At 42.4% G+C, this 72,089-nt stretch overlaps 1 protein-coding gene across 1 annotated transcript; it reads right to left on the bottom strand.

The window, feature by feature from the left end:
• Positions 1-43,166: 43,166 nt before the first annotated feature.
• On the bottom strand, positions 43,167-69,904 carry LOC145345006 (uncharacterized protein KIAA0408-like). The gene is made up of 7 exons (XM_080192487.1): positions 69,379-69,904; positions 66,854-67,021; positions 59,402-59,653; positions 47,201-47,551; positions 47,028-47,107; positions 44,772-46,197; positions 43,167-44,026 (listed from the first exon to the last, which is right to left on the bottom strand). The coding sequence occupies exons 1-7, from the start codon at positions 69,697-69,699 to the stop codon at positions 43,844-43,846; spliced, it is 2,781 nt and encodes a 926-aa protein (XP_080048613.1). The 5' UTR covers positions 69,700-69,904; the 3' UTR covers positions 43,167-43,843.
• Between the last annotated feature and the right edge of the window lie 2,185 nt (positions 69,905-72,089).

The following is a 72,089-nucleotide window of genomic DNA, read 5'->3' as shown; positions in this document are numbered from 1 at the left end:
TTGCCACAAACACCATCACAGTCACACCAATGGCAACAATTAATATTCACAATGAGAGATATTAAAAATTGGTGTCAACAGGAGTGGCACTCCAAAATGGCACTGCTAGTGTCAAACCAGTGATCAGTGATACCTGCTGATTGATGTCATAATCTGTCTGCTCTGCATGCTTTAGGCATAGGTTACCTGTGTGCACACTATTGTCCTCACCAACATAGTGTCCAGCAGGATTCGAGGCAAAAATGTACACACATATATGTATAGGACACCATTTTGGTTCATGAATGACATCTGTAGTGCCCAAACAATTGAATTGAGATTGTGTATTCCAGATCAGAACAGCTCACTAAGTAAAAACCAAATGTTTCTCATCTCCCTCTGCTTTTGTTACCAAATGAAATTGGTGGGAAGTCCATCAATCATATTGAGGTGGCCTTTTAAGCATTTAAAACATTTTTTTTGGTATTCAGCAAAATGTAACACAGCAAGGGTAATGCATATACAAACATCATAGTGAAGTGATGAGATCAGCAATAAAAGTACAATAACTAAAATTACAAAATAAAGAAGAACCATATGTTATACCTAATATGCATAAGGCAGATTTCAAGAGACAAGGCATTACTTTGACAAAGCTGGCTAAAATGTGAGCATACCAATGGAGTACAGAGTATTCTGGTGATTGGAGTCTGGATGAAATAAAATCTTCTTGCAATTTCTCCCACATGTGACAAGTCAGCTGAGAAAACCTGACCATCCGTTAGCAATTATGTTGTCAGGTCTAATTTGCAACTTAAATACCATGAACTTGAAAGCAATTTTAACATTACAACAGTAAAACTATTCAGATGTCAGAAATAGCTTTATCTCCACACTATTAATCCTATGCTACTAAAACAGAACCAATAAATTGTAAATAGATTTTAAAACACACTTAGAATGGAATGCTCCTTTCAGAGCTAATTCCTGTGGTGGGGCAGAGATGGGGTGTGTTTTCTCCTGCGGGAACCCATGGAAAACCATGCCATATCTCCCATTCTGACATAATTAGTTGTACATTTATATGTTTTGTGCCGCCACCCGTGATGATTTATACTTGCTGGCACATGTCCCGCTGTCATATTCAGGTGCCATTTTTAAAAGGCACCCAACATCTCTAACCTACCATTAAAGAAGAGAGATGGACCTCCAGAAGAAAGAAGGTGGATTTCCAGTAACACTGAGTCTGGAAGATGCAGCTCTTGAAGATGCAGAAGCTGGAAGATCCATCTGATAGATGAAAACTCTATCAGCAAACCTAGACCTTCTTCAAGAAAGTCCCAGCTTTTGCATGCCCACGTTGGTCCAGGTGTGTTTTGGACTGGCATATTTTTCCACTGGTGTCGCGAAGAAACAGGAGTTGGGGGGACGGGGGAGATTCCAGTCAGGCCTTTATCTGCATCGCATTGGTGAGATGTAGATCATTTTCATGCCAGCCACCAGCGGGTTTCTTGATCTGCCATGGTGGGCCACATCAGAAAATCTCACTTTAATTTCATGTTAGCATAAAACCAATTTTTGGGTCTCCCACTGAATTCTCCCTCACTGCCTGCCACTGATCCAGCTGACAGGTGCATAGGAGAATTTTGCTCTTTATTTCTGTTCACTCCTGTTTTTGATGATTTGAGGGGTTGAACTCTGAACATGTTAATAGACATTGTCCTGTCTGCTAAATCAATTAGCATTTCATTGAAATAACAGAAAGAAAAATGTCATCTAACCACATAACGCATTGTTACTGCCATCACCATTGAAACTTCTTGGCTCCTGTCTTTCTTTTTACTTATCCTTTCTATTTTAATAGTTTATATTTTGTCCATATTATGTCCTACTTTGTATTTTGTTCATTTGTACTACTGTTTTTTTCACATTTAAGATTTTCACTTGGATTATTATGATGATATTTGTATTTTCCTAGTCGCCCAGAGGCTGTTTAGGAGACAAGAGCAGGAGTAAAGTTGTAGCATGGCAGCTCCCTGACACATTCCAGCCTCTGAGCGATCATGCTGGAGGTGGTACCTCACCAGCACTGGTTACCAGCCCGTCAGTAACAGGTGTAGAAAGATAGAATAGAAAGGATACTATAAGGCAGCATGGTAGCACAGTGGTTAGCACTGTTGTTTCACAGCTCCAGGGTCCTGGATTCGTTTCCCAGCTCGGATGACTGTCTGTGTGGAGTTTGCACATTCTCCTTATGTCTGCTTGGGTTTCCTCCAGGTACTCCAGTTTCTTCCCATGTGCGGGTTAGGTTGATTGGCCATGCTAAGAAATTGCCCCTTAGTGTCTAGGGATGCATTTATTCCGATGGTCAAAAAGGACTGTAGGAGGAGAGGTAATAAGCCGTGGATAACGAAGGAGGTGAAGGAAAGTGTTAAATTAAAAGCGGAGGCGTTTAGAGTAGCTAAGAGTAGTGGGCGAGAAGAGGATTGGGAGAGGTTTAAATGTCAACAAAGATTGACAAAGAAGTTGATAAAGAAGGGTAGGAGAAACTATGAAGCTGGGCTAGCGCTTAATATAAAAAAGGATAGCAAGAGTTTTTATAAGTATATAAAAAGGAAGAGGCTGGCTAGGGTGAACGTTGGTCCCTTAGAGGATGAGAAGGGGGACTTAGTGGTAGGGGATGGGGATATGGCTGAGGTCTTGAACAACTTTTTTGTTTTGGTCTTCACGGAGGAGGATGTGAATAATTTGCCGGGTGTTAGAGATGGAAAGGTGGTAGGACTGGAGGGTCTTAATGACATTACTGTTACTAGAGAGGCGGTGCTCGACAGACTGGAGGGGCTGATTGTGGACAAGTCCCCAGGACCAGATGGAATGCATCCGAGGGTTCTGAAAGAAATGGCGGAGGTGATAGTGGATGCCTTGGTGGTTATTTTCCAGACGTCGCTGGATTCCGGGGAAGTGCCGGAAGATTGGAAAACGGCTAATGTTACGCCATTGTTTAAGAAGGGTGCCAGGCAAAAGGCAGGGAATTATAGGCCGGTTAGTTTAATGTCTGTTGTAGGTAAAATGTTAGAATCCGTCATCAAGGAGGAAATAGTGAGGCATCTTGAGGGGAACTGCTTGATAGAGCAGACGCAGCACGGTTTCGTTACAGGGAAGTCGTGTCTGACAAATTTACTAGAGTTCTATGAGGATGTGTCTAGGGCGGTGGATAGAGGAGAGCCGGTGGATGTGGTCTTTCTTGATTTTCAGAAGGCGTTTGACAAGGTACCTCACAAGAGGTTATTGCAGAAGGTCAGGGGGCATGGAATTGGGGGTAGGGTGTTAGTGTGGATAGAGGACTGGTTGTCAAATAGGAGGCAGAGAGTGGGGGTCAATGGGTGCTATTCGGATTGGCGGATGGTGACTAGTGGAGTGCCCCAGGGGTCGGTGCTGGGGCCTCAGCTATTTATTATTTATATAGATGATCTGGAGGAGGGAACCGAGTGTATGGTGTCGAAATTTGCTGATGACACCAAGATTGGTGGAAAGGCAAATTGTGCGGAGGGTGTGGAGAGTCTGCAGAAGGATCTAGATAGGCTGGGCAAATGGGCCAGGAAATGGCAAATGGAATTTAATGTTGGCAAGTGCGAGGTGGTCCACTTTGGTAGGAATAATGGTAGAAAGGATTATTACTTGCGTGGAGAAAAAGTGCAGGAGGCGACGGTGCAGAGGGACCTCGGGGTCCTTGTGCATGAGTCGCAAAAACCCAGCTTGCAGGTGCAGCAGGTGGTCAGGAAGGCAAATGGGATGCTGGCCTTCATCGCGAGGTGGATTGAATATAAAAGTAGGGAGGTCTTGCTGCGGCTGTATAGGGCATTGGTGAGGCCGCAGCTGAAGTACTGTGTGCAGTTTTGGGCGCCGAACTTACGCAAGGATATTTTGGCCTTGGAGGGAGTGCAGAGGAGGTTTACTAGGATGATGCCGGAGTTGAGGGGGTTGAGCTATGAGGAGAGGCTGAATAAATTAGGCTTATACTCATTAGAGTTTAGAAGAATGAGGGGAGATCTCATTGAGACGTATAAGATGATGAATGGGATGGATAGGATAGAGGTGGAGAGACTCTTCCCGCTCAGAAAGGATAGTAGGACTAGGGGGCACAGCCTCAAGATAAAGGGGGGGCGGTTTAGAATGGAGTTGAGGAGGAACTTCTTCACTCAAAGGGTGGTGAATCTCTGGAATTCTCTGCCCGTTGAAGTGGTGGAGGCTACCTCGCTAAATATTTTTAAGACGCGGGTTGATGGGTTTTTGATAAGAGAGGGGATTAAGGGTTATGGGGAGAGGGCGGGAATGTGGAACTGAGCCACGACAGATCAGCCATGATCTTATTGAATGGCGGGGCAGGCTCGAAGGGCTAGTTGGCCTACTCCTGCTCCTATTTCTTATGTTCTTACGTTCTTATGCATAGGTTAGAGAGATTAGTGGGTATAATATGTAGGGATATGGGGGTAGGGTCTGGGTGGGATTGTGTTCGGTGCAGACTCGATGGGCCGAAGGGCCTTTTTCTGCACTGTAGGGTTCTGTGATTCTATAAGATTGCCAGACTGTTTTTGTTTAATCAATTTGGATGCAGAATTCACCTTATCAATGGGAGTAAATATATTAGTAATTGTAATTAAGTATTTTAAATACTTTGTAGTCTTAAAGGTACATGTAATACCTTTAATTAGTCCATATGTATAAATATGTCTTCTTTACATTTTTAGAAATTAAACAAAGAAACTTTAATGCACAGTTACAGAGTGCCCCTTTGATACCAAACATACGTTAGATACATTCCTTTAAAGCCCAACTGCTGGAATCACAAGGCCATAAAGGAGACTTAATTACCTCACCAGAGACCTTATCAGAAACAACTAATACAAAAGTGAGTTTTAATGAAGCTGCTTTCACAGTTTCTAATCAAAACAGAGTCAGAAAGACATTAATGTCTTAGCTAACGAAAGAGTTATGGTAGGGGACTTAGTGGGAACTGACAATTGTAGGTAGTGATAAAAAGCTCAGTCACTGAATTGATAAGCAATGTATACATGTGTTTCATTATGTTGGCAATAAACAAAACTTATCAAGGCTATAATCAGGGAACATCCTGAAGGCAAGTTGAGTTGACCACATCTCTTAGAGATTCAGTTAACTTCACTGACAAGATCATAAAATTCTAATGGCTTTTGTAGGCCCCCTTTATCAATTAAAGGATGCCCATATGAGACTGTTTTAGTGAAGATGCTTTGTGAAGGTACTATCAGAATAGAGACTTGATGTCTGACTAAGAGACTAGAGGATAGGTTTAGGGATGATATATTGGGGTGTCCCACGAGGTATTGTGATCTCATAGGTCAGGGTGGTTCAGTATTTTTTCTATTGGATCAATACGTGAAGTATGCCATTTGTAACATTTTTGATTGGATTGTGTCTAACTGATTGTGAGCTGCAGAATTGCATAAACCAGGATGATTTTTTTGTCCAGTGGAGTGATGTCTCTGACCCATTGTGTCAAGACTCTCCCCTTGCTAGCAAGTAAATAAAGACAATCTGTCAGTTAAGTATCTTGTGTTAATGTGTGTGTTGTGTTAAAGTTAAACTTGTAAGTCGAGATTTTGATACAGGTAGCTAGTTAGGCTCAATGAAGGTCCCATTTGAGGATAAATTGGTGTTACCACAATCTTCCTCATTCAGGCCAAAGCCAAGCCATTGCCTAAAGGCAGCATCAGCTGAAGAAAGAAAGAAAATATATCAAAAGCATTAGTAAGGATGGTTGCATTAACCAAACAGAGACAGCAAAACTAGAAGAACGAAATTGAGTTCTTACAGTAAATATGGTAGAGGTAAGTGTCGTCAAGGTAGCTGTGGGAGTTTGTGGACTTGGAGTGAATATTAGCTGTTAACCTATACCCAGGAATTAAGTCAGAGAAGTCAAGGAAGGAATGGAAGCTTTGGAGATGCATAGGCAAGAAAAGAATGGAAATTGGTAGCAAAGTTGATGAAATTTTTTAGTTCATTGTGAGAATAGGAAGTGACACTGATGCAGGCATCCATGTAGAACAAAAGAGGCGAACATAGGGGCCTGCACAGCACTGGAACAAAGAGTGTTCCATATCCCTTAAAAATATAGGGCTACAGGATACATGCATATACCCAAAGCAACACACTTTATTTGTAGGAAATGAGTGGAAGAAGAAGCAGTTCAATCTGAGAACAAGTTCAGCTAGATGAAGGAAGGTGGTGAATGGAAATTTGTTGATCCCACTTTTCAGGAAGAAGTGGAGAGCTCTCAACTTGTCCTGGGGGAGTGGCGGTTTGATGAGGAGGGACAATGGCGTAGGGTGGTTTTAGAGGTGCAGAGGTTTCCCAGAGTGAATAACAAATTATTCTAAGCGCTCTTATCAGCTATAATTGCCTCTTTAAAGTGCTGTTGAATTTAGCAGTGTTTTTTTAAAATGACTGTTGTTCTGCAAAGAATGCAGTAAAGCACATTTTGTTTCAGGGTTGTTTAATGAAGAAGAGGCTGAGCTTGTTTTGAAGTAGATCAATGACTTCTTTCTTTCAATTCAATTAAATGTCACCACTTCCCTCTCATGTAAACAATGCTGCAAAGTAATTACTAAACCTTTGTAGGAGTCACAATTTTTATGTTGCCTCCTTTTCATAAGAACATAAGAACATAAGAAATAGGAGCAGGAGTAGGCCATCTAGCCCTTCGAGCCTGACCCGCCATTCAATAAGATCATGGCTGATCTGTCGTGGCTCAGCTCCACCTTCCCGCCCTCTCCCCATAACCCTTAATCCCTTCTCTTATCAAAAACCCATCAACCCGCTTCTTAAATATTTTCATGTTGTAAGCTTTATGTCCTCTCCTTCCTGTTTTTTTTTATTCATCCAAGTTCACAAGCCTTCGAAGAAAAAAAATGCAGTTCAATGTTAGATAACAGCATGTCTTTCAACATAACATAATTTGAAAATCACATGAGTATTTTGCTTAATAAATGCATTAAAATAAATTCTGAATTGTAGACTGTTATTTGTTAATATCACAAGCAGTTTTATTTTATTGTAAATCTAAAATTATGCATTGAATAAGTAATCGTTCTATGAAACTGTTGTTAATGGTCACCATCATGGAATTTTAACTGTAATGATCTCCATCAACTGCAAGAAAACTTATGTGATACCAAATATTTTGTTTAATGAACAATACTTTTTTTTCCACATTCATATTCCCCTCATATGGAGTACCCAGCTGTAGCCTGCAAATATCTTCTGCAAGGAACCATTCTACATCTCTGAGCTTGTAAATAAGTTAGTAGACTACAGAAGGCATTTCAACTGTGCCTGATCCAATATGCATCCAATCCTCATGGGTGCATTGTCTAGTAGTGGCCATTTGTTAGTGATTAATAAAAGGGACTTTTACTGATTATTTTCCCCTCCTTAGCCCATGTATATTGAAACATTACAGTGGCTCCACCACCATATTATCAAACTTGGAGCAAATAACAAATCTAGTCAGGGATCTTCCTTTTTGTATAGTTCAATGACCCCTCATGTACAATTAGCACGCTATTTAGTATTTACCTGTGGCCAAACAGGCCATATAAAATGGCGATTTGTAAAGCACTCTGGGACAATTGGGCAAGAACTAAAATGACAGGCTACAGCCTAAAAGACAAAGACATACAGGCTGCAACCTAGACGAGTGAACACACAGGATATGGGTCATTTCCAGGGCAAAAGGGACTTCCTGGTCAAACTGGGTTCTTTACCAGACACAAGGGCATTGTAACCCCTTATTTGGGAAGGAGGTGTGTACCCTACATGCCCCCAGCACCTGCAAACATAGCCTTTGGGGACACACACAGGGATTGGAGTGGCAGCACTCGATTGGACTTTATCGATCAGGGTGATTAAGTCCTGATCAATTGATTGACAATGGTCAAAAGGAGTGTGAAACGCAACGGGGTATAAAGGATGCTGCACAACGAAGAATCTCTCTCTCTGACCCCACAATCGAGCTATAACAATGGTGACCATCGCCAACGTGAGGCATGAGGAGAGCCACCACACCCGAGAAGGAAGGAAGACCAGAGCCAGAGTGCCAGACCAGACCAGATAACACAGAGGACGACCAAGACCAACGCATAGATAAAGGCCAATATCTGCTTGGGTACTTGCCAGTTATGCAAAGGTAAGTCAAAGTCTTGTATTGGACTTGAACTCTAGTATTTTCTGTAAAGATAACATATTGTTGGTTGGGTGGGTGATTATTGATTGCTTGTCTTAAATAAACATTGGTTGTATTAACAAGACATCTACTTGCAGTTATTTTTCCACCGTATAAGGATTAAAATGGATTGTGCGGCAGGCACAACAAAGCAAAGAAATAAGCTAATAACAGATAATGAAAGAATGGAAACGGAACAATTCTTTTCAGCCATAGTGTGAATAATGTTATGAAGCTGCTTCTTTTTTATTTGGTACTTAATAAACAAATACATTTGTAAAATGACTGACAACTGAAATGTTTATATATGTTTAAATGTTTATGCCTTGTAAACATTCAAAATGACTGTAAATTACTATTAGTTAATTTTCTTGTCAGATTACACAAGCAAAAAAAATTCACAGCACAATTTGAGCACAGTCATTTCAGACATTTCATCTTTTATTGCAATAATGCAATTTGAATTTTTCCTCAAATTCATTATAGCAAGCTTACAAAAATTCCTTTATTTCTTTTTGTTCATCCATGGGATTCTGGCATGACTGGTAAAGCCAGCATTTATTTTCAACTCTAACTGCTGTGTGAAAAGTATGCTGAGTCATCCTTTTGAACTGCTACAAATAGTGTGGTGAAGGTATATCCATAGTACTATTAGGTAGGGATTTCTAGAATTTTGACTCAGCAAAGGATAATGATAAATTTCCAAGTAAGGATGATGTATGACTTGAAGTTACACACTTCCCGCCATTGTCCTTCTAGACAGCAGAGGTCACGTTTTAGAATATGATATACCAGAAGCTTTTGTGAGTTGCTGCAGTACTTGTTGTATATTGCTGAAGGATTGAATATTAAATTGGGGTACCAATCAAGTGGGATACTTGGTCCTGGATGGTGTCAAACTTCTTGAGTTTTGTTGTACCTGTACTCAACCTAGCAAGTAGGGAGTATTCTATCACATCCTTGACCCTTGTGTCTTGTAGATGGTGGGCATGCTTTGGGGAGTCAGGAACTGAGTCACTCATGACAGAATTCATAGCTGCAGATCTGCTTTTGAAGCCACAGTGTTTATAAGGAAGGTTCAGTTAATTTTATGGCCACGGGTAACCACGAGGATGTTGACGATGGGAAAATCAACAAAAGGTAATGCAGCTTGATGTCATTGAGTGATGGGGTTAAATGCTTTCTGATGGAGGCAGCTACTGACTGCCTCATGTATGGTGCAAATGTTATTTGTCACTTAATGGCCCAAAGCTAAATGTTGTTCAGATCTTGCTGCATACAGGCATGGATTGCTTCATTACCTGAGGAATTGGAAATTAATCTGAACTCTTTGCAATCATCAGTGAACATTCTTCATGAGCAGGAAAGATCATTAATGAAGCAACTGAAATTATTTGTGTCTAGAGCACAATCCTGAGGAACTCCTGCCATATTTATATATGATAATGGGCTTCCAACAACCACAATGATATTACATGGTACTAGTGTTATAATCTCAGCTAATATTACTACTCGATAAGTAGGATCCCAGGACGGAACCTGACACAATAGATCTTAACTTTTACTTTTTTTTAAAGAAACACGCAGGGTGGCTACTGGACAAAGTCACAAAGACTGGTACTTTTAACAAAAGAATAAAACATTTATTAAATCAGGGAAAAACTATATTACACTACTCCTTCACCTCAACTATACTTTCACAGATATAGAAAGATTCATTTGGCTAACATAAGTCACAAAATCTATCTTTTGCTCTCATGTACTCAGTAAGTACACAGTCCATGTAAACTAATAGGTGAACTGTGCTTAGGCTCACCATGCTCTGAAACCATATGGCAGATGCCACTCAAATAATTTAAACAGATTGCCCATCAATTCCCCAAAGACTTATCACAGAATATACCTGGTCTCACTGGAACTCTGCTTTCAGTGACGCTTTCAGATCTCTGCTGGAAGAACACACCTCAGAATCTTTTCTCTCACAATGTTTTTTTCTCGGATTTTGTCACCAAGGATCCACTTCAATGGGTCAACCTCTCCTTCCAGTGTTCCCCTGCCCTGGATAACCACAGGTATTCAAGCTTCACCTTCCATACACTCTCTCAGATATTCAGCCATATCTGCAAAACACCTCTATCATGGAGTAGTGCCAAGGGGGCTGTTGCAAAGGGCTCTGGTGAGAGGGGTTACCCTCCTTCATGTGCAGTGGTGGAGGAGAGATAATCCCCAATGCCTGTGAGGCAGGAGGTTGGTAGGGGAAAGTCCTGATACCTGCAAGGAGGAGAAGTGTGGCCCGATGTTGGCATTGTGGTTAAGGGATACTCTGATGTTTGGGACAGCGTGGAGATCCCAATCTCTGTGGGGTTACTCCTGATCTCTATTTGGGGGGAGGAGATAGTTTTAAGTTTAACTTTGAGATTGGGGCACCCTTTTTAAAGGGTGCTTGAATCTTAGAAGCCCAGTGTTTCTGGCATGTTTAGGCCCTTTGATTTGATTTGATGGTCTGCTGTATGATCCTTGCCGACACTTTGAAATTGCAGTGTGCGGTTAAATCAGGCGAGAAAAAGCAACTGTGAAGCCAGTGAATTTCACACAGCTTTTCTTGCTTGATCCAACATTACCCAGAGTCTTTTTTTAATGCAAAACCCACTCGATGCTCATGTGTTGCCTTTTGAGCTTTCCCTGCCAGAGGAACATGTAGTGTTTCTTCTTTGTTTCCATTCTGAGCAAGCTTAGTTTCTTGCAGCACAGCAATGTTCACACTTTGTAGGTCTTTGTTAACGTTACGATCCTTGGCCAGATCTCCAAATTATTGGCAAGATCTGGTTAGGGGCCAATAATGGTTTATTTTAAGTCAAGAAGTTTTGAGGTTTAAGACACTTGATCAGCGAAGAAAGCCACAAGAATTCACAGGTTTGAAACAAACAAAAATAAGCTTTACTATACAAGGTCAGAAAAATAAACAATTCACAATATCTATTTTATAATAGACCCACCTTGCAAGGTTTCAATTTTGCCTACCAAGATTCTGTTCCCCAGGATTTCTGAGAATGCTTTTAAACACCAAACCATAAGCACAATTTTAGATCCTTAGCCACATCAAGGAAAACGTGTCTGCTCCAAAGGCATGCCTTTGTCCCAGCAACACTATTCAATTACCAGGGCTTCTCTTGAGCCTTCTGTAAAGTCTGCTTCCAACAGCCCTTTCACTCACATTAGAGCCTGTTTCTCTGATCTTTCTTTTAACTGAGCCTAACCAGGGCCTTTTTCTGTCCTTTGCCTTTGTCCATTACTTGTGAAAGCTTTTTGGGGCCTCTCCCTGTTCCCCTCATTTATCCTCCCCCTGGACCACTTCTTGTCCCCTCCCTGGAAAGGTTCAGCTATCTTTCTACTACACAAGTACACAAGGCCAATCCTTGGCTCAAAGTACATTGAAGTGTTAATCTGCTGCCAGCCTGTGCGTGTGCGGGCACTCTGAGGTTTACCGATACTTGGAGTTCCCAACCTCTGTGCTCAGGATTAAGGTAAATTGGGTTTTGTAACATCAATCACAGCTATCTTGTCTGAACCATCAATCTCCAGAAAGTTACCAGCAAGGTCAGGATGTATGATCCACATACTCCAGTTTGTGATGTGAATTGCTAGTGTCTCCTTAGTTGAGTTTGTCTTGCCTGTCTAAAGATTATTCTCTAAGATCCAAGCCTCCAGGCCACGGTTGGAGAATATCTAACTGCAGAGGCTGATTTACAATGAAATATGCCATGCTGAGGCACAAGGTCCTGACCAATGGGGTAGTGGGTGGCGGGGTAGGGCAGGGCGGGGCAGGGGGGAGTTGCCAGCTAGTGCACTGGGCATCCAATCAAAACCTGATTACTCTGCATTTGCTAATGGGTTCATCAGCAGGCAATGCAGAGCAAAAATCAGACTATGATTGGTGAATCTGAAAGACCAGGAAAACACTGATGTGAATCATACATACAGTTAACTGGAGACATGAACGGGAAAGTGAAGAGAAGCAACTAGGCAAGCAGAGAAAGGCAGAGGCTGCTGAGATTTTAATGTTTTTGCAAAAGGAAGTAGGCTTGTGACTTGATCTAGGGCTGAGAGCAGGCCAGCAACAATGAGGTGCAACGTGTTATAGGCCATCACAAGGTGAGGTCAGCTATTGAGTGGAGCAGGCAAGGGAAGCAGGTTTGCAACTCAAGGAGGGCAGACCAGCAACAGTGAGGCATGAGGCTCCGAAATCAAGCCAGCATGATGTGGGGTGAGCTGCTGAGCAGGCAGGTTGAGCAGGTTTACAATTTGACCCAGGACAGGCCAGCAACAGGGAGGCATGAGGCGAATGCCCTAAATCAAGCCTTAGCCACAAGGAGACAGGCAAGTGAGGCAGGAAGCTGCCTTAAAGACTCCAGGCTAGTGAGGTGACTGAGATTGAGAGAATGGGAAAGTGAGAGGTGGGGTGGGGGGAGACTGTGGGGGTAAGGGATTGGGGAGAAGAGTGTGTTGGGGGTGGGGGGGTCAGCAAGACTTTCAGGGAGGGAGAGTGTGTGAGAGCCAAATTTAATTTTGGAGTTTGTGATGGGTTTGGCAGCCCATGGGGAGGGAGAATTTCTGAGGGGGGAAATGGACAGGAGAAAAATAGAGTAAGTGTTGTTTGAAATCCAGAATCACAGTTTTATTGTTATGCATGGAGCTGCATAATTTACTTAAATTGCCATTTACATATCACTAGTGGGCCCGGGACTGAAGTCTCTGGGCCTTCTAGAGTCTCCCCCTCATCAGGAGTGGTTAACTCCAGTGGGGTTTAGAATAACTCCCCACTTGCAGGGAGCTGGTGGCCCAACCCCTGCCTGGGGGGGAAGGGTGGTCAGGGCAGTGGGTGGTTGGGGGCTGCTGCAGAGGGGTGTGGAGGGGGAGAAATCGGGACTGCTGGTGGGGGGGGAAGGGGGGGATCAAATCAGGGTGCCGGGGGTGGGGGGTGTCAATGCTAGCCTGGACATGTCCAGGGAGGCAGCAATTGGGAGGGTAAGAAGGACAGCAATGCAGAGTCGCGGGGCTGGCCAGCAATTGAACTATCCAGCATTTGGGAGGCCAGCAGTGCGGGTACTGCGCATGCACCGATCTCAGTACTAATAGATCGGCCCATGCGCAGTGGCCCGCTTAGCGCTATACCAGTCTCTCCATTGGGAATAGGCCCTGTCCCTGGATTTTCCTTGAAATTCAGACCAGGGCACTGTGCAGTGCATGGAGTGTGGGAGATTCATTCTGAAAATCAGGCTGAAAATAGCAATTTTTATGTGAATTTGACACTTAGAATTTTTTGGGAGAAGAATTCCCTCCCCTGCTCTTTCATAGTGGTCAATTTGTGTATATTTGTGCAATCCATCTTTGTGTTCTGTGCAGCAAGGGTGGGGAGGGGGCACAGGGAGGGGGAGCATGAAGTGAGCGGGCAGAAATGAAGGTGAGTGCTGGGCTGCACAAATAGTAAATGCGACTCTGCCTAACTGGCTAGGGAGGCTGCCAAGTTTAAGGGGGTGGTAGCTATTTAATAAGATGCTATGATCTCTTCCACCATTGAAAGTAACCCTCAGTGATCATTCTCTATGCCAGTCAAGTGAGAGCTTATAACCAGTAATTGTTTCTTCCCATGTAAACCTTAATGCTGGAGTATTCTCTAGCTGGGGAGGTAAGGAGACTCTGAGTTGTCCAAATATCAGGATCCTCCTGGGTAAAAGCAAATTACTGCAGATGCTGGAATCTGGAACCAAAGGAGAAAATTCTGGGAAAATCTCAGCAGGTTTGGTAGCATTTGTAAGGAGAGAAAGGAGCTGACGTTTCGAGTCCTGATGACCCTTTGTCAAAGCTAAAAGGCATTGGAAGTGGGAGATATTTATACTGCTGGGTGAGGGAATGAAAAATGAGAAACCAGAGGAAAAGATTGCTAATGGCAGTCCACATAGAGAATAAAGGGTGTGAATGGCCAAACAGCAGAGAAGCAAAAATCAGACGGTAAAATAGAGTCAGGCACATCATTGGCATTGTGGATAAGAATGCTTTGTGCTGACAGAAGTCAGCGTTTAATAAGTGATTCTTGATCTTTCACACGGTTGAATTTAAATCCTTCCCTCAAAAGGTCTAGGAGTGATTTTCCAATTTTGTGCTCAGATTGGGAACCTCACTGGCTGCAAGTGCACTTGATCAGCAGCCAAGTTACCAACTGCAGGCGTAAGGTCAGAAAATTATCACTACTGTTTTAACTTTGATTTATTTTTGGTGCTTAATTTTCACGTCACATTGGTTTATTTTTGGTCATTGATTCTACTGACCACATCAATTACAATTTACACCCCCGCCCCCATCCCCCCTCACCACCATCTTTAAGTTACTGGTGTCGGCTTTTCAATCTCCTATTACTGGCACTTTCTCCAACCACAAACCACAAGATCACATCGACAGACAAACTTCTGATGGGTTAGAATAATTGGGCTGGCCTCCACTCCAGCAGATAAGAAGCCTACCATGTTCAGGTCCCTCCTTTTCTCCATTCAAACCAGCAGTCACTATGCTAACACACTTAACATCACATCAACTGGAGAGAAGCAGCTATTTAAAGTGAAATTTAGCTATTTATCTGAAAATCATTTGCCTGTTAATTCATATTTAATTTTCTTTGGTTCTACTTCACATTAAATGAAAACTCATAAGTCAAATTTTGTTGGTAATCTCTTCACTTGGGGACATTTGGTAAATTTGCTTGTTTTGGTTTATGGTTCATCCATAGGGATCAGAACTTTAGCCTTTGCAGTAGATGGTGATTAACAGCCATGGATCAAAAAATGCTCCAAGCCTTTTCTTTCATGCTGTGCCCATTATCTTAAACATTAAAAATGTGCCCTTGAGAGTTATATATTCATATGAAGACTCATTTCAGCATTGTGCAGAGTAGAACAATGGGCCACAACTGGGAAATGCATCCACTGAGTACCAGCTGCTGTGAATGATGGGATGCATCCCTCATTAATGTTTAATGACTCTAGAGTCCAATGACATACAGTCTGCAATGTTTCTATTGAGGCTATTCAGAGGTTTTATTTCATTAATATATTCAATCTATTTTTTTTGAATCACAATCATAATTTTTACAATGCCAACTTTAATAAGTCAAAAGGATCAATGGCGAAATTGCATGTGGTCTCATCTGAACAATGGGCCTCCATTTTATAGAAGCGATACAGAATTATTGGAGATAAACTAGAGGCTGATCCTTGAACTCAGGGCCTGAGTTATAAAGAAAAATTGACTACTCTTGGATTTTACTCTTCAGGAAGAAAAAGATGAGGTCAGATGTGATTAAGATCTCCACGATTACTATATATATGGAGATTTTGGACTGTGGGCTATTCTAAATTTACAACATGTGCTGTAAATTTGGGGATGCAACTTAGACATAAGGGTGCCAAATGAAAATATTCTAAAAATGACATCATTACTTTAGTAATAGGCTGATAGAGTTGAAGGTGAGGGTGACAGACAGAAGGTCATGGCAAGTTTAAAAAGGGACTGGATGAATTTCTATTAATAAAGGAGATGCAGAGTTACCAATTCTTGGAACACAGTAAGAAACCTGATGTGCTAGTCATCTGCCAAGATATCACTGCATTACTCGATGCTACTATGTACCCAGGAAAAGCCCCATATTGTCAGCTCACATACATATATCATTACATGAGAAATCGGAGTAATGTCAGAGACCAGTATACTGGCTTCCAAGTCCACGGCAGTTTTAATGATGGAATCTTCAAGTATATTTTAAAAAATTATTTCTTATTGATCGCTGTGGCTGCTGAAAACGATGCTCTTACGTTTATTCCTAAAATTGTTGACATCTTGTATTTAATTCATTTTTGGGTGGTTGTTTTTGTTGACAAGGGCAGCTTTTGTTGCAACTCTTCAAATGCCCTGAGAAGATAGCACTGGACATTCTTCATAAAGATGTGCGGGTTAGGTTGATTGGCCATGCTAAAATTGCCCCTTAATGTCCTGAGATGCTTAGGTTAGAGGGCTTAGTGGGTAAAATATGTGGGGATGTGGGGGGTAGGGCCTGGGTGGGATTGTAGTCGATGCAGACTTGATGGGCCGAAGGGCTTCTTTCTTCATTGTAGGCTTCTATGATTCTATGATAAAACATTGATATTGCAGTTTGACGTAACTAAGTTGCTCGCCAGGTTATTTCAAGGGTGGTGAAAAATCAGACCAGGTATTAAGGATGGCAGGTTTCCTTTCCCTAAAATAGGTGTCCTAGTTGGGGTATTGTGACATTCCAACAACTTTATGGCCAGTTTTATTGACTCTAGTTTCTCATTTGAATTTTAAAAACTGAACACAATTTCTCAAAATACCATTTAGTAGCCGGGTAAACATTTAGATAAACTGCCTTGTTTTTATTGTAGTACTTTTAAAGAATAAAATCATGTCAATAGGGATTTCTTGCAAATTAGCTTTTCAATAGTTTCTCATTTTTTTATGGAAAATGATGAAAGGCTTCTCCTTTTAAGTTCTCTGCCCAAAGGCAGGTCCAACACACATTGCTATTATCTCCACCACAAGTGTGATAAGGAGGCAGTCCCAAATCCACCCAGCCAGAACTGGATTAAACCGTGTGCTGCTGGTACCAAACTGACCCACACCGGCAAACCATCCAACTAAACCAATCAGCTCCCAAGGAGCCTAAGTCACTGAGGCATTAAGTACATTATCATAGCCTGGAGTTATGAATTGTGATGGTAGAGAGTCCAATTTTCTTTCCATGACATGGCTGACCAGGAATCTCTCACGCTGTAACTACCTACCATTAGTATACGTTGAAAGGATTTGCAGATTGACACTCTACCTTTTTGATCATGCTATTATTGCACTTTCCTGGCAGTTCATGTTCCACTCCAAGAATTGAATCCAGAACTGTCTGGATATTTCGGGCAGGGATACTACTGCTGCCCATATCACTAACACAGCACTACAAGACCTTTTCAATGGAAAGATGGAAGACAGAGTGCTGTTTTTCTATTATCTTCTTTGTACTATTGAATCAAGTCAAAATTACCTCAGAGCCATCCGCATTTTTCATCCTCTAACATCTTCAGTAAGTTGTCATAATACTGCTTTCATTCAGATATTGAATTATATATTCTGATTTTTAAATCTCACTACATGTCTAATATTGTCTTTTCAGAATATTGCCATTTTATTCCTGTCACAGGTAACTTCTCACACATGTTGTGTTTGTTGCACATTTTCAGCAATCAGAAATCCATGCTGTTACTCCTTCTTCATTTCACTCACCTCAAATCTCTTTATTCTTCTAGTACGGTTATTCGTCCGTGCATTTGTAATTTTCTTTTTTCTCATTAAGCTTGAGCAGATGTACTCCTTTTCATTCTTGCCATCTTGTTGTTGCCTCACTTCATAAAATTACTTCCTCATGCCAGCTCCGCTGTCACCCAATTTAACCAAATGAGCTGACTTCCTTATAAATACAAATTTACAATATTAGCCAGATTGAATCTTTGTCACCTTTGTGCTCTGAGCTATTTGTACACAATCTGCGCATTAATTTTACATCATATTACACTGGTTTAATTAGCAGCAGAATACTTAGATGTGTAAATTGTACTTCTAGGGGAAAGCAGCCGCTGGGACATTGCTGGAAATTCAGGTGCATGCTCCTTACAGTTTGCAATAAAACTGCACAACTGCTGTTGAGTTTTCTCTTTTCATTCAAGTATGTTTTCTACCTAGAGCCACTGCAGTAACTTCATTCATGTTAACTCTGGTCATGCCCTACTAATAAACATTCCTCTATTTTGCCTAGTTATGGAGATTCATTGAGATGTTTCTGTGCTCACTTTCTTTCATAGAAAGTGAGGCCGTGCCTGCAGGAGTGGTGCATTCCATTGAGTAAATGAGGAATTCATGATGCAGCTTGAATTTCATAACTGTGGTGGCAGTATCAGATGGAGAATACCATCATAGCTCCAAAAATAGGCTGCACAAACTACTTCATGTTAAATATCAGCAACAAACAGCAGTGTGGGTGTACCCATACCACAAGCAGTGGTTCAAGAAGGCAGTTCACCACCCATTTCTGAAGGGCAGTTAGGGTTTGGCAATAAATGCTGGCCTTGGCAGTGACAAGAATGAATAAAAACGACATCCTGAGCGAGAATTAGTCCACTTTCCAACAAAGGTGAAACACAAACTAACTCAGCCTTCCCATGGCCTACGGTAGCTCATTGCATAGCAAGAAAATGCAACTTGTTGTGCAAACCATTTAGGAATGTTTATTATTTATTTATTTGATTCGTGCCAAATGTAGACTGGCATTAACACTGTGAAGTTACTATGAAAATTACCTAAATGGTCTATTTAAATACAATTATTAATATTACAGCCATGGAGAGTTGTTTACTTTTACAAGATGTAGTACTGTGTGGTAACGTAGGCAAATCAAGAGGTGGTTTCAACACTGACACAGAGCATTAGTGCCTCCCCATAAATTTTACACTACTGCCATGAGTTAGAACTGCAGAGCAGATGGAATAGTCTGCAATCTAGCAAGATGTGCCTATCTTCCAGAACAAAAACATAAAAAGCAAAATACTGTAGATGCTGGAAATCTGAAATAAAAACAGAAAAAGCTGGGAAACCTTCAGCAGGCCTGGCAGCAGGGCTGATTCTCCTATCCCACTGTACAAATCTTTTAGCGCTTCCCAGCAATTAGTGTGACCCAGCACCGGATTTCTGGTGACGACACATCTGTGCCGGAAATTGGCGGTTTGGCTCATAAATTATGGAAATGAGAATTTCCATACATTTTAAATATGGTTAGAGGGACTGAGGTCTTTGGGCCCACTAGCAGCTCCTCCACTCCTGCCAGAGTGGTTCATTCAGTGGGGTTTGCCATAGCTTCCCACTTTCAGGAGCTGGTAGCACAACCCCACTAGTGTGAAGGGAGTGCAATCGGACCTCCAGAAAGTCAGGCTGCTGGGGGTTGGTACCCCCTGAATATTGGCATCTCGGCAGTGCCCATCAGGCATGGGGCCATGTCAAGGGGGCAGGGTCTAGTAGGTGGGGACTATGGGGCGGGGCTTAATGAGGGCAGGGCCTGATAGGGCAGGCACTGAGGGTGCGTAGTTCCGCTGCCACTGTGCAGTCGGGATCCGTGGGTGGGGGGGGGGGGGGGAGGCCAGCGATCGGGGCTGGCCATCAGTGTTGGGGGGGTGAGGGCGGTGGTGGTCAACCTGCTTAGTGGGGGGGGCTGGGATTTCAGAAGGGTGTCAGCACTGGGAAGGGGAAGTTCAGTATTGCCAGTGTGGGGGTTGGGAATCAAGGACAAAGGCAAGAGGTTGGGGCTGTTGGGGGGTGGGGGGCGGGGGGGTGGTGTTGAGGCTGAGCCAGACATTCATGAGAGGGGCCAGCGATCAGACCATGGTGGGTGGAGAGACAATGTTGCGGGGGTCGCAGAGCTGGCCAGCGATCAGGCTGTCCAGCATTCTGGGACAACTCCGCATGCGCGATCTTGTCGCTGACAGATCGGCACGTGCACAGTAGCCCACTCAGCACTTTGCTGCTGGTCTCTCGGGCGGAAATATGCCCGAGTTCTGGAGTGAATCACGCTCGTGCTCTCTGCAATGCACAGAGTGTTGGAGATGCATTTTGAAAATCCCACTTGTGATTTCCTTCAGTTTTTACACAAATTTGACACTTAGAACTTTTTTGGGAGAATTCCACCCAGAACTAATGACCACGATGCTCCCAAAAAATTTCAAAATGCTGTCACCACAGGAAAAACGGTGAAATCGGTGCATTTCCTGCTGGTGCTGGCAAATCAAACCAGGTGGAATTCAATCACTCTTTAGTTGAAAAAACTCCCCAGTGTGGAACATGCTGTTAAATGTTTGGGTCACCCCCTTTTCCCCTGCATGAGCATGAGAGTGATCTGTACCCGCCCCCGATCCCTCAAGTCAGGATCCTCACCCTTCCCAATCAGAGGCCAAACCACCCCCCCTCACAAGAGAGACACTCTGATATGGGGACATCAATAGCCCCATTCCTTTCAGGCCCCTTTCTTTCAATCCCTGTCCCTTAACAGTGCCAACTGGCACTGTCATGGTGTCACTACCAGAGTGGCATAGGCTAGAGCCAGGGAACTGTCAAGCCATGTATCTGAGCACCAAGGGCTCCAGAGACTTCTGAACCCCCCAGTGTGGTCATAACGTCAATCCTGAGAGATGAATAGTTGCCACTAGTAGGTCCTCATTGGGGACCCTGTGGAAGATAATACCTGAACTGTGTGAGCTTCTTCTATGGTTGAAAACAACCTCTGCCTTCATACTGTTTCAGCATGTGGATGAAAAAGACCCACTATGAAAATAAAGCAGTCGGACTTTCACCTAGTCTAACTAGGAAGGTCTTCAAACAAAGAAAAAGCTTGTTTAAAGAACTGTGGTTGGAATCAGCAGCTTCTTGCATGGGTTGGCACTTAAGATCAAAGAGAAAGCCTGTTCAAAAGAACTATGGTTAGAAATTGTCACAGCTTAAGCAAGGAAACACTTCAGATTTAATTGATCAGGAAGAGCAATAAAAGCAAACAAATCTATTGCCTACTGCAAAATAGCCTGGACTTGTCAATCAAGAGTCTTGTAAAAGATGTTGGAGAGTGAAATTGAATGTGAGCAATCCAGTTCAAGGCTTTCCATCTCCTCAGCATAGCCAGAGGCTTGAAAACATAAGAACATAAGAACATAAGAAATAGGAGCAGGAGTAGGCCATCTAGCCCTTCGAGCCTGCCCCGCCATTCAATAAGATCACTTTAAAGGAGAATGAAACTGAATGTGAAATAAGCACTTCAAAGATTTCCAACACTTCAGAGGGAAGACTTTCACCTTCATCTGACAGGTCTTTGAACTTGACATGCTAGGAGATACACTAAAGGGTCTCAAGGCTACAGAAGGAAAAGATTTAACCACAACTTGACATATTGAAAGAGAGTTTAATGACTTTCATAGCTACAGAGTGGAGACCTGCCTCACAGGCCCCATCTTTTGGAAAAGACCACGGACCAGAGCCACTCTAGGCCAGCCCAAGCCCGCCTAATGGCACCTTTGAGGTGAGTGTTAAGAGAGTACTCCCTTGTGCCCCTCAACGTCTATGACACTTGGTCGCCATGCTCAAGATCTGCACTAATTGGTCCCTGTGTGACTTCTTGCTGGGGCTGGGACTGAGGAGCATCCAAGAAGGCTAATGAATTGGGCTTCCAGCCTGATAATTGTATAAAAATGAATTCAAATTAGTATTCATCAGATTTTTACCTTCTGTGGGCAAGAACCTGATGTGGCCAGGTGCAGCAGGCAGGGAGACTCGCGATTGGTTTGATGCCCAACAAGATTTCTATTTTGGCCTTCACACCTGATTCAACAAGCAATCGCAAATCCCAGTTGGAGCCAGTGGCCCTGGAGAATCATCCCCAATGTTTTGAGTACATGTGACTCTTCTTCAAGAAAGATGAGTCACACTGAGTTAAAACATTAACTCTGAACATAGCTTTTAGCCTCGCCTGTACATTGTCTTCAGATAATAGTTGTCACACCAGTGAAATTAGAGTTCTTCATGAGTAGAGGGAAACATTCTCTGGACAGATTAAGCCACTAGACATGAAAGAAACACCATTTGTTTTTGTATGTGAAAGAAGAGTAAATCTGTCAGTATATAACACAATTGTTAAAATGCATCAATACTCCAAAAGTTAAATAATCAGATCTCACACTTTAGCAATAAAAATCAGCAAATGGATAATTCCACTATTGTATATTTCTTGTAGATTTCCAGCATTTACAGTTTTTACAATCACTTTGTTAAGTGACAGCTATTGCCTCTAATGCATCAATACACCAACCATCAGTGCACAAGATGTAAATTCACATTATGAGCCTGTTTATAAGAATGCTTTGCAGTTATTACTGTCATTGCCAAATACAACGTCGCATGGCAAATATTAAATATTCACATTTAGTAATAATGTTCCTTTTTTTTAAATAAAGGTGGGCATTATTTTGGTTGACACTGAAACTCTTAATTTACAAACTTATTAGGCAGCTAGCAATCAAACTCACCCAACAAAAACATATCAAAACCAGTAAAACCACTTCATACATTTGTAATGATTACTGCCGTTACTTACATTTAGTTTAATTCTCATTATTCATGTGAAATGTAAATTAATTCAAGCTCAGAAATGGATGTAAACTTCAAATTTACAAACTGCAATTATTTTAACAGTTCTAAGTGACCAACCCAAATTAGGAAAAACATGCATTTACAAAACATCAACTCAAAAAAGATTGCAGTGATTATTTTTACATAGCCAGACGCTGTCTCTATTTTATGCTCAGCAACGTCCCAGAAACAACTAGGGGAAAGACAATCAGTTAATGTCAGACTCTGTAAAAGTTTGTGTACGCAAATCAGGGTGAACCAATCCCTTCCCATGCTCCTATGTGCTTGTGTTCCTAGTGTGATCGACGGTGCAGGATTTCTTGCAAGCTTGTGTACATCATCATTGATCACAGGAAGAACATTAGCAGATAGGAGTTTATGAGCAGTATTTGGGGAGTGGGGGATGGTAACACTTAGAGAGAAGGTAGTACTAGTGTCTTTTATAAGGAAGCAAAAAATAAATAACAGATCTATAATTTTGGAGTAGCAAAAGGAGAGAAGAAAATATGGAGCAGGATTTTTCAGACTGAGCAACCGGAAGTCTTGCCACCCAAAAAAAATCAACAGGGAATTCATCCCCATCAATCATGGCAGCCCCACAATTATTTATTGCTCTGAAGATCATTAATTTGCTGGAGACAAAATTTCCACCCCTCGCTGAGGTGGGCCCCTGCTTCAGAAAGCTACTGGCTAATCTGACTGTCTGGCAGTTCTGTAGTTCTGACAGCATAAATGGCTGCCATGGCCAGGACTGCGACTGCATGGAGATGCTACTTTCTGGAGTTCAGGACCACTGTGTGTACAGTATTATATTATTATAATCATATATATTATAGTTATCAGCAGGCAGCTCACAATATTCACACTGCCTGCATTTGTTGTGAAATGGTGTGCATGCACCAATAAGAGGCGTATCTTAATTGTCATCAGTCATTACTACCTTAACAAGATGATCTTGTTAGGCAGTGTGCAAACAGCAGCAGCTGAGATCAGGCATATATATACCTTGCACAGTCTCCTAGTGAACATTCTGTATGTAATCTTAAATTCAAATAAAGAACCTGCATTATTGTTTCAGCAAGCCTTGTGTATGATTTGTATGTTTACATCAAAAAAGAAGAATGTAACAGCATGTAGTAACTGTTGGAGGCAATCTGTACCTCCAACCCTACGTGCCCATTCTCAAGCACAATGTCTGGCAGAGAAACCTATAATTATTACAAAGGCACTATTTCTCCAAGCTCCTGTCATTCACTATCTGACAGTTGGCTATAGTCTGGGAACTGGTTTCCAGCCCACTCTTTGAAGATGAGGAAACGCCAAGAAGCGAAAACATGTAATAAGTTATTACAAAACTCTGCTTTGCTCTCATCGTAGTGTTTTTAAACCTAAATGCAGCATTTAGTTGTAGTTGAAATTATTGATGGTTTGAATTAGCTAAAATGAAACAAAAATGATGTAAACAAAAATGCTTCATACACAACCATTAATTTTACATTAGGGTGGTAATAAATAGCTAGCTAATAAGCTGGGAGTTAAAACAGAAGAAATAAAAATTATATAAGTAAAGGAACAAAAACAACTTTGTCCTTATGCAGAGCAAAGATGTGACAGTCTGTAGATGTCTCCACTGATCAGCCTGTCTTGGTTATTCAGTGTTCCATTCTGGAGAGCTTTGTCTCATGCAAATGCCTTTAAATAGCAATGAGAACATGGCAAAGAAAAGGAGGCACATTGCCAGCCTGGAATACCAGACTTTCCATTGCTCTAGGGAGAAAGATTGAATTGGCTTTTAGTGCACAAGGGACTTCGACTTCATTATAAGTTACAGTACATTTTAGTTCGTTTCAAATTTTCCAAATTGGTGCAACATTAGATTAATAACCAAGAGCCAAGGAACATTTTGCAAGGGACAAGATGAGTAGCATCAGAAATTAGAAGGAAAACAATACAGTTGTCAATTTATAAAAAGCTATTAATCTGGTCATTTGTAATATTCATTTAGTTTTTTTTGCAAAACACGATTTGCTAAAAACATTTACTCTGCTTCTGCAAGGTCTATAATACAAACTGACGTGTGTTTCTGAATTATTATGCTATTAATATTTATGATGGAACACTAAACTTACTGTTTCTCCAAATCAACCTGCTTTGCATTTCTAACATTTTGTTTCCTTTCAGAGTTCCAGCATTCTGTTTGTTATTTACTTGAAACTTTTATGTTTCACTTATTTATTTCAACAGTGAAAGTTGTAAACAACGTCCTAAATAAAAAATTCTTCCTCAATAGTAATCATGCTGTGTAATTCACAGATGTAACAGCTGGTACCTCTTCATTGTCAATAATGTATGTCATAAGAGATCAGGTCCCCAAAAGACACAGATAATTTAGATCTTCAGTTCTTCCACTTGCTTTGCTGCCTTCAATCAATAAAAAACTAGGTGAAGTCTAATTGGAACCATCAAAATCTGCAGCACCCGATAATTGAATATTTAACATCAATTAACTTCAAAACAGATTTACCCACCTTCACAATTGCCATTTTGAAAGGTCAGCAAGAATATTTTGATTTTCACATAGTGAGAAGCCTTAGAGTGTAAAATTCCCTTTTTCAAACGTACTGGAGTACAAATGTTAGTTAAAAGTAGATCTTGGCTTTCAGTCCATTGTGGAGTTTTACCTAGAGCTGTTATACTTGGTCACCACCTTTGTCCCCTCTGACACAATGTGCTCAGCCAGTTCCCCAGACAGCAGCAGACACGCAGCAATCTGAATCTCCCAGGAATTAATGGTGTTGTGCTTGTTGTAATAGCCAGGCAGGAAGCCTCACCTCTGGTGCGTTTGAAAATATCGTTCATGACTGAGTTCACGATGATCATGGCCTTGGAGCGAGTGTCAGGGTGAAAATGCTTCATCATTTTGTGGACTTAAATGGAGTTACTCTCCTTCCTCAAGCTTCTCTACTTCTCCACACCCTTTGCTGCAGGTTGCTTTAAATCTTTCTTGGCTCCCTTCTTGGGAGCTGGTTTCTTATCTTCAGACATTCTCAGGCAATCAGGCATTATGGTGGCGTAGTGGTTAGCACTGCTGCCTTACAGCACCAGGGACCCAGGTTCAATTCCAGCTAGGGTGTCTGTCTCTGTGGAGTTTGTACATTCTCCCCATGTCTACATGGGTTTTCTGAGTGCTCCACTTTCCTCCCGCAGTTCAAAGATGTGTAGGTTAATTGGATTGGGTATGCTAACGTGCCCCTTAGTGTCTCAAGCTGTATAGGTTAAGGGGATTTAATAGGGTAAATGTATGGGGGTTACGGGCATAGGGCCTTTGGGATGTTCTGTCGAAGAGTCAGTGCAGATTGGATGGGATAAATGGACTCCTTCTGGACTGTGGTGATTTGATCTTCAAAGTGGGCAGGGAGATCAATCTCCTTGCATGAATAAGTACAGCCAAGGATCACTTGATATTGAACCTTGAGAAAAATTTGATTTATATTAGATGTTTGCATCTTTCCAGTGAAAAGAGTTCAAAGATGTGTAATTCAAATAAGTAATCGTGAAGCCAGCAAAGACTCTCAGACAAGGGATTAAAAGGGGCTAGGAAAGGAGTCAACTAGGAAGGGAAGCAATTGGCAAGAGGGACAGTGGGCTGTGATCAAACTGGAATGGAGAATTCCGGTGGTCGGGAAGGAAAGCAATCAGGCTGGGAGGGCTTACGCTAGTATGATATGTTCATATGCATTGCTTGGTGGGCTGAGACCAGGATCCAGAATTGGGGAGGGTTGAGAACGGCATCACTGGGCAGGAGTGGGGGAGGGGGTGGAGGCTGGGGTTGGAGGCAAAGAGGTCAGGATCAAGGAAGGACACTATGATAATTGGAGGTGGAGAAGCAGTGACTCACAGCAGCCCGATAGACTAATGTTGTTTACATTCAGCAAATATTTATTAAACACTTCATCGCTGGTGTCTTGCAGCAGTCTCTTTGTGACTCCCTGTTAGGCCATATGTAAGGGTGGTGCATTTGGCACAGGCTGATTACATTTTTCATGTTTGTTTTTCTACTTTCTGCTGCGATGATTTCATTTTTGCTTCTTATTTTACTCTACATAGACAATCTGGAATTTCTCTCTGCTTCAGAAGGGGGAGGTGTTTTAACAAGAAAGAGTGCAGACAGCTTCAATACTTAGCTGGCACCGCCATTATCACACACACTCCACAGTTTACAGCCTGCTTCCTAATAACACAGCCACTGGAGTAACATTTGCAGCAGCTGCGCAACAAAAGGGAAGCGATCAATAAGTTGTCCGTGCGCTGCTTCCTGATCTACGGAGTTTTCTATCTATATTGCCAATGGATTTTTATGCCATGGAGCAATTCTACATTTTGGAACTGATCATTATTACTTAATCAGTTCGAATGCATTAGGCAAGTCAAAGTTACGTTGTTTGCTACAGCAAGCCAATTCATCAGCTTCCCCATGGATGTTGGCAGCAGGAACAACGCACTTTTGGCAAATAGCATGGATCGTAAATTCAATCTACATGCCCATATGTGCTTCCTGTATTACTCACAGCACTTACTTCATCAGGAAATAAATCCATTCTTTCAAGGTCCAGCTTATTTTTGACCACCAGCTCACTTTCCTGGCCACTGCAGCAACTTCTCCTTTTAAGGTTCAGAAAGAATTAAAGAAATCCTTCTTTATGCATACATATCGTGTTCCGCTGATGTTACTGGGCCCTGATTTCAATTTTAACCAGTGGGTGTGAGTAGGGAGTGGGAGGTGTCCCTACTTCTGAGCCAAAAACTCGAGGTTCAAGCCTCCCCTCCCCCCCTCCCCTTCAGGACTTGATGGTCGTGGAAGGTGTCTTCATAATGTAGCCAAACGAGTTGAGTTTCTGCCTGCAAGTCATTCCAATATGCACGGTGGCGGTAGGAAAGAGTCGGAGAGTTACCTTGTCACCCATGCTACAGAAGTCAACAGCGTACCACTGAGTACTTTACCAAGTATAATTACGGACAAATCCAACGGATATCGCCAAAACACTCCTGGCCATGTTATGTGGGAGAAGTAGTATGATTCTTCTCTCGGGTGGAAATAGGATCTAAGGTGAGTTAAGGTTCAAATTGGGAAATTTTAATTTTTTTTAATCCTCCCCAACCCCCGCCATAAGCAAAATTCAGGGCATTCCAATCCACAGCACTCTTCTTTCTGATTGTGAGAACTGCCCGAAATCCCTTCGATGCAACTTCCCTTAATCTCGACATTCTACTGCTGCCTGACATCCTATTCCTGAATACAGCCAATCGGCTGCCTCTTGCCACTAGCTTTAAGCAAGTAACTGACTGGAATGCAAAGGGGTCAATATTTGCTGGGCTTCACATTGCTAAGGTTGGGATCATCCTCCTTCCGGGGTTTCGAAATAAGCTGCAGTCAGCCCTCAGAATGTAGAATGACCAGCAGCTTTGATGGGGCCAAACCTTAATCTGTTTGCCCAATTATGATGTGGTCGCAGCTTTATCATTTAAGAGCTTCATTTGATTTTGATTTACCACATGTGACTCAATAATGTAAAGAACAGGGACATTTGGTTTGGACTTGTCTGGAAGGCACACTTGAAAGCATCCAGTTGCCATGGTGAACTCATCAATAGCAGGAACACCAATGCACAATGCCATCCAATATTCTTGGAGTAACTTGTATTCTTTTTTCCAAAGACTCAACACAGTTCCATGAAGATGTTCCCTTCTATTCACAAGATATCCATTTTAGAGATGGAATCAATTGGGAAAACCTTTAATCAAATTTACCAGGGGGGAACCTATGGGATAAGATGGAGCCCCAATTTTATATCCTGCCCAACTGGGGCAATGTTAACTATCCTGCTGGTTGGGAAATTGATGGAATTGCAGATGCTGCATTCTGAGGGCTGACAGCTTTTTTGCCCCATCTGATTTTACTGGGGATTAAAGTTGATGAATGATACTGGGTATAAAATTAACAATTCACCTAATCCCATGGTTTTGGTTAAAATTGCCCCAATTGATTCAGCCTCTAACATCAATTGGTTTCAAGTTATTCTTCTATAAAATTAGTATTAGTTATTTGCACCATGGTGCCAGCCTTTGGGGCTCATAGCATCTAACGTTGCTGAGAACATTAAGGATGATGACATCTTCCAGCCTTAACACCCTTCTCAATTCCAAGATCACCCTTACCCTGCTGTCTACCATGATAGACAAACTGCCAACGGTGTGGCCATGGAGCTTTTGCTACCTACACCTATTTCTCTCACTCTGACCTGCCCCTTCTGATTTCCTGCTTTTACGCACCCAAGAACTTCTACACCAGGAGGAACTTGAACAACAACATTGATGAAAAGGCCCCATGCCTTGAACTGAGACTCATAGCATTATAAGCCATCAGCTCAGATACTGTTGTAGGTAAAATGTTAGAATCCGTGATCAAGGAGAAAATAGCGAGGCATCTTGAGGAGAATTGTTTGATAGAGCAGACGCAGCATGGTTTCGTTAAGGGGAAGTCGTGTCTGACGAATTTATTGGAGTTCTATGAGGATGTGTCTAGGGCGGTGGATAGAGGAGAGCCGGTGGATGTGGTCTTTCTTGATTTTCAGAAGTCGTTTGATAAGGTGCTGCACAAGAGGTTATTACAGAAAGTTAGGGGGCATGGAGTTGGGGGTAGGGTGTTAGCGTGGATAGGGGATTGGCTGTCAAATAGGAGGCAGAGAGTGGGGGTCAATGGGTGCTATTCGGATTGGCGGTTGGTGACTAGTGGATTGCCCCAGGGGTCGGTGCTGGGGCCTCAGCTATTTACCATTTATATAGATGATCTGGAGGAGGGAATCGAGTGTATGGTGTCGAAATTTGCTGATGACACCAAGATTGGTGGAACGGCAAATTGTGCGGAGGGTGTGGGAAGTGTGCAGAAGGATCTAGATAGGCTGGGCGAATGGGCCAGGAACTGGCAAATGGAATTTAATGTTGGCAAGTGTGAAGTTGTCCACTTTGGTAGAAACAATGGTAGGAAGGACTGTTACTTACATGGCGAAAAACTGCAGCATGCAACGGTGCAGAGGGACCTCGGGGTCCTTGTGCATGAGTTGCAAAACCCAGCCTGCAGATGCAGCAGGTTGTCAGGAAGGCGAATGGGATGCTGGCCTTCATAGCGAGGGGGATTGAATATAAAAGTGGGGAGGTCTTGCTGCAACTGTACAGGGCACTGGTGAGGCCGCAGCTGGAGTACTGTGTGCAGTTTTGGTCGCCGCACTTGCGCAAGGATATTTTGGCCTTGGGCGGAGTGTAGAGGAGGTTTACTAGGCTGATACCGGAGTTGAGGGGGTTGAACTATGAGGAGAGGCTGAATAAACTAGGCTTGTACTTGTTAGAGTTTAGAAGAATGAGGGGAGATCTCATTGAGACTTATAAGATGATGAATGGGATGGATAGGATAGAGGTGGAGAGGCTCTTCCCGCTCAGAAAGGACAGTAGGACTAGAGGGCACAGCCTCAAGATAAAGGGGGGGCGGTTTAGAACGGAGTTGAGGAGGAACTTCTTCACTCAAAGGGTGGTGAATCTCTGGAATTCTCTGCCCATTGAAGTGGTGGAGGCTGCCTCGCTAAATATATTTAAGACGCGCGTTGATAGGCTTTTGATAGGCAAGGGGACTAAGGGTTATGAGGAGAGGGCGGGAATGTGGAACTGATCCACTTCAGATCAGCCATGATCTTATTGAATGGTGGGGCAGGCTTGAGGGGCTAGATGGCCTACTCCTGCTCCTATTTCTTATGTTCTTATACTGGCACTACACATACTTGAGAGGTTACTATACAGTTGGGATCAGCACATGGTAAGGAGTCAGGCACAAATGGTTTGCAACCTGATCAGGGAGAACAGGTGGTTCATTTGCCAGTTCACTGGGAGATGAGGTGATGACCAAGTACTGTTGCAGAGGACTCAGATGAGGACACTAATGGGGTGGCATACAGGGAAGTGCCCATGCATATTGTAATGCTGAGTACATTGGCTGGCCTGCTAGGCAGCCTTCTGCAGCTGTCAAGGAACATGAAGGTGTCTGGTTCCAAGTTTGTCCTCTCCATAGCCTCTGCTCTATCTACCTGATGTGTTGCAGACCAAGTACATTGTAGCCTCCATACCTGTTGCAGAATTTATCTGGATGTTAGTTATCCATATGAGGATGAGACAACAGCCTCTTCCAAATTCACTAAATCATCTAAAAGAGCTTTTAGAAAATTGGCAATGGAAACAAGTTCTACGAATTTAACCTACTTGCAAATTTGATGCCTGGCCTGTTAATTGGATCCAAGCTAAATAATGTTACAGAACAAGATGCAGATCTTTTCCTCATTTGTAGATTTATTCACAGGTTGCAGCATCACAGAACTCTGCCTCCAAACTGCCAAAAGTGTCCCAGCTAACTTTTTTTTAGATGTGTTCTTAGGCCTTAAACAAACAATACCATCATCCATGTACTTTAAATAACATAAGCAACTCACTATTAATATGACCTATTAAATAGCCTACTGCAGGCCCAGGTTGGATTTTCATACTTTTTTTTTGTTGCACATTCCATTTTGGGTTGTGGGACCTCAGGTTAGTGCCAATTCAATGTTTTCTGATGCATTCAGGGGGCACCCTTGCCTGTGCATATATCCTGAATATGCTCCATGGGCTATAGAAGTAGCAACTAGCAGCACAGCCTGCCTCCAGGAAACTCAGGCAGGCCATTGTAGATGCGCCTAGTTTGGGGGCGTTTAAGAGATCCGTGGATAGGTTTATGGATGGAAAGGGATTGGTTTAGGTTAGAGGGTCATTGCTTTTTTAATTGGTCGGTGCAACATCGTGGGCCGAAGGGCCTGTTCTGCGCTGTAATGTTCTATGTTCTATTGTAAGACCACTAGAAGCAGCACAATGCAAATATGTATTTTGCACCCTTCTAATCTTGTTTAATATATGGATATTTCTAAATACCTTTGTCACCAGTTTGCTAAAAGACAGAGCAATTGCACTTAACAAGTGCTATCTCATTGAGTACTGGCACAGACTAGTATTTTATTAATTGTTATTTTCTATGAAAGCCCAAAAAAGAACTACTGTTCCTTAAAGAATAAAATCGTCTGGCACTCCAAACTTCTCATCATTCAGTTTTTAAGCAGCATTTAATAGGGCATGAGGGAGGAAGTAGATACTAATCTATTCTGTCTGAAATGCTCCTCAGCACTTGCATTGCCTTAGACACATAATTATGTTCAGTGTTCTGCATTGAACAGACTGCAAAATTGACATTCTGGAAACATCATCTGTTTTCTAAAGATTCTACAGAGCACTTCCTTGGTGCTCTCCAAGGCACCTTGTTGCGAAAGACACATACAGTCCTTGCAATCAGTTGAAGTGATGCCTGACATTACAGCTTTAATTAGATGCATTGAACAGCTGCCTCCCTGAAGCATGGATTGAAGGAGTCCGACTTGTGAGTATGATGAGACTGAGGTATTGGGTTTCCTTTCAATGAGCTACTCTCACATCACACGCCATTCACATTTCTGTCACTGGTGTGTTCAAATGGAGTGGGCCAAAAGATCACTGCAGAACATTTTATATTGAGAAGTTTTCAGTCATTTATATTTTATTACAGATATATAAATGACTCATTTTTAAATTAAGGCTGTTAAAGAAATATTTTAAAATATATTAAACAATATTCATGTAAATAGTCATTTGGCAGTATCACTGAGGAAAGAACTATGCTGTTGAAGCTTTTCATCTTGCACACATCAAGACAGATTCACAAGAATACCATTTCTAAAGGGAACAATAATTTATACTGCATGAGAAAAGGATGCTGACTGGTTGGCAAGTAGACCCTTATTGGTGGAAGCATTACTATGAAAAATGCACCAGGGAACTGTTAACTGCCAAACTTTTATTTAAATTCAAACAAGGCATGTGAACCTGATTGGGCAAGGCATTGCCATGGCAATGAACCAGGCAATGACTGTCCCCCAAATTTTAGCTTAGTTGAAGAAATTGCAATTCATGGACCAGTTCTTCCTGTTTATGAAGAACAGGGCCCTGTGTGTAAATATATGTAGATTCTAGCACATTGTGTACTACAGTGTAAGCCAGACCTACAACTTTTAACTGATGACCAATTTAGCCTTCAGCTCCTGACTTCATTACAGCCTTAGTCCAAACATAGATAAAAAGTTGAACTCCAAAAATGGGGTGAGAATGATTGCATTGGCATCAAGGCAGCATTTGATTATGTCAAGGAGCCCTAGCAAAATTGGAATCAATGGGAATCATGAGGAAACTTGTCATCAATTTCAGGAAGCATAAAGGAGAACAGGCCCCTGTCTACTCCAATGGGGATGAAGTAGAAAGGATTGAGAGCTTCAAGTTTCTAGGTGTCCAAATCACCAACACTATAGTTAAGAAAGCCCACCAATGCCTCTATTTTCTCAGAAGATTAAGGAAATTTGGCATGTCAGCTACGATTCTCACCAACTTTTACAGATGCACCATAGAAAGCGTTCTTTCAGGTTGTATCACAGCTTGGTATGACTCCTGCTCTGCACAGAACCGCAAGGAACTACAAAAGGTTGTGAATGTAACCCAAACCATCACGCAAACCAGCCTCCCATCCGTTGACTCTGACTACACTTCCTGCTACCCCGGCAAAGCAGCCAGCATAATAAACGACCCCACGCACCCTGGACATTCTTCCACTTTCTTCTTTTGGGAAAAAGACACAAAAGTCTGAGGTCACGTACCAACCGACTCAAGAACAACTTCTTCCCAGCTGCAATCAGACTTTTGAATGGACTTATCTTGCATCAAGTTGACCTTTCTCTACAACCTAGTTATGACTGCAACACTACATTCTGCACTCTCTCATTTCCTTTTCTACGAATGGTATGTTTTGTCTGTATAGCATGCAAGAAACAATACTTTTCACTGTAAATACATGTGACAATAATAAATCAAATCAACTGATTCAAGTCATACCTGGCACAAAGGAAGATGTATGGTTGTTAGAGGTCAATCTTCTCAGTGGCAACACATCATCACAGGAATCCTCAGGCTTAGGCCCAACCATCTTCAGCCCCACCATCAATGACCTTCCCTTTATCATAAGGTTAGAATATGGGGTTTTTGCTGATGACTTCATGTTCAGAACCATTCATAACTCCTCAGATACTGAAACAGTCTGTGTTCAAATGCAGTAAAACCTGGATAATATTTGGGCTTGGGTTGATAAGTGGTAAGTAATATTCATGCCACACAATTGCCATAAAATCACCATCTCCAATAACAGAGAATACAACGATTGTCTCTTGACATTCAATGGCAGTTATATTCCTATAATAAGTTCCTTTATAATTAACTTTATTTAGATATAGCACAGTTATTTTTGACCCAAGTTTCTCACTTTCAAACTGAATTCCAAATTTTACCATGTTACGGTCACTGTTTCCCAGGGAATCAGTTACTTTGCAATTGTTTATTAAATCTGCCTATTACATATTACAGGTGCAAAGTAGCCTGATCCCTGGTTGGATCTACAACATATTGTTCAAGCAAACTGTCTCAAATACACTCTATGAATTCTTTCTTATGGCTACCTCTGCCAATTTGATTTTCCCTATCTACTTTAATAATGGATGACTTTAATCTTCAAGTACTGCTTTTTATATGTCCCTATTATTTCTTGATTTATTCTCCATCCTGAAGTATAGCTACTGTTAGGGATTTATTGTTAGACTACTCCCATCAATGTTTTCTTTGCCTTGTTACTTCCCTGCACCCATATGGATTCTACATCTTCCAGTCCAAGATCATTTCTTACTATCTTATTTATTCCGTCTACAACTAACAAAGCTACTCCACTACCCTTTCCTTGCTGCCCATCCTTTTGAAGTCACATACCTCTGAATATTTAGTTCCCAGTTTTGATTTCCTTGGAACCTCATCTCAATAATGACTATAAGATCATACCCATTAACCACCATTTGTGCCATTAATTCATTTATTTTGTGCTGAATACTACGCGCATTTAAGTAAAGATCCATTAACTTTGCCTTGTTATCATTTGTTCGCTTTTTGACATTTGTTGCTGTTTCTTTATGTTTGTACATTCTGTCCCTTCCTGTCACATTCTGGGTATCATTACCTAAATGGCAGCCTTGTAATGATGTCATATTTTTCCTTTGTAAGCCCACATATCCCTTGTCCAGAACTAAAGAAAAAGAAAATTTTAGCACAGGAGCAGGCCCTTGGGCTTACAAAGCAAAAATGACAGCATTATGAGGCAGCTATTTAGGTAATGATACCCAGAATGTACAAACCTAAAGAAACAGGAACAAATGGTTAATGGATCTTTACTTAAATGCACATAGTATTCAGCACAAAATAAATGAATTAATGGCACAAATTATGGCCCCTGCTCCATTTAGTTTATCTCTACTTCCCTAGTTATGCAATTAGCAAGAACACTGGTCCAACTACGATTTAGCTCTACGCTATCCCAACAGTACAACTTGGGGTTCATATCGACAGATCTCTGGAGGTTGCCACTCAAGTGGATAGAGCCATGAAGAAGGCTTATAGTGTGTTAGCATTTATTAACAGGGGGTTTGAGTTTAAGAGCTGTGGGGTTATGCTACAACTATACCGGACGTTGGTGAGACCACATTTGGAATATTGTGTTCAGTTCTGGTCACCTCATTATAAGAAGGATGTGGAAGCATTGGAGGGAGTGCAGAGGAGATTTACCAGGATGCTGCCTGGTTTGGAGGGTAGGTCTTATGAAGAAAGGTTGAGGGAGCTGGGGCTTTTCTCTGGAGCAGAGGAGGATGAGAGGCGACTTAATAGAGGTTTATAAGATGATGAGAGGGATTGATAGAGTGGACGTGCAGAGACTATTTCCTCGGGTGGATGTAGCTGTTACTAGGGGGCGTAACTATAAAGTTCATGGTGGGAAATATAGGAGGGATGTCCGAGGTAGATTCTTTACTCAGAGAATGGCTGGGGTGTGGAATAGACTGCCTGCTGTGATAGTAGAGTCAGACACTTTAGGAATTTTCAAGTGGTTATTGGATAGATACATGGAGCACTCCAGAATTATAGGGAGGGGATAGCTTGATCTTGGGCTTGGACATAGCTCGGCACAATGTTGAGGGCCGGAGGGCCTGTACTGTGCTGTAATGTTCTATGTTTCAATGTAACTACTTTCCCCAGTAGTGATGCCAGTGTCCATGAAGTGCTCTTTGGGCCATGAATTCATCTCTCAAACTTTATGTACCCTATGCCAATTTGCACATGGCTTAGGTAATAATCCAGTCAATATAGCCTTGAAGGTTCAGTTCTTTAATTTACTGCCTAACACCTCAAATTCTCTATGCAGAATCTCTTTCCTCATTCTACCAATGGCACTGGTACTTACATGGACCACAACAATTGGATCCTCCTTCTCCCACTGCAAGTTCCTCTCCAGCCCAGAGCAGATGTCCCAAACCCTAGCACAGGACAGGCAACACAATCATCAGGACTGTTGCTCTTTGCTACAGAGAAAGGTGTCAATCACCCTCACTGTACTGCCCCTATCACCATTACTTTTTTATGTTCACCCTCCATTTGAATGGCTTCCTGTGCCACAGTGCCATGGTCAGTCAGCTTATCCATCTCATTCTCATCCAAAAAAACTGAAAGAACCTCAAAGCTGTCAAACAATTGCAGTGGCTGACACTCCTGCACTCCTCCCTGGATTTTTGATTCTGGATTCATGTGAAACAATAACTCTTATTTTGTCTGTGGAATTTGCCCTATACCTGTTTCTTTCCCTTATTCCTCTTTTATTGTGTGAATGTTAAAAAGGAGGGGGGATGTTGCTAACCCTTGACCTGCATTTTTGACTGTGTGTACCTCCTGATTTGACCCTGTCTGGAGTTTGTTGTGGAGTTATTAATAGAAGATTGGATCACTTCAAAACTGAGAGGATGGGGAAAATACAGCACCATTTATAAAGAGGAAAATCAAAAACACTCTTTTGTTTATAGATGGATGATGAGGAGAAATCAGGGCTTTTTGAAATTAAACACCTGCCCTATCTGTAACAAGCCCGAGATCAGTGCTGATCATATTGAATGGTGGAATAGGCTCATTGGGTTCTATGGTCTATTCCTGCTCCCATTTCTTGCATTATTGTATTTTCTAATCTGCAGAGGTCTTTTGAGAATGTATGGAACTTTTGAATGTTACAACCAGTTCATTTTATTTCCACAGTTATCTTTTAGGAGCTTAGAATGCAGACTATTAATCCAGGCAACTTGTCAGCCTTTAAACTCATTAGTTTTCCTAATACTTTTTCTCGCGTGATCGTGATTGTTTTAAGTTTCTCATCCCCTCTCTTTTGACCCTTGATTTTCTGCAATTCTTAGGATACTTTTAGTGTCTTCTAACATGAGGATATACACAAAATACTTGCTCAAATTTCTGCTGCTTCATACCAAGATACATGCAGTTCCACAAAGGATCATCTGGACTTGAAACATCAGCTCTTTTCACTCCTTACAGATGCTGCCAGACCTGCTGAGAAACCCCAGCATTTTCTCTTTTCGTCCCAGTGTCTGAGCTGGTGACCGTAAGAGTCGGATAAGGTGACTGAGTCACTTCATCTGTGCTGAGCATTGCTTTCTTCCTTCTTCGGGCTGTTGCTGGGTAGGTGGTAGTTCTTAGGGATTTGAAAGCATGAAATTAAAAGAAGTTTGAGATGAGGAAAGGGCAGTGAGGTACAAAGGAACAATTCATCTGCAGAACAGTAACAAGACTAAGAGGACTTGGAGTTAAGAGCTGTCATTATTCTTAAAATTTGCAGTGATCTCAGATGCTGTGGGCTCCATGGCAGCTGACCCCAATGATGCTGAGGGCCACCTCCTCCTCCATATGGATTCTCCATCTCCTATGTGATATATCCTTGTCCCTTGCTGGCCCTACTCTGCTCCTTTCTGTTGTGGGTCATTTTGTCCTGCAAGAGAGAGGACAAATGTCAATGGTCGTGTTACACTGTGTGGGTGATGTGTCTGCCACAGCTGAATAGCTGGAGGAATGTGGAAGCAGAGAGAGGTGGGTTTGAAGCTGATATCATTGATTATTATAGGGGGATGAAGTAGAGAACCTGATCTTTAGTATGACCCCAGGGGGCTGTGAAGTGTTGCTGGGTGTTTTGAGGTGAGCAGTGTGAGTGCAGTAGTGGGTTGGAAGTGTCACTGTAAATACTTCATTGGAATCTCTATCAGACACAAATCTAAGCAAGTCTGGCCCAGTTGATGGGACAACTTCCATGGAAACACAGATTGTAATTCTGGTGAAAGAAAATAGAGAGCAACTTGCATAACCACTATTGCAGTTACAATGCACTCTGCAGGCTGTCCCTCAGGGTTTTCAAGATCCGATATTTATTATTAGACTAGCCATACTACTTTTCAGTAGGGGCACAGAATAAGGGCCCTATAGAATGGCGATTGCTGGAGTTAGCCACTATCTTTCCTGATAGCAGTATATGCCAGGCTTCCAGTCTTCCCACTGAATAGTAACCAATGGATTATGAGTGGCAGCATCAAGCATGTTACAAAGATGCTGTCAGCCACAAGCTACAATGATGGAGGCCCACCTGAGTTCAGTGATCAAGCTCGAGTGGATTGCCTTATTTGTAGTACCAGGTCACTGCTGTTTGGAGCACTCTTGCTGGGTTAATCATCCATTGGATCAGGGGATAGGCTTTATTACCTGGAAGTCCAACATTAATCTGATCTTCTTTTCTGAAGTGGCTAAAGGGAAGCCAAATTTCAAAGAATGATGGCATTTTGACAACTTGCTGCATTTATTGGATCATCTGCATATTATGTCATACAATTTGCTAATAGGAGAGGAAACCTTTCAGTTGAGGTAGTTGTGGACATGTTCTGTACGTGTGTTCATCAACTACACCTGCACATTGGGAAAGCTAGCAACCTCATTGAACAGGATAGCCATATCTTGCTGCTTCTTTGTTCTGATGCCAAAGGAGTTGAAATGATAACTCTTTTGTACATGCATCATTCTCTGTCTCTTTAGTACCATACCCTCAAAGAGGATTGGCAATCATGGTCTTTCATGTTAAGCTTGCTCTAGAAATGTTAATCATCCTTGTTGGTGATATTTTCATCCAATTTGTGAGGGTCTTTAAAAAGGACATTCTTTGTGTCTGCCCCAATCTCAGTGATCATCAATATTGCATGTATCGGTTATCTTTCTAGACACTGACTAGTGTAAGCAGATAACATGGCTATGGATAAGATACCCTGTGGCTTCTTTGGGGAGGTGCACTCTTTTTTCCTCAGCAAAATACTCACAAGACTCAATTGTATATTTTATGATGTAATTTTATGAGTGGTCTAGAATGACAGGCATTTGAGTCACCCTAATTGTTGGGTAGGAGATGGGAGGTGGGCAGTGGTGAAACTCCAGTAGCTGTCTGACTCTGAAGTAACAATGAGAAACAAATCCAGCTGCATATATGCAAAATGTCAAAATTAAATCCTGTAAACTGGGTTTCCCAGCTACAGAAATCATTAGTAACGCACACCAGATTCTTCATGTTCAGAAACATCTCATTTTCTCCTGTGTCCACTGATCATTTTATTAATTCGCTACCAGTGAACTGTAAATATCAAAGCAAAAGCTAGGATCTCCAGCACCTTTGGCCCTCATTAGCAGCTATTGAAGTTAGAGTATTGGGGAATTGTATTGTAAAAAGGGCCAGAAAGTGCAAAGGAATTCAGGAAGTGATTTAATGGCAGAAAATGGGCAGAAATAGCTTCTGTCTGAAATATTTCTAGTCCTGCTAATACATTGATATTTGCTATTCAGTTAACAACACAATCTTGTTAAACTAAAATAAAGGCAACTTGATGCATATCTGATTCAATGGGAGTTAAGTTTACCTTGGCCCACCTGACGGGGAACAGACTTCATCAACTCAGTTGTCTGTTTTAAATGCTTCTTGATTTTACTTTCCATTGACTTGATTCCCTGAAAGCAACCCATGTGCCAGAATTAGCTGATGATTGATATGCTAATCCTGATGGGGCCAATGAAGGTAACTGCTCTGCCAGCTTCATATCCAATGATGCTGACTGGTACTAATGAGATAGCTGTAGGATTACATCATTACAGACACTGGACTCTGTTAACATTGGACACACAAATAGTAGATGAAGCACTGATAAGCATAATAACTTGTCAGAAATTATTTCCAATTTTAAAGTGTAAAAACATATCAGAGATCAGTACGATGTATCAGTCTTCTGATTTAATTTTGTTAAAATACCTATCAAAGCCATTTTGTAAGCCAATCCAACTGTATCTTGCTAAAGGAGGTAAGCAAAAGAAGAAAAATGTAACTCCAGTTCATTTTCAGCAGATATATAAACCAAAGAATAGATGGGAATCATGTCTATTTGAATTTTTGGAAAGGACTGAATGGGAAAGAGTGGAAGAGAAGCAACATCTATCAGTTTAAAGCCAAGGCTGCCTTGTTACAAAATGCAAGAGAGCGATATAAGTATAGGACTTACCTTTATAAATGTTAAAGTGGAGAAGTGAGCTTGCATCTGCGTGCTAGACTGAAACTAACCAAACATGTTTTGTTAGTGGTACGTTTCCATCAATGTTATCAAGAAATATATTCAGCACATCAAACTGGGTAGTTTCCAACAAAAGTACCAGAGTGAAAAATGTTAATTCATAGTGTTGCTCAGTTTTCATATTCTGCTTTGATTCACAAAGGGCAACTGAGGGTGATTATCCCAAAAAATTCTAGGTGCCGAATCTGCATGAAAACTGTAGTAACTCCCGAAGATTTTTTTAATGGTTTTCAGAATGAGTCTCCCACACTCTGAGCACTGCACAGTGCCCTAGCGGGATTCAAAGGGGGCAGGCCTATTCCCACTGGATAGGCCAACAGCATAGTGCTGATTGGGGCCGATCTGTCAGTGCCAAGATTTGCGCTATGCAGCAGCCCCACATTGCTGGCCTCCTGATTGCTGCCCTTCTGGCACCCCGCACCCCGATCACTGGCCTCCTGGACCTCTTCGCGCAAGCCCCCCCTTCCCAACTCCCAATCATCCCTTCCTCCAGCAGCCCCAACCGCCGGCCCCTCACACCGACAGCCCCCTCACCCCCTCTCATGATCAGCCCCTTCCCTCCCTCTACCACTGATCCCAATGCAGAGTGTTAGCGAATCCCCCACCAATCGGCCCCTTCAAATCCCACCTCCTTCTGGTTCCCTTTTTGCAATTCCAAGGGCCAATCTGGCACTGCCCCAGGGGGCAACCCCCCTTACCCCGATCTCCTGGGGGGCTTCCATGGCCTCTCTTCCCTCCAGTGATGTTGACCACCTTGTGGGGAGCGATTGTAGACTGCACCGGAGGGAACCACTCCTGGCAGCGGGGAAGAACGTAAGAACTAGGAGCAGGAGTAGACCTTCTGGCCCCTCAAGCCTGCTCCACCATTTAATAAGATCACGGTTGATCTTTTTATGGATTCAGCTCCACTTACCACCCACCTTCCCCCCCCACTACCCCATAACCCTTAATTCCTTTACTGTTCAAAAATGTATCTATCCTTGCCTTAAAAACATTCAATAAGGTAGCCTCAACTGTTGCTTCACTGGGCAGAGAATTCCACAGATTCACAACCCTTTGTGAAGAAGCTCCTCCTCAACTCAGTCCTAAATCTGCTTCCCCTTATTTTGAGGCTATGCCTCCTAGTTCTAGTTTCACCCGCCAGTGGAAACAACTTCCCTGCTTCTATCTTACCTATTCCCTTCATAATCTTATATGTTTCTATAAGATCTCCCCTCATTCTTCTGAATTCCAATGAGTATAGTCCCAGTTTACTCAGTCTCTCCTCAAACTCCAAAATCAACCTAGTGAATCTCCTCTGCAGCCCCTCCCGTGCCAGTATATCCTTTCTCAAGTGAGGAGACCAAAACTATACACAGTACTCCAGGTACGGCCTCACCAGCACCTTATACAGCTGCAACATAACCTTGCTGTTTTTAAACTCCATCCCTTTAGCAATGAAGGACAAAATTCCATTTGCCTTTTTAATTACCTGCTGCACCTACAAACCAACTCCTTGAGATTCCTGCACAAGGACACCCAGGTCCCTCTGCACACCAGCATACTGCAATTTTTTTTCCATTTAAATAATAGTCCATTTTGCTGTTATTCCTACCAAAATGGGTAACCTCACATTTACTCCCTCTGCCAGACCCTCACCCACTCAGTTAGATTATCTATATCCCTTTGCAGACTTTCAGCATCCTCTGCGCACTTTGCTCTTCCATCCATTTAGTATCATCTGCGAATTTTGACACACTATACTTGGTCCCCAACTCCAAATCATCGATGTAAATTGTGAACAATTACAGTCCTAACAGTGATCCCTGAGGCACACTAGTCACTGATCGCCAATCTCAGAAACATCCATTTACCTCAACTCTTTGTTTTCTGTTAGTTAACCAATCCTCTATCCATGCTAATACATTACCCGTAACACTGTGCACCTTTATCTACGCAGCAGTCAGGGGTGGGGGTGGTAGCAGGCTGAGAGACTTTACTACCAAGCCTGCTAATGACACAAATTCAAATATTTATATTTAAATCAGCTCTGTACCAATTTACGGCACGGAGCTGATAAGTCCAAAAATCTTGGAGCCAGAGATACGCAGAGGCCATGATAGGGAGCCTACTAAAGATTCCCAGTCTGTTCCGCTGCTAGAGCAGCGCAGCAGACTGAAAGAATCACCTCCGTTAACTTTTTAGCAGTGGTCCTTGCAGTAATTATGCAACAATCCTTGTTATAGCATGGGACTTTTACACAAAAGTATGTGAATCAAAGCAGAATATGAAAACTGAGCAACACCATGAATTAACATTTTTCACTCTGGTACTTTTGTTGGAAACTACCCAATCTGATGTGTTGACTATGTTTCTTGGTAACACTGATGCAAACGTCCACAAACAAAACACGTTTGGTTAGTCTCAACCTAGCTCTCAGATGCAAGCTCATGAAAAATAGAATAAAAAATCCCATGGGTAGCTGTGCAATTCTACTCAAAAAACCTTCAACATGGGGCAAAATTTTCAGGCTGTTCCTACCAGTGAAAACCTCTAGTCTCATCAGAACCCCTACCCAATTGGATTCACCAGCAGCAGAGGGTGCAAACATTGAGAAACCTCGTTAACAGCAATAAGACCAGAAGGCCTCCATTGCCATAAAACACACCAAGGGGTATCTTTGAGAAACAGACATGTCAAGCAAGTGCAATACTATTTGCATTTTTGATGTTTGTACAAAAATAAGTTCCAAGAGGAAAGCAAAAGGTGCTTATCGGAGTAAAAAATTGACATCCTTGGATAATACATCATGCTGGCTTTGGATAATTTGCTGCCACAAATAGAAGGCCAATTCTACTAAAGGTGGTTCCCAGCAGGAAGGGCATTTCAGGGAGCCATGATGACCACTATGGGATAATGTAAAATTCTACTGCAGATTTACAATATAAAATCTTAAATACCTGAACTACAGCCAGTTTTATTTTTAATATTGTACATTTGATTTTTTTTACATTGGGAATAGGCTTAACTAAGAACATTTTGTTCTTCAAAATGCCTTAAATGAGTAATAATGTCAAGACACATTTAAAATGAAATAATGAGACTGTCTCATTGCTCTGTTTTATACTTCCACATGTCATAATGGGGAAAAAAAACCTGCTTGGGAGGAAACTTGCTCCTGAACATAAACAGGTAATATAGATGTTAAGTGTTACCTAAATGCCCACAGACATTGTTGCAAGTTTCAACTACACATGCATATACAAACACATTAGCATGCAAATAACAGAGCTTTCTGCTCCTCATAGAATACAGCTGATATACAAGTTTACAACAAAATACAGAATTATACAGTAAACATTGCAAAATAAACATTCACTTAATTGATAAATGCACATTGTAAAATAATTAATTTGTAATGGCATAATTTAATTGTTACAGATATGCAAAGTGTGAAGTTTCAGTCAATGCAAGTACTGGAGACTACCGATCATAATTTTAACAAACTTTTCCTTCTTAAATCATGTTGAGATCAGGTGTAGGATGTTTGCTGTGTAATGTTTTATAAGATTAAAATGTACTATAATTTAAAAAAGTCAGATGAAGCATAACCTGCACAGGGCACTTGAAAATGTTATATGACTGAAGTTTTTATGTCAAAAAAGAAAGCTTGTCTGTGTTTTTGTGCAGCTCTGTTATGTACAGCCGGTGCAGATGAAGATCTTGTTGCCCATCGTGATGGTAAGCGTCGGTTCTGTGGTCTTGCAGGACGTGAAAAGCTCATCCCATTCAATCTCATTGTTACAGGGGGCAAGGTCTAAAAGAAAGATATTTTGGAAGGCTTTACTGCAGTTTTGCAACATCCAATATCATCTTATAAAATCTGAGCCCTTAATATTTATAGCACTATCAATATGACATTAGAAATAGCATATCATGATAAATTTATTTTAAAAATTGGTTACGTCCTATTGATAGTACAGTATGTAGTTTATAATTGTAGCAGAATGAAGGAAGAGGTTAGAAGATACTTCTTTAGACTGAGGACTGATGGAGCAATAAATATGTAGCCAGAGGGACTGTTTGAGGCAGAGTTGGGGGGGGGTTTCTTTGTAAATTTATTTGATTCTATTTGATATAAAACTGAAAAGGATGCTATCAGAAGACTTTCCTAGGACTGCACCAAAACATATTGGATCAGCTGCAGAGGATGTCAAAATGCTGAGCAAGTTGGAGTAAATGTCTATATGAACACATTCAAACTTAAATAGTAAATGATTAAATAGTAAACAATAGACAGTTCACTACAGGTAGAATAAAAACACAGAAGGTTAACCATCCCAGGTCATACTCATGCAAATTGCAATGGTCTCTTTAAAGGAACATCTTTAGAGGCTTAAGAACAGACACCTGCCTCCTATGTTGACCAGACGAAAAAAGGTTTAAAATTAGAAGAACAACATTAACAACAATTACTACAGAATCTATTTACTATGGACAATTGCAGCTAGAAACCTCTGTTGTGCACTGTTTGAATCTTGTACAGCAAAAGTTTTGCTTACCATAGGTAATGAAGTTTGCTGCCCTGAGACACATTGGGATGGTCCTGGTTTCTTCATCAACTCTTGTTTGTCTTGATCTAGGTGAAGTATTCGAAAAAGGTGAGTGATTCTATTTGGATTTTCATGCAAAGATCCAAAATGAGGTGTCTGTGGCTTTGTTCTGCCATCAGCATAATTGGCAACCTTTTCCTTCACAGGAAAGGAAGGACTTGCTGGTCTTTCATTGTTTCTCAACATTGTTTGGACAATATTGAAATTGGACCTTGCATATGACGATAGTTGTGGGCTGGAAAAATTATTAGGAATCAAGTCAACCTTGTCAAACAAGTGGCTTTTGTCATTATCAGCAATCCAATAGCCATGCTTATCCTGTCCTGCTATTTTTCTGTTGGCGATGTAAGGTGAAACATAAGGCCTAAAAGCTGAACCAGTATGCTTTGAAGAAAATTGTTTGGCATGAATGTTCCCTGCAGAGTGAAGTGAGAAGTTTGATCCTGGGTAGGTAGATGTCTCATTCTGTGCCATATCCACTGATTTTCCAAATGCAAAAGGCTCACAACTTTCAGTGTTTAAAGTGGCTTTTCTGAAGGTACTAGTTTGTGCTGAAGGTACATCTAATGTGGACTGCACAAACCCACCACTGGTACTGCAAACTCCAGTTGTTGATGAAGAGTTTGAGAAGTTACACGCAGTTGGATTACATTTTGGAGACAGAGGTTTCCCTTGTCTGAGTCCACTTTTGGAGTTACCATCCAGACTCTGCTCCTGCGTTGGTAACATTATGTTCTTATCGGAAGAAAATGTTTTTACTGCTGAACCAAAGTAGTTGTTACCAGTTCCGAAGCCAACTTTAGTTGCATCACATGACCACCTGTTGTGGTTATTGTTTTTATTGCATTTAGGCCCCATGTCCCTCTTAATTTGTGATGCTAAGGTCTCAAAATATCTTCCACCTACTAAAGATTTACGTTCATTTTCCTGCAATGAGGTTTCAAATTTTCTCAGGACAAAGGGACGATTGTAACTTTTGTTCACAACATAATTTTGAATTGTGTAGTTACTACCACGTTCCTTCACAGCATCTTTGTGATCCAGCGGAAACATTGAAAATGAATTTGCAAGGTACCAAGAGGATGTCCTTGGTGGAACTGGTGGAGCTTCTTTCCTCAAGGAAGAGGCATCATTTTCACTATCACTTCCTGAATTTGCCGGAGAAATTCCATGGCCATCCCTTTTGGAATGATTCCAGTTTTTCTCAGTATGAAGCTCTTCAGAACATTTTTGATATTCTGAAAGTGTTGGGCTCAGTGCTTTAAATATATCATTTGACATGCAGCAATTCTCATCTGAGGAGCTTTCAGCTCTTAAAAGTGTATTTTCACTTTGTTTCTCTTTAAATTCTTGCAGATGTGAAGTTGATTTTGTTCTGGTTCAAAAAAGACATAAAATAGATGGTCTATGTGATTGATAAGTATAAGATAATTACACTTTTTTTCCCTCTCATTTCAGTTTAGTAAGCTATTATGGCTTCCCTGCTAGTCTAACCTGATAGGGAGAGGAGCCCTGAACCCCAAAGTGATGTTGTTTTATTTTACTTTCCTTGTAGGGTCCAGAGCAACAGAAGTGTTTATTCTGGGTCCTACAGAGAAAACTGGCTGAGACTATTGATCTCTTCCCCCAACTGTGAGGCCCTCCTGAACCTCATTTCGTTAAGCACTGGGACCCATTCCTTTGAGTCCATGGCAACAATTTTCTGCCACTTGACATCTTGTGCTTGCCCATTGATCAGCTCCTGCTTCCATCTGGTTCTAAAGGACATTGATGGTGGCCTAATGCAGATGAGTAGTAAAAGCTCTAGGACATTACTCTGTAAGAGTCAGGATCATCTGCTATCTGTACAACTCTCAACTCAAGTTATAATAGACTCTATAGCTTGATAAAAATAAGAGATATCTTCCAACCCAACCAAAGTTAATGCCAGTCCATTATGGTTCATTGCATTGATGCAGCATTCCATCTAAAGTGACTCCTTTCAAAACCCAGGCTTAGCTTGAATCAACTTCATGTAGGACATAAAACATCTCCTAGCCTACACTCAAAGTACTTTGCAACTTGGCAGAAAGTCTAGCAGAATTGGTTCAGCCCAGTTCTGCCCATGAAAAATTCTTTCCCATCTCTTTTCTGTCTTGATATTTTAATCTACACTCTGTGAATAAATAGGAATTGTAACTTAAAACGTTTCTGATATATTGATACCTTCTTTGGCTCTCCTTTTTCTGGATGTCCTCTTGGTAACTGCACAATTCTTCACTTACTTTCGCTATTTCTTGTAAAGCCTGTGAAAATGAGAAGACAGATCGTAAGATGTAGGTGCCCAAATGTCAACAATATGGCATTTGACGCACTGTAATTTATGGAAATAGACTTACAGCATTCAGAGCACTGGAGAATTTCTTTTTATCATTCTGTATAATTTCCACATGTTGGTTTCCCCCACATTCCTCTAAATTTTCAAGTGATGATTCCTCAATAAACAACGGATCACTTGCACTCTTTCTTATGCCTTGATCAGTATTATTTAAAATAACATCTTCCATCCATGGACTATGGGCCTTTGTACTGTTCATACAATTCTGAGCTTCACATGATTCATTGCATTCAGGATTGGAGGTATGTGAATTAAACAGTACCCAATCATCCCTTGTGTTTTTTCTTTGTCTCTGCCCAGCTCTCTGTCCATTCAATTTACACGCTTGTCTTGAATTTACATCCCAATAAATCTGCAGATTCAATTAAAAAAAATTATGTAGATGCAACATGTATTATTTCAAGAAGTACAATAACAAATATTTTACATTCAATATTTCTCAAATAGAATAACGTGATCACAAGGCACCATATTCAAGCACAGAGGCTTAGTGGTTACACTGCTGCCTCACAGCGCCAGAGACCCAGGTTCAATTCCCGGCTTGAGTCACTGCCTGTGAGGAGTATTGCATGTTCTCCCTGTGTTTGTGTGGGTTTTCTCCAGACGCTCTGGTTTCCTCTCACAGTCTGAAAGACGTGCTGGTTAGATGCATTGGCCATGCTAAACTCTCCCTCAATGTACCCGAACAGATGCCGGAGTGTGATGACTCAGCGATTTTCACAGTAACTTCACTGCAATGTTAATGTAAGCCTACTTGTGATACTAATAAATAAACTTTAAACTTTAATTCATTCACCATTATAGATTATGTGATGTGATTCATAGAAATAAAGTTTTTCACTTCCAGAACCTGAGGTTGAGTCCAGGGTAGATCAAGAACAAAATTAGAAGCAGTTATCGTTGACCAGAAAATTAACTGGACCAATATGGTGGTTCCAAGAACAGGTCAGTGGCAGGGAATTCTTTTGCGATTAACTCACCTTCTCAATTCCAAAGCCTGTCCATCATTTTACAAGGTACAAGTCAGGAGTATGATGGAATACACTGCACTTGGCTGGAAGAGTTCAACTGCAACAACATTCAAAAGATTGGAGGGCGGCATGATAGCACAGTGGTTAGTACTGCTGTCTCACAATGCCAGGGTTCGGCTCGGGTCAGTGTGTGGAGTTTGCACATTCTCCCCATGTCTGCATGGGTTTCTTCCAAGCGCTCCGGTTTCCTCCCATCATCCAAAGATGTGGGGGTTAGGTGGATTGGCCATGTTAAATTGCCCCTTAGTCTCAGGGGGACTAGCTAGGGTAAATGCATAGGGTTATGGAGATAGGGCCTGGGTAAGATTGTTGTCGATGCAGACTCAAAAGGCCGAATAGCCTCCTTCTGCACTGTCGGATGAGTCTATCCAGGGAAAGTCAGCCTACTTTAATCAAGCACCTCATCCATTATCTTAAATGCTCACTCCTTCCACCAGTGGTGTACATTGGCAGCAATGTGCACCATATGCAAAACTGCACTTCATCAACTCTAAGGTTTCCTCACAAACACTTTCCAAATGAGACTTCACAAGGACAATGGCAGCAGACACATGGGAACATCACCAGATGCACATTCTCCTCTAAGCCACACTCATCCACTCCTAGAACGATACCACCATTTCTTCAGTGTCACAAACAAAATTTTGGAATGGCCTTCCAGCCTTGTGGATGTCCCTACACCAACTGGACTACAACGCTTCAAGAAACTGGCTCACCACCACCTTCCAAGGGAAAATAAGGATGGATAATGATCACTGGCCTTGCCACCAATTCTTACATGCTAAGAATTACTTTTAAAAACTTATGCCTTTTAAGTCCTTCAAGTAGTGAATGCTGATGCCATGTTCAATGATTTTGCATTTTGTATCTTTTTCCATGTGTAAAAATACACAAATATATATTGTTGATAATTGGATCCCTTTTATTTCTGATAATTCAACATCTAGTTCAAAGCTAGTTCTTGAACATCCACGTTGGCAATTCCATAAAAATTCAGGTTGTCTAATTGTTCTATTCAGTAAAATTTTCAGGGTCAATGAGGTTGTTAGATCAGTAAATATGAAATTAGTGCGATATTGCCCAATGAAGATGACTGGGTAAGTTGACGTTCCCTGGAGTTAGAAGAATGAAAAGTTCTGTAGGGGAGTTGACGTAATAGATGTTGAGATGTTTATCCCCTGGCAAAGAAATCTATAACACCGGAGTACAGTCTCAAGATAATAGGATGAGATAATTTCGTACTGACATCATCACTGCTGCAAAATCTGGACAATAACATCACCTCATCCACTGATTTAAAACAGAGTCCTGTGGCTGCTGCCAATTAGCTGAAGTGATGTGTTTGAACTTTCACCTGTTCTTAAACCCAAATATCCTTTTGGAGGAGAAATATGTTTGTGTGGTAGCTATGTTGATTCCTCAGGGACATGGCTTGCTGTAGACCACCACCTGCACAGTGTTCTTCATTGATATCAATGGGAAATGCTGAGCAGTCATGATAACCGGCACATACTGCAGCCTGCCTTCAGGGAATTGACAAAAGTCTGGATAGCGCCACTAGAAGCAGCACCACGTGAATGAATCTGTCCCTCTTTATGTCTTGATAATTCTGCATCTTTCCTATTTCATCATATTCATCTTAATAATAAGATTAATAATATTCATCTTAAACAGGAATAATAGTAGGAGGGATTACTATTTAAAGGGTGAAAAACTGCAGCATGCTACGGTGCAAAGGGACCTGGGGATCCTTGTTCATGAGTTGCAAAAACCCAGTCTGCAGGTGCAGCAGGTGATCAGGAAGGCAAATGGGATGCTGGCCTTTATAGCGAGGGGGATAGAATATAAAAGCAGGGAGGTCTTGCTGCAACTATACAGGGCACTGGTGAGGCCGCAGCTGGAGTACTGCGTGCAGTTTTGGTCGCCGCACTTGCACAAGGATGTTTTGGCCTTGGAGGGAGTGCAGAGGAGGTTCACTAGGCTGATACCGGAGAGAGCGGGTTGGACTATGAAGAGAGGCTGAATAGACTGGGTTTGTACTCGTTGGAGTTTAGAAGGATGAGGGGGGATCATATCGAGACATATAAGATAATGAAGGGGATGGATAGGGTAGAGGGAGAGAGATTCTTCCCTCTCAGAAAGGACAGCAGGACTAGAGGGCACAGCCTCAAGATGGGGGAGTGGGGGGGGGGCACAGTTTAGAACGGAGTTGAGGAGGAACTTCTTCACTCAAAGGGTGGTGAATCTCTGGAATTCTCTGCCAGTTGAAGTGGTAGAGGCTACCTCGCTAAATATGTTTAAGACACGGGTAGATAAGTTTTTGGTAGGCAAGGGAATTAAGGGTTATGGGGAGAAAGCGGGAAAGTGGAACTGAGCCACTTCAGATCAGCCACGATCTTATTGAATGGCGGGGCAGGCTCGAAGGGCTAGATGGTCTACTCCTGCTCCTATCTCTTATGTTCTTACGTTCTTACCTTGTAACATTGCAGTTATATCCTCCAAAGAGTTATATCAAAGTAAGAAGTTATGGGCAAAGTAACAATATCCTTTGTAATTTTCCTACATTACCAACATTGACTACACTTTATAACTGATTGTGGAGCACTGTGGAAAGTATAAAGTTATAAAAGGTTATACTTAAAGACAGCTTCATTCTTCTTTTTATCTTAAGTGGAAAAGCACTGGCATTTCTGCAGCTACTGATCGACTCAACAATTCTCTACTTGCATCTTTGATGTCCTCACCCCATTAAAACTGTTACTCTCTCTTATCTTGGCTATTACCTCAGTATGATCCTCAGCTCTGCTCCCTCAAGTCCAAAGGATGCAGATTGGACAGACAACATGTTTAACCATGTTCTATCATATCTGGTTAGACCATGCAAAGCACTATCGCGTTCTGCTCTCATTTACAAAAACTGCTCACTATTCCAGGATTATGCTCAAATTCAAAGACAATCCCCACCTTTTCTTCTCTAATGCAAATTACCTTCCTAAACTGCTCCTCTAACAAGTGTGAGAAGTTTACAAACATCATCAACACTTGATCCTCTTCCTCTAGCTCATGGAAACAAACTTCCACAGGTGCCCCACTGCCCAAGCACTGAATTTGCAATATTTTCTATTTTTCCTCTTTTTCCCCCTCTTTCCCTTTCTAAGTTCAGTTATAGAGTCATAGAGGTTTACAGCATGGAAATAGGCCCTTCGACCCAACTAGTCCATGCCATCCTTTTTTTTAAACTCCTAAGATAATCCCAATTGCTCACATTTGGCCCATATCCCTCTATACCCATCTTACCCATGAAACTGTCTAAACGCTTTTTAAAAAGACAACATTGTATCCGCCTCCACTACTGCCTCTGGCAGCTCTGTGTGAAAAAGTTGCCCCTCTCGACATTTTTGTATCTTTTCCCCCTCACCTTAAATCTATGCCCCCTAGTTTTAGACACCCCTGCCTTTGGTAAAAGATATTGACTATCTAGCTGATCTATGCCCCTTATTATTTTATAGACCTCTATAAGATCACCCCTCAGCCTTCTACGCTCCAGAGAAAAAGGCCCCTGTCTACCCAGCCTCTCCTTAAACTCAATCCATCAAGTCTCAGTAGCATCCTAGTAAATCTTTTCTGCACTCTTTCTAGTTTAATAATATTTTTTCTATAATAGGGTGACCAGAACTGTACACAGTATCCCAAGTGTGGCCTTACCAATATCTTGTACAACTTCAACGAGATGTCCCAACTCCTATATTCAATGTTCTGACAAGTGAAACCAAGCATGCTGAATGCCTTCTTCACCATTCTGTCCACCTGGGACTCCACTTTCAAGGAGTTATGAACATGTACCCCTAGACTCTTTGTTCTGTAGCTCTTCCCAATGCCCTACCATTAACTGAGTAAGTCCTGCCTTGGTTCAATCTACCAAAATGATCAGCTCGCATTTATCTAAATTAAACTCCACCTGCCATTCGTCAGCCCACTGGCCCAACTGATCACGATCCTATTGCAATCAGAGATAACTTTCTTCACTGTCCACTACGTCACCAATCTTGGTGTCATCTGCAAACTTACTAACCATGCCTCCTATATACTCATCCAAATCATTAATATAAATGACAAATAACTGTGGACCCAGCACTGATCCCTGAGACACACCGCTGGTCACAGGCCTCCAGTTTGAAAAACAATTCTCTGCAACCACTAAGCAGCCAATTTTGTATCCATTTAGATACCTCACCCTGGATCCCCTGAGATTTAACCTTATGCAACAACCTACCATGCAGTTCCTTGTCAAAGGTCTTGCTAAAGTCCATGTAGACAACATCAACTGCACTGCCCTCATCTATCTTCTTGGTTATCCCTTCAAAAAACTCAATCAAATTTGAGAGACATGATTTTCCCTCACAAAGCCCGCTGACTGTCCCTAATCAGTCCTTGTGCCTTTAAAATTTATTTATTGACAAGATCCATCGCCTCCTCATCATCCCTCAAACATATTCTCATTAAACTGATCACCCAACTTAATGTTTTTTAAAGTTCATTCACGGGATGTGGGCATCGCTGGCTGGCCAGCATTTCTTGCCCATCCCCATTTGCCCTTGAAGGGTATTTAAAAGTCAACCACATTGCTATGGATCTGGAGTCACATGTAGGTCAGGCTGGGTAAGAGTACAGATTTCCTTCTCTAAAGGAAATGAATTTCTTGGTTCCCATGTTGGTTGAAGTTGTTAATGGTTCTCTTCCCTTTGCCAGCCAGCTCTTTCTCACCACCACCTCACTCGACTTCTCTGCAATCTCCGAATTATCACAACTGCTTGTCCAGTTTTCACTTCTGAATGAGCAGGAATATTTGCCAACTAAATATTGAGTAGCTCAAAACCACAGACTTATTTACCTAGTTACAGACTCCATTCTTCTCTCCAGGTTGATACTGATGAGGGGGTTAGCTTATGAGGAGAGATTGAGTAGATTGGGCCTGTACTCGTTGGAGGCTGAGGGGTGATCTTATAGAGGCATATAAGCTAATGAAGGGGCTAGATAGGGTAGAAGTAGAGAGATTCTTCCCACTTAGAAAGGAAACCAGAACTAAAGGGCACAGCCTCAAAATAAGGGGGAGTCAGTTTAGAACAGAGTTGAGGAGGAACTTCTTCTCTCAAAGGGTAGTGAATCTCTGGAATTCTCTGCCCATTTAAGTGGTGGAGGCTACCTCGTTGAATATGTTTAAGTCACGGGTAGATAGATTTCTGATAGATAAGGGAATTAAGGGTTATGGGGAGCAGGTGGGTAAATGGAACTGATCCACTTCAGATCAGCCATGATCTTATTGAATGGCGGGGCATGCTCGAGGGGCTAGATGGCCTACTCCTGCTCCTATTTCTTATGTTCTTAACTGCCTGAGGCTGAACCATATCATTCACAAATTTGATTTCATATTTAACACCATGAGTTTCCAACGTATCTGTGCCATTACTAAGGATGCCTATTTCTGTATCCATAACATCATCTAACTCCACTCATATCAGCACATTCATTGTTGAAATCACCATTCACGTCTTTACCACCTCTAGATTTGACTATTCCAATCCCTTCCTGGCTGGCTTCTTATGTTCCACTCTATGTAGAGCTTATCCAAAACTCTGATGTCTGTGTCCTACTTAAAACAAGTCTCATTCCTCTATCACCCATGTGCTCGATGAACTAACCTGAGCTCCTGGTTAAGCAGCATCTTAACTTTAAAATTCTCATCCCTATTATTAGCTCCCTTTAGGATCTCACCCCTCCCTATGTAACTTCTCCAGCCTTACAATCTTCTGAAGATCTGATTTTCCCTGATCTTAGTCACTCTGTCATTGATGGCTGTATCTGCAGATACCAGGGCTTTAAACTCTGGGATGCACTCCTTAAACTCAGTGCCCACCTACCTCTCTTTACTCCTTTAGGATAAAACCTATCTCCCTCTCTCTCTCTCCATGTTTTTGGTCAAGTACCCTAATATGTGGTTCAGTATCAAATTTTGTTCAAAAATACTTTTGCAAAATGCCTTAGGAAATTTTTAACTATGTTAAAGGCGCTGTATAAGTATTTCTGTTGTAATAGAACATAGAACATAGAACACTACAGTACAAACAGGCCCTTCGGCCCACTAGTTGCGCCGATCACTTCTATACCTACTAAGCCATAGACCTATCTATAACCCCCAGTCCCATTAGATCCCATACACTCATCCAGAAGTCTTTTAAAAGACCCCAGCGAGTTCGCCTCCACCACCACCGACGGCAGCCGATTCCATTCACTCACCACCCTCTGAGTGAAAAACTTACCCCTAACATCTCCTCTGTACTTGCTTCCCTGCACCTTAAATCTGTGTCCTCTCGTAGCGACCATTTCAGCCCGGGGAAATAGCCTCTGAGAATCCACCCTATCTATTCCTCTCAACATCTCATAAACCTCTATCAGGTCACCTCTCAACCTTCATCTCTCCAGGGAGAAGAGTCCCAGGTCCCTCAACCTATCTTCATAAGGCATGCCTCCCAATCCAGGCAACATCCTTGTAAATCTCCTCTGCACCCTCTCAATAGCTTCCACGTCCTTCCTGTAGTGAGGCGACCAGAACTGCGCACAGTACTCCAAGTGAGGTCTGACAAGGGCCTTATAAAGTTGCAGCGTTACCTCCCGACTCCTAAACTCAATCCCTCGATTAATGAAGGCCAGTACACCATACGCCTTCTTGACCACATCCTCCACCTGCGAGGCCGATTTAAGAGTCCTGTGGACCCAGACCCCAAGATCCTTCTGCTCTTTAACACTGCTAAGACTCCTGCCCTTGATATTGTATTCCTTCATCCCATTGGTCCTGCCAAAATGGACCACTACACATTTATCCGTGTTGAAGTCCATCTGCCACTTTTCCGCCCAGTCTTGCATCCTATGTCCCGCTGCAACTTCTGATATCCCTCCAGACCATCCACAACACCACCAACCTTTGTATCATCTGCGAACTTACTAACCCATCCCTCCACTTCCTCATCCAGGTCATTTATGAAAATGACAAACAGCAAGGGTCCTAGAACAGATCCCTGGGGCACTCTACTGGTGACTGACCTCCATGCAGAGAAAGACCCATCCACAACCACTCTCTGCCTTCTGCAGGCAAGCCAGTTCTGGATCCACAAGGCCAAAGCCCCTTGGATCCCATGCCCTCTCACCTTCTCAAGAAGTCTTGCATGGGGCACTTTATCAAACGCCTTGCTGAACTCCATGTAAACCACGTCTACCGCTCTTCCTTCATCAATGTATTCAGTCACATTCTCAAAGAACTCAACTAGGCTTGTAAGGCACGATCTGCCCTTGACAAAACCATGTTGACTATTTCTGATCATTCTAAACTTCTCCAAATGCTCATAAATCTTGTCCCTCAGAAGCCTCTCCATCAACTTACCAACCACTGAGGTCAGACTCACCGGTCGGTAATTTCCCGGGCTATCCCTGTTCCCTTTCTTGAAAATAGGAACCACATCCGCAATCCTGCAATCCTCCGGAACCTCTCCCGTCTCCATCGACGACGCAAAGATCATCGCCAGGGCTCTGCAATCACTTCCCTCATCTCCCACAGTAACCTGGGGTACATCCCATCCGGTCCCGGCGACTTGTCCATCTTGATAGAGTTTAAAAGTTCTAACACATCCTCTTCCTTAACATCCACATACTCAATCTTTTCAGACTGCTGCAAACCTGTAGTACAACCTCCCAGATCACTTTCCACTGTGAATACCGAGGCAAAGAACTCATTAAGCACCTCTGCCATTTCTTCTGGTTCCACACAGACTTTCCCCCCTTCACCTTTTATAGGTCTATCCCTTCTCTTCTCATCCTTTTACTTTTCACATATTTGTAGAAGGCCTTGGGATTCTTCTTAATCTTACCTGCCAAGGCCTTCTCATGACCCCTTCTGGCTCTCCTAATTTCCTTTTTAAGCTCCTTTCTACAAGCCTTATACTCCTCGAGATCCTTACCATCTCCTAGCTCTCTGAACCTTTTATACACCTTTCCTTTCTTCCTGACTAGGTTCACCACAACCTTCGTGCACCACGGTTCCCACGCCCTACCAAAACCTCCTTGTCTCATCGGAATGTTATCATGCAGAGCTCCAGTCAAACGTTCCTTGAATATCCGCCACCTTCCTTCTGTACTTCTCCCCAAGAACGCCTCCTTCCAGTTTATTCGTCCAATTATCTGCCTGATGTCTTCACATTTCCCTTTACTCCAGACAAACACCTTCCTAGCCTGCCTGATCCTATCTCTTTCCAATGCTATCATGAAGGAGATAGAATTATGATCTCCATCCCCAAGATGCTCTCCTACCGAGAGATCCGACACCTGTTCTGGTTCATTAGCCAGCACCAGGTCAAGTACAGCCTCTCCTCTCATAGGCTTATCCACGTACTGTGTCAGGAAACCCTCCTGAACACACCCAACAAACTCCTCTCCATCCAAACCCCTTACCCTCGGGATATTCCAGTCGACGTTTGGGAAATTAAAGTCTCCCATCACGACAACTCTGTTATTACTACATCTCTCTAGGATCTGTTTCCCTATCTGCACCTCAACTTCCCTGTCACCATTGGGTGGCCTATAGAAAACACCCAGCAAAGTTATCGACCCTTTGCTGTTCCTAACTTCAGCCCACAGAGACTCTGTAGACAGTCCCTCCACGGCATCCTCTTTCTCTGCAGCCATGACACTGTCCCTGATCAACAGTACCACTCCGCCACCTCTTTTGCCCCCAACCCTGTCCTTCCTGAAGCATCTGAATCCTGGCACCTGAAGTACCCCGTCCTGTCCCTGAGATATCCAAGTCTCTGTAATGGCCACCACATCACATTCCCAAGCAGCAATCCACGCCCTAAGCTCATCTACCTTATTTACTACACTCCTGGCATTAAAATAGACACACCTCAGCCCCTCAGTCTGGGCATTTCTCTTCTCCACCACCTGTCTAACCTCCCTCTCATACTGTCTACAGTCCTTCCCTACCCAGGAGCTAACCTCCTCGGTCTCAATCTCCTCATCTCTGTTCCCTCCCCCCAACCATTCTAGTTTAAAGTCCCCCCAGTAGCCCTAGCCAATCTTCCCACCAAGATATTGGGATTCAAGTGCCACCCGTCTTTACTGTACAGGTCACACCTGCCCCTAAAGAGGTCCCAATGATCCAGGAACCGGAATCCCTGCCCCCTGCTCCAGTCCCTCAGCCACGCATTCACCCTTCACCTCATTCCATTCCTGTTCTCATTTTCCCGCAGCACAGGCAGCAATCCTGAGATTACTACCTTCGCATTCTTCTTTCTCAGCTGCCTACCCAGTTCCCTATAATCCCTTTTCATGACTGCTTCCCTCTTCCTGCCTATGTCAGCAGTACCTATATGAACCACAACCTGCGGTTCCTCACCCTCCCCTTTGAGGATGTCTGGGACGCGTCCAGGGACATCCCAGATCCCAGCTCCAGGGAGACAAACCACCATCCGCAACTCCCATCTGCATCCACAAAAACGCCTGTCTGATCCCCTCACTATGAAGTCCCCTATTAGTACTGTCTTGCTGCTCTCTTTCTTAGTTTTTTGAAGTACTGGCTCAGCTCCAGAGAGCTGGCCACTGCTTCCTCCTCTAGATGAGTTGTCCCCCCCAGTGGTACTCAGGCAGGGGTACTTATTTTGAAGGGAGACATCCACCGGCGTGCTCTCCATCACCTGAGGTTTCCCCTTCCTAATAGTTACCCACGTGCCTTCTTCCCAGTTACTGTTGTTCTTTTCGTCTGTTTTAAGAGTTTTATTTTGAAAATGTCAAAATGAGTTCTGTGCTCACTATGGTAAGGTGACACTAGTGTAGAGAAGTAGATTTTCTACTTCTCTCTCAGTGTACGTTTACCACTCCATTTAACTTGTGTAATATACTGTGGGAAGCCAATGGGAACAGACAGACAAGGCGGATGTAGCCCTTTGCAGATGGATGAAGTATCTCCTTACAAATTAAAATCACAACAGATGACATGAAATTTGTTAAGGAAGGACATACTTGCTTTGGAAGCAGTTCAGAGGAGCTTCACTAGACTGACTCCTGAAATAAAGAGATTATCTTTTGAGCAAAGGCCGTATGGGTTGAACCTGTACTCATTGGAGTTTAGAAGAATGGGAGATGATTTTATTGAAACAGTTAATATAATGATGTGTCTCAACAGGGTGGATCCTGTAAGGATTCTTCCTCTTGGAGGGGCAATCTAGAATTAGGGGGCACAGTTTATATACAAACAAACACATTACGAGCAGGGGTAGGGCACTCGACCCTTCCACACTGCTCTGCCTTTCAATAAGATCGTAGATGGTTTGACTGTAACCTCAACCCTACATTTCCACCTACCCACAATAACCTTTCACCCCCTTGCTGATCAAGAATCTATTTACTTCTGCTTTAAAAAATATTCAAAGATTCTGCTTCCACCACCATTTGAAGAAGTGAATTCCAAAAATTGACGATGCTTTGAGAAAACAATACTCATCTACTTAAACGGGCAGCTCATATTAAACAGTGATCCCTAGTTCTACATTATCCCACAAGAGGAAAAATCCCTTCCACTGTCAAGACCTCTTGGGATCTTAAATGTTTCGATCAAGTAAAGCAAGTTTAAAGATAAGTAGAGAAAATAAGACAGAGAAAAGGAGGTACTTCTTCTAGCCCTTCGGCAGGTTCAAAGGGTTAGATGGCCTACTCCTGCTCCTATTTCTTATGTTCTCTTAGGGGGTCTTCAGCCTTTGGAATTTTCTTCCACAGATAACAGTGGAGGCTGAGTTAGTGAACATATTCAAAGTGGATGAGACATTAAGGTCAGAATCAGATCAGTCATGAAGTTATTTAATGGCAGAGTAGGCACGATGAGCTGAATGGCCTGTTCCTACTCTTGTTTCTTGTGATCTAAAGCAATGGATGATTTAATCAATTTTTCGCTTTCAAAGTAGACTTTGAATTTATGACAGAGCAATCTGTGATGATAACCAAATTACGTCATGGGTTGGATGTCAATGGATTAGTGAAGCAACATAAGACACGCTTCATAACATACAAGAACATTGTAACATATTTCCAAAAATGTTCTGCATGCTTTTTCCACATACTAAATACAGCACCTGCTCTATCTTCCTCTGCATGTCCTTCAGTTGACTTTCCAATTCCTTTCTTTCTTTATCAAATTGTTCAAGTAGTTCCATCTTCTCCCTGCCCCAGTTTCTCTCACTGATCTCCAGCTGTTTCCTCAGGTCCATAGCTGCTGAGTGAATGTTGGCCAACAACTGCTTCTGTTCTTCCCTTTCTTTTCCAAACGTTTCTCTTGTTTCCTGGGGTGTTTTTTCTACATCCTGTTTATTTGCCTTTAGTTCCAGCTGTTTGGATGCAAGAAATAACACACTTGTTAATATTTCATACCCATGGACGTGTATTTTTATAGTGTTCAGATTTTCAATGTGCTTGCTAAGAGAATTATAAGACTGAACCAGAAAACAGTACACATTTCCAAGACAATTAAAGTGTAGATAGCCACATCTCATCATATAAATAATTAAACTGTTTCCTTTTTAATCATGCATACTATCTGATTTTATGATGTTTACTTTTGTTTTTTTTTCAGATTTTGAAAGACTAACATTCTTGTGCTGACTGCCAGCTTCCATAGCTTGAAAATGCATTTATCATAGCCTAATGGTCGAGTTAGCCAGCTGGTTCTATGAGGCTGCTGCCAAGCAATGGAAATTACATTTTACAGTAGAGCTGAAGGAATTTGAAGAATGTTACAAAGGCTCTGTAACAGCTTTGGAATCACTGACCTTAGAAATTATGCTGTGAAAATATGAACCTACAGGTGCTTAATGCATTTGCGCCAAATCCGTTGTTGTTTTAACAGAGACATGTAGAGGTAATGTGTCCATGCAAATAGAAATTTCATGAAAATGGTCTAAGGATTGGGCTACCAATATTCATGCAGCATAATTCTGAGATAAATGTATACAAAATTAAGACAAAACAACAAATACATATTCAAATCTACTCAGGGGTAAGGGAGACTGGGGTAACACAAAAAGGGCATCAGGGTAAGACTGGAAGGGTACCAACGGTTTGACTGCAGGGTACCAGGTGTTGACTCTAGGGGAGACTCAGCAATGACTGGGGAGGAGGTGGGTGGGTGGAGGGGGGTTGTAATGTTGAGTTGGGGACGCCAAGGGTTTGACTCGGGGGATACCAAATGGTTGCCTTGGGGAAACCGGAGTGTAACTCTTGGAAGACCAGGGATTGACTAGGCCATGGGCTTCTTAGAATGGCATTAGAGGGAAGGGAAGTCTGTAGCAGTGCAATGGGAGGAGGGTTGCAAGTCATCATGGATTTGTAGTGCCACTCCAATTTGGTGGTGGATGGGGATGGGGGCGGGGGGAGGGGTTTGCTTCTGGAGGAGAGATGATGCTAAGGACAAGGTTAATTGTAAAACTTGTCAATCATCAATACCCTGTTGCAGCTGAGACTATTCAGCTGTAACTCAACTGACATGCCTGCAGTCAAACTAGTTACACAATTATGTCCACTCAAACACCACATACGCCACAAAAGACCCCCCATTAGATCAGGTTGAGGGCAAGGTCTTAGAGCGAAGCTTGAGACAATGCTGAGCCTGAAATAAGAGCTTATAATGTAATGGTCAAAGCTGTGACCACTTGATTATGTGGTGTTGGCCAAGGGTGGTGTGGGATCTTGCCAAAGCAAAATGTGAAGTTAAGGATGAGGCACCAATGTGGCAGCCAAGACATCAGTCAGTGGGATCTGCAAGGCAGTTTCAAACAATGCATGGATAAAAGGTGGTCCTCAGAAGAAAATGCTAACTGTCAAGTCTCTCACTTTAATACTGCGGTGACGAGAATGTATAGAATGTGGAGCCTCAACGTTGCTGTCATTCTTCATGCTTAGGGGTAGGAGAGGAAAAGAAGACATCAAAAGAGGTTTCTTGCCAAAGGTAGAAGTGGAATTGTGAACAGGAAGGGTTGGCAGGGCCTGTTCCACACGCAAAAGAGAACTCCAGAGAGCTGTCGCTTGGAGGCGCCTCATCAGATCCAGGGTCTACACAGGGCACCTAACATACCTGCAGATATTTATAAACTAGTGTTGATGAAGACTACCTATGTCCAGGGAACTTGTCAGTCACATCTGCCACCTTTTGCCGGATTTGGTACCATTGGGACTTGGAGGGTATCCACTGCCAATAATCGCTGAAAGTTACTGCAGCACTCAATTTTATACCAGTGGCTGCTTCAAGGCCTCCACAGGTGATCTTTATGGGATTTTGCAAGCCTCCATTCACAAGTGCATCCAAGAGATAGTGGACACAATCTTCGTGAGGGCACCTAACTTTGTCCATTTCAAGCAAGCCAAGATGCAAGCGCAATGGGTTTTGTGCTGATCTCTGGTTTTTCCACAGGTGCAGGGTACCATTGACTGCATTCAGGTGACACACAGACCTCCTTGGCATCAAGTGGTAAATTATGTGAACCACAAGGGGTTCCACATGCTGAATGTCCAGCTGTGACCACACCAAACACATCCTTCAGGTGTGCGCTCAATTCCAAGGAAACGTGCACAACTCCTACATTCTGAGCTGCTTTCAGATTCTTGACATGTTTCAGGTTTCACAGAGGCTGCAGGTTGGCTCCTTGGGAACAAGGACTTCTCACTGAGGAGGTGGCTAATGACTCCTATGTGGAGGCCAACTGAGACAAGATGCAATTAGGTTCATGCTGCAACTTGCACTTTGCTGGAGCAGTCCATTGGGATGCTGAAGATGTGGTTCTGGTGCCGGGTCAAGTCTGGTGGAGCCCTGCAATACTATTTGCAGAAGGTGTCATGCATTGTGGTTGCTTTCTGTGCTCTGCACAATCTGGCGCTGCAACAGATGGGGGAGGGGGGCTGGAATATCTGAGGAGGAAATGGGGGAGCAGCACATTGTCTCTCATGAGGACATTGAAGGGAATGAGGCTGAGGAGGTCTTTGAGGGAGAGGATGTCGACCGTGAAGCAATGTTGATGTCTAGATGAGGCAGAGGAGCTTGGGATGCGCTCAGTGCCACTAGGTTCAAGGGAGGGCGATGAGCACATCCAGTGAGAACATCCCATTATCTTCACATGGCTTCTGTGAAGATCGATCTCTCGTCTGACTGATGGCACCAGGTGAAAAGACCCCTGTCATGGGGACACAGGGGTTGCCCATGGTCCTTAGCTGGCGGTTTGCATGGGAGATAGTGCATAGTTCCTCACAGAGTTCCTGTGAATATTTGACTCCTGTCTGGCTGATGACAGCTCTCTTGCTCTCAATCACTACGGTCATACCATGGTGAAGCGGCAGGGAGAGATCTCCTGATCATATGGCATCCATTATGAGCTGCAAACTTGAGATTCCATGTCATGAGAGGCTGAAGAATAGGGGGCCAACCGCAGCTCAAAGATGCAGACAGCACACATGGATAATGACTGGAATGAGCGAAGCTAATCCTGTACATGGCGGGAGACATCCTTCTGTTTTTATTCTTTTAGGGGATGTGAGCATCGCTGGAGCAGCATTTACTATCTATCCAAGCTAAGTTGTTTGCTAGATCATCTCAAAGGTATTTAAGAGTCAACCACATTTCTTGGATCTCAAATTTCACCATCTGTCATTGTGGTATTCAAACCCAGGTCCCCAGAGCATAACCCTGGGTCCCTAAGGATTATGAGTCCAGCGACAACATCTTCCCCAGTCCCTCAGACACAGGCCTGACAGATGTGTTCAATCAGTGAGGGGATGCCAGCAATGTGCTGGGAACCTAACTCCTACTTCCTAGGAGTGAGTTGAATGAACTTTCTTTGAACTGCTTCTCATACAATTATATCCTTTTATAAGTAAGGAGACCAAAACTGTACACAGTACTCCAGATTCAGTCTGACTAAGGCCCTGTACAACTGTAGCAACACTTTTATTCTCTATTCCCCTGCAATAAACACCAAAATTCCATTTTCCATAGCATGCTGATTTTCAGGAAGAAGCTGTCTGCGTGTAGACGTGAGTTGAATTATGTCTTGACAGCTAAATTAATATTTAGCCTCAAGTTTTGTGAACCAGACAACTTCCATCAACTTTAGGAAACAGATTAAAGAAGATTTCCTCTGGGTGTTATATCATAATGGAGTTGAAAAATCAATCTTTGTAAATGGATTCACATCTATATACAACAGATAGCACAATGAATAAGTCATACCCTTTCAAAAAAAATCTTCATAATGGATAGCATCTGTTCAGCCTAAGAGTAATCATTCAGGGTGATGTTTTCTTGGAAATCAGCAAAGACGCAAGGCATGCCATCACCTCAGTTCTTTAATAAATGAGATCACATTTAAATGCTGCCCCTGAACACAGTTAGCACAATTGTGATTGGGATGTCATGGCTGCAAAAGCTAAGAAGCATACTGCCCCAAAGTTCATCAAAGCCTCCCTGGAGCAGCTGCTGGACTCAGTGTAGACCCATTGCAATGTGATATACCTGCGCTCTGGGTGAAGACTGTCAGAAAGATCAGTATGGAAAGCAGTGTAGTGTCAGCAGTGGTCAGCGCTGACATGCTGCAGAACAGACAGGTCATCCACTGCAGGAAGAGGATGAATGATCCCTTCTGTTCTGCCAAGGTAAGTGTCTCTTCTCATCACTCTCATTTCATATGCTCATGTACCCATCACACATTCACCAGCTCAACAGGACACCACCACTCACTCTCCCACTCACAACTTCATCTCCCCTGCAGGTCATGACTTCATCACCTTGCCACTCCCACTCACCACCCATCCTTGTCAAACAACCTGATCATCTGCCCTGCTTACACTCTCTTCATTTTATGTAGGACAAGCCAGTTCACAATGAGAGGGAGAAATCCCAGATGGGTGGAGGGATCCCACAGTTGAAAGTCCTCCTGGACTTTGAGGACAGTGCCACGATCGCTCCTGTGCTGATGGTGAGGTCGGCAGCAATAAACCAAGTGAGGATCCAGCACTGTATCACCCATCAGACAGCAATGCTATGAGTCATGTCTCCTGTTTCTAAATGTCTCTGCCATCCACTTATGACCTCTCCTTTCTGATGCAGGTGCACCTGGCAAACAGCCCAAGGTGGGTCCACCAGCCAGGTCCTTGACTCCAGCGCTAAGAATAACACAGAAGAGGAATTTACAGAGCCAAAGTGAAAGAACAGTGACAGCGCTCAGCTGCACCCTCCACCAGTGCAGAGAGACACAGATGTGTATTTTCAACTAGTTTTCAAGCAGCCTCAGGGCCACAATCTGGTAAGCACTTCATACTTTCTGATCCACAGCAAGCTAAGGTAATGGCTCAGTTGCTACAGCTCCAAAGGCAAGGGAAGGAAAATCAGAAAAGGTTGCCTGATACACTCCTCGGATTGAAAGGCTGCATAGGGGAGTCTGTCTGCCTTATGTCTGAGGTGATTGTGCCAACACTGCAATGCAATGAGGTCAACACAGCTAGGGTGGTGACTGCCATGGAAATCATGGTGTCCACAGCCGCAAGACATGCATTCCATGGTACAAGCACTTGCTAGAATCCATCAGGGCCAATGCCAGAGGACAGCAGGTCTTTTTGACTCAGCTGTCCTTCTTTACCAAAGAGGAAGCCAGGAGCCCTCACGCACCCATAGTGAGGAGGATCTCTGATGCATACCCTGGGCCATCCACTTAGGCAACTGCAGGAGTATCCTGTCCATCCGAATCCCCACTTCCTGCTTCAGTTCCAGCTTCACAGGCTGAAGAGTGTGGCACTGCCACATAGCTAAACCTCAAAAGCAGGCCGGGGCCACACCCCCCAGCTCTTGGCCCTCCAGAGCACCCCTGCCAAGGTCATCACAGACAACAAGCAGTGAAAGGCAGCAGGCTGCCTCCACCTCCACTGTGGATGTTAGGGATGCACTAAAATTAGTGGCAGGGTTAGAAAGATTAAGAAGCTCTAGTTGCACAGTGTGGACATAGGTGTTAAATACTTGTACATATGTTCACCATTGTAAATAGACTCTCACTAGTTTCACTCTTTCTGTGGCTGCTTATTCTGATGATCCCTGTTCCTGTAATTCTGAAGTGAAAACTTGATAACTGCACAAGATAAAGGCAGAGTGTTGAGTCCATGGCTTCCTCCAGGGATTAGCTTATGAAGAAAAGTTGAGCAGGTTGGGCCTATACTCACTGGAGTTTAAAAGAATAAGAGGTGATCTTATTGAAACATATAAGATATTGAGGAGACTTGAGGGTGCATACTGAGGGGAAACTTCCCCTTGTGGAGGAGTCTAGAGCTAGGCAAACAGTTTAAAAATTAGGGATCTCTCTCTTCGTCTGTGGAATTATTTTCCCCAAAGAGCAGTGGAGGCTGAGTAATTGAATATATTCAAGACTGTCGTGCCCAATACAGACATGAAGGTATTACAAATTTTCACACTATGGCTGCAATTCTCTGATGTTGTACGCCCACCACCGCTGCCAGCAAGAATAGAGAATTTGGCACTTGGCCAAATCTCCATTCACGGCAATGGGACTGGAGAATCCCAGCCCTGGGTGAGGTCTGAGAATTCCAGCCTATATTTTAAAAAATCAGACATCAAAAGCTGTTTAAGATGGCTGTAGTATTTCATGTGACTTGGCAAAATTCATCTCCAGACTATCCTTAAACTCAAGCCAATTCCTAACTAAATATGGACAAGCAGATCTACTTGTGAAAGTTACACACCCCTTTGTTCAGAATGGACCATTAACAGAAAGGGCAATAACATACTAGGCAACTTTGCTTTATCACAGACAATAAAGACAGCAAAATTCTATAGATGTTAGATGAACATGAAATGGATCTCATCAACATTTTATTGTATTGTAATAGCTCCTCATCCCAAACACAAAAACCTTGACAACATGAAGCTCTCAGAGCGTGAAAAGTCATAACACAGGGTGTTTACTGGCCTAATACACTGCTGTATTTGGAGAAGGTCCTTCGACCTGTAACCAGTCACAATGGATAAGGTAGTCATCAGGGAGTTGATATAACTTGTTTTGTCTTTGTTTGTTTATGAGGATTAGTTAGGTCTGGGAAGCTGCAGGATTGGGGATGTGGGGGTGTTTCAGGATTGAGACTCCCTGTTTCAGTGGTCATTTTGGTTAGGTTTGCTATGGTTCATGATTAATGGGTGGGTTTCTGTGCCGAGCTAGGTGTTGGTTTTTGCCAGATAAGTTTCCTATTTTGTTTTCCCCAGACTGTTATTCCTCCAGTTCCAGGTGGAGGCTAAGCGTCACTAATTCTGATTGTAAAATGTCTCACATTTTGGCAGCATTTCATATTGTCACTTAATCATTTACTTAAATTCGTAACAGCTCATTGTACAGTATATTTTATCCAATTTTTGTGTAGTGCACTACCAAATAATAAACTTTTTGCCTTGCATAAATTGCTGACTATTATCCAGAATCTCACTGCTTGTTGTTTTTTCTATCCATCTTACAATCAGATGGACAGTTTTCCACATAAAAGTTTACCTCTCTGATACGGCACTTCAGCTCTGCTCTCTCCAGTTCCCAGGCACACTTGTCACTGGAATATTGATGCTGCAGTTTGGCTCTTTGATCCTCCTCCTTTTTAACTTTAGCCTGAACACCTTCCAAAATAGATCTAAGATCAAGTAAAATTCTTCTGTTTTCACCAGCCTAGGATAAAAGTTAGAATTCTTTAGGTAAGTATTTAAAAATTAATCTACAAAGTTTCATTATGTGCCTGCTTGTGTCAGGTGGTAGAACTCTCAACCCTTTGCCAAAAGATTATGGTTTGAGTTCTGTAACAAAGTTTAAGTTTGTAATGCAGGCTGGCACTACAGTGAAATACATCGGAGAAAATGTTGCTTATTTAAGCAGGATGAGACATCAAACCAAGATTGTGTCTGCCTGTTCTGATGAATGTTACAATCTCGTGGCATTATTAGGACAGCTGGGATGTCTACAGATTCAGGCCTCACCAATACCACCAAAAAAATTTCTACTTATGTGGGATACTGAGAGTACTGCTGACACTGTTGGAACTCCATTCCTGTATCGGTTATTATTTTAGGAGGGTGGGAATAAAACTAGAATAAAGCTGGTTTTTTTTCATGAGCCAATTTAATCTATAAATAACTTATGTTCAATCAAGTTATAAAAAGACTGAATTGTCATCAAGTTGGTCACCAAAACAAGGAATGTTCTATTCGCACAGTTTTAATCCCATGGCACTGTTTAAAATAAACCAGGGAAGTTTTCCCTTAAACATTTATCTCTCAATTAATATCAGTAAAATATTATTATGACAGATCTATCGTTAAGATGTCTTAACGTTGCACTTAGAAAATCACTGTATAGCCAAAGTCAACATAGCTTTGCAAGAGGGAATTCATGTCTGTCAACTTGATTAAGAGTTTTTTGAGGATGTAACCAGTAGGGTAGATAAAGGGGAACCAATAAAAGTAGCATCTCTGAATTTCCAAAAGGAAATTTGATAAGGTGTCACACAAAAGTTTAATCGGCAAAGAAAGAGCTCAGGAAATTCAGGAACATATCTCAGCAGCGATGGATCGAGGATTGGTTAACGGATAGGAAACAAAAGGGGATGCATAAATGGGATGTGTTCAAGTTGGCAGACTGTGACTGGTGGAGTGGCGCATGGATCAGTGTTCTGACCTCAACTATTTATAATCTACATTCATGACTTAGATGAAGAGACAGGGAGTAATGTATTTATGTTTGCCAACGATACAAAATTAAGTGAAAATGTAAGCAGCGAGAAGGACATAGGGTCTACAAAGAGATGGTCCGATCATTTATTTCGTTAGTTTGTGCAACCTTGCTGGGTGTACAAATTGGCTGCTGTGTTTTCCCACAGTACAACAGTGACTACATTTCAAAAATACTTAATTGGCTGTGAAACATTTTGGAAGGTTTGAATGCAAGTTCTTTTTTCATTTTTCATACTTGCATAGTACTTTGAAGGCCATGCAGATATAATTACTGTTGCCACTCAGATTGCCTAGTAAATGGAGCATGTCAAATATTATTCACACTTAACAAAATGCTTTCTTATTAGACTACTCAAAAGGCACCATTCCAAGAAATATATAAAGAGTCATAGTCACAGAATTTTACAGCACAGAAAGAGACCCTTCAGCCCATTATGTCGTGCCAGCCATCAAAGACCTATATATTCTAAAATGTCTACTTGATATGTATCAGGTGTTTACAATTAATTATTCAATTATTTCTCATTTTAAAAATCAGTGTCTATCAATGTTTGCATTCAACTACTTAAAACATTTGTCATTACTTTTTAGGAGTGTCTTTTAATTAATAAAAAGAAGCAATATAGAAGTTAACTATTTTTAGAAAGAGACTTTGCACCTGTGACTAAGAGCAATGTTTGATTATTTAACACCTAGCATCAACTTTTGATGTTCACCAACATCACATAAAGTAATCATAGAATTTATAGTGCAGAAGGAGGCCATTTTGGCCCATCGAGCCTGCACCGACAACAATCCCACCTAGGTCCTATCCCCATAACCCCATGTATTTACCCTTCCTGATCACCCTCACATTAATTGGCAATTTATCTTGGCCAATCCACCTAACCCACACATCTTTGAACTGTGGGAGGAGAGCACCCAAAGAAAACCCACACAGATATGGGGAGAATGTGCAAACTCCATACATTCCAAGGCGGAAATTGAACCCGGGTCCCTGGTGCCCTGAGGCAGAATGTACGAAACTGCCTCTTCCAAAGAGAAAAACATGAATTTATTTTCCTGTAAATTTGGAACTCAGCACGAACAAGCTGTGAGCTATGACTGCGCCGTGACTCTCACCGTAAACAAGGACAACATGCATTTCATGTTTGCACTATCTAAACCTGCCCAAGGATGATACTGATGCCGAGAACCGTGGTGAAGGAAACAATGAAATCCTCCCCAAACCACTTGAACTCTCACTTTCCCCTCGCGGATATAAAGACCAACGAGTGAACTCTGGTGCACTTTATTTACTTGGATCTCGGCGACTTCCCTCAGTAACATCTCCTTTTCTTTCACCCAGATTTCTTTGTCTTGTCTGTAACGTTTCTTCGCTTCCTCGAGTTTCCTCTTCAGCCGGAAGAGCTGATACTGCAGCTCATTTTTATCGGGTTGAGTTTTGGTGGCGAGCCCTTGCCCCGGCTCTTCAAAACTCGCTGGGGTTGACATGTTTCTCAGGGGGCTCCGGCTCCTCGCCCTGCCTCTGGACACGGTCTCCCAGCCCCGCACTCCACCCGTACAACCTCCACCGTAAACCTCGGCGTTATGTCCAAAGACGCCCCACATCTCCGGCATTCTGCGAGCAGGGAAGATGCTGTCTTTCTTAACCCCGTGTCGGTTGTCCAGAAAAGGAGTGGACAGCCGCTTCAGCTAAAATCAGCCCTGGCTCCGAGGAGGCTCGCCTCTCCCCACGTTTCTATCTGGGTCAGGAGCATCGCTTTCACTCGGTGCGCCCGCTAACAAGGTCAGATCAGGCACAGCACATTGCCAAGGACTGGGTGTGTAAACCACATGCTGGAACACAGATTCCTCAACTTATTTTAGCACAGTTTGTTTAGCAACACCGTTGACATTTAGCGCCTTGGGGGGAGCTGTTAAAACGCATTAGAGGCGCCATATCAATGCAAGTTTCTCATTAAGCTTCAACGGACACTCCTCAATCCCAGTCCCCAAGTAACAGCTCGCAAAAAGACAGGTTTAATGCCAAACGCACGGGTTCCTAAATATAACCGTGTGGACAAGCGATTACGCCGACAACAAGCTTTATTTTCAACGCTGAGAATGTCCTAAAGCTGTTTTCCTTCCAGCTGTTTACAATCTTCAAACTTTCTACTGCTTTGATTCTGGCGGTGGGTTGTTGTGAGGAGGCGTAAAAACGCCACTGCTAAACTTGAAGGGCCGCCCTCTTCATACAATAGCAAGAAAGCTGGCTAAAATTCTGGATATTGTTCAACATCGTAAAAGCCCTCGCATTTAATAACTGTTACCACCGAGCAACGGGAACTCAAAAAAATTGCCTTCTAAACGCATCACTGTTATAGAGAAAAACAGAAAAATAATGCATCCACTTTAGATTATTCTAAAAGAAGAAACAGCAACATCAGGCCATCTGGGGGCAAGCATCGCTGTTTAAGTCAAAATGCAGTTGTGTTTGCCTCACCTGCCTTCCTCCTTGAAGTGCCACTCAGTTTTGCCCCTTCCCTGGGCATGGTCCAGAGCAGAGCTGGGAAGATGACGCGCTTCTTAAACCTCTGCACAGCCCCTTCTGAGAAAGAGGAAGAAACGTCGTCAAGAACAAGATCATTGTCCAATTCAGCCACAACTCACTTCCCAACCCGTGACACAAAACTCAGCACACTTCCAAACCCAAGCCGAGCTCCACCTCACGGAATCTGACCCTCCCGGGTGGCCAGGGACCACTTTGGGGTTTACACTGAACACGTTCAGGACAAGTCAGTCATTCAGCAGCGGTACAGTGACAAAGACAACTCTGATGCCACCTTCGGTCCACAGCGTTAATGCTCGGCTCACACACAACATCCCAGTCTCCGGGATTGCAGGGCCACATTTAAAATACAAAACACTGCATGGACAAAGCATGGATCAAGGCAAACACAGGTCGCAAGGACTTTGGCGGCTTCAGCGAAACCGTTCCCGATCCACCACTACACGTTGTTAATTATATAATTCCCACTACCATAATATTCTATTCTGAATAACATTGATACTATTATGGCTATCAAGAACCACCTGCAAATCCTGCTTGGTATGAACACAAATCTGTGCTCTCTCCGTGTGTTTTTGTCTTTACTGGCTGTGTATGGCACACACAGTGTATAACCGGATGTTTACAAGTGGAACCTGCGGCAAAATACCAAAACCTGTTAAGTATAGAGTAACACAAGTTATATTAAGTAGCCCAAGGGTCCCAGCTTCCAGAGAACGCTAATGTGTTTATGTCACTGACGTTGTGCTTATTGGCCAATCAGTTTGTGATGAATTTAACTGTTTTATGCTGCAAACTGCAGATATGTATTATATTTTAAAAAATAAAATTGGCATTTATTTAGCGCCTGTAAATGACAGTATGACGTCTCAAAATGTTCTACAGCCAAAGAAGTATTTTTGTAGTCACTGTGGTAGCCAATTTGTACACAGCACCTCACTCACCCAAACAACAGTTTTTGTCTAATGTTGATCAAGGGATAAATCTTACCAGAACACAGGGATACCTTCCCTCTGCTCCTTTCAAAATAGTCATGATGTGGAGACGCTGGCACTGGACTGGGGCGGGCAAAGTAAAAAGTCTCACAACACTAGGTTAAAGTCCAATAGGTTTGTTAGGAATCACAAACTTCTGGAGCGCTGCTCCTTCTTCAGGTGAGTGGATCTATCAGGTGATCTATCCACTCACCTGATGAGCATAAGAACTAGGAGAAGGCCATCTGACCCCTCAAGCCTGCTCCGCCATTCAATAAGATCTGATCTTTTTGTGGACTCAGCTTCACTTACCTGCTCGCACACAATAATCCTTAATTCCTTTACTGTTCAAAAATTTATCTATCCGTGCCTTAAAAACATTCAACAAGGTAGCCTCAACTGCTTCACTGGGCAGGGAATTTCACAGATTCACAACCCTTAAAAGGGTGAAGAAGTCCATCCTCAACTCAGTCCTAAATCTTTTG

This window comes from Carcharhinus amblyrhynchos, chromosome 7 (assembly GCF_965287045.1).
Source record: "Carcharhinus amblyrhynchos chromosome 7, sCarAmb.v2.hapA, whole genome shotgun sequence".
In the NCBI taxonomy this organism is placed as follows: Eukaryota; Metazoa; Chordata; class Chondrichthyes; order Carcharhiniformes; family Carcharhinidae; genus Carcharhinus; species Carcharhinus amblyrhynchos.
This window is presented reverse-complemented; position numbering and strand designations above follow the sequence as displayed.

Excerpts from the sequence above, each read along its gene's own strand:
- LOC145345006 (XM_080192487.1), bottom strand. The coding sequence starts at position 69,699 with ATGCCGGAGATGTGGGGCGTCTTTGGACATAACGCCGAGGTTTACGGT. Across the intron at positions 47,108-47,200 it reads TCTCCAGTGCTCTGAATGCT|GCTTTACAAGAAATAGCGAA; the intron begins GTAAGTCTATTT and ends TCATTTTCACAG. Across the intron at positions 44,027-44,771 it reads AGCAAACTTCATTACCTATG|ACCTTGCCCCCTGTAACAAT; the intron begins GTAAGCAAAACT and ends TCTTTCTTTTAG.